Genomic DNA, 72,089 nt, shown 5'->3' on the forward strand with positions numbered 1-72,089 from the left:
AATTTATAGCACAGTTTAACCAGCCTTTGAGGGAAATTTTTTTGACCTCACTGTTGGAAAACAAACTTTTAGCGGCGTTTAAAAAATGGCGCTATAAGGGCCAAAAACGCCGCCAGTTCCTTTTGCGACACTTAGCACCAGATGCCGAGGACGCGGCCGTCTCTATAGCTTTGTGGTGTTTTAAAAACATCGTGATATTAGTATAGGCAAAAACACCGCCAAATGTCCTACTAAACACACGCTGATGTCACTGAAGATATTTAGCGACGTTTTGGAAAAACGTCGTCATATTTTGCTTTAAAAATATGACCGTTAGTAAGTAGGGTTTAAGAGGCGTTTGTAGAAACGCCGTCATATCCTTTTTTTTTTTTTTTGAAATTGTGCTAATCTTATTTGATTAAACTAAAAAAATACCTATAATAGCACTAATATAAAATAATAACTCCCATTCAAATAGCTGTAATGAAGCATTAATTCACTTTCTCATTCAATTAATATCCAATCACCATTACTCACAAAATTAACATATCCAAAATCCAAAAATCATGTTTTAACACTAACCACAAACTAACATATATACAAAAATCATGTCTTAACATTAATCAAAAACTAACATATATCCAAAAATCATGTCTTAGCATTAAAGTTGTAGTCTTCACTGGTCTACATGCCTGCATCAAAACATAAATCGCAATTAGATTCACCAAAATAAACACAAATTGAAGAATTTGTACCCAATACTTATAAACAGTACTTAAAACTTGAAGAAGCACTAACAAGAAGATTTTATCATATACCAAGAAGCACTAAATACATATAAAGAAAAGGGCATACCCAAAGACAATACTGACACATATGAGAATCATGTAAAATTAAATAAACAATGCTCTCATAGCATAAACAAATTTAGAGGCCATTTGATCTAACTACCACTCATCAAATTAGGCAAGACTTCTGAAGGGTCTTTAACATATTTTTTCTTGTAATAACCTTATCAAATTGAGATTTGCCATCACATACAAATTCAAATTTGAATCCAACCAAAAATCTGGGCCAATGTTGAACAGGTCTATGATGAATGAATCTAGACCTTTAATTGACAATAAAAAATAAAAAAAAAAATTGATGGCACCATCTGATGCTCTCCAATTCGGCAAACACCATTCTTTCTAAAAAAATTGCAAAAATTGCCAGCAATTTCTTCAACGTATGATCAATTTCACACAAGAGAGAGTATTCATGAACTCGAATCCAGGCAAGAGGCTACAAAACCTATAAAAAAATAGGAAAGAGAATACAAGATCATTGAAGCTTGAAATACCCATTTAAACAAGTGTACAAGCCCAATTCAATAAAAGATGCAAATCCAACTAAATTCCTATACTTCGATTAAAAAGAAATAAATTATAGGAAAGTAAAAATTATACAAAATAACATAAAAGGAAAAAAAAAAGAAAAATTATTTTTTTGATTAGAATGAAAATTTCACAACAAAATAAGAATTCTAATTATAAGTAACTATTTTTATAACAAATTTAAATTTTCTTGTGTGTTTTACAAGAAATTGAAATCTTATTTACCATGCTATAATGAGTTGTACAAGAAAATTAATTTTCTTGTAACTATCACTATTTTCATGCTAAACAAACCTTTTTTTTTTTGTCTCAGCTTGGTTACAAATTTAATAAATTCCTTAACCCCTTGTATGTATTCTGGGTGCAACCTCTGCTGATTTATCCAACTTTTATCCATCCGACTTTGTCTTACACTACAAATGTCACTGCCAAATCAACAATGTTCAAAATTACCGTTCCATTCTAATTTATCTTAACCTCAATTAAGTACCTTATAATGCATGCGATATGACATCATTCACCTCTAACTGGTCTCTAATATGTTGGTTCATCTTACTTTCCCATTCAGGAATGCACAGTCTATATTGTAAAAAGCAGCTCATACTGTTCTGTTCATCTCTAACGAAATTTCGGCAGCATCTCCCCATGGTTCTCCAAATACACGACATAGACTAGGTGTACTGCTACACCTTGTCTAGTATGCACTTAGAGAACATAAGGAGTTACTACACAAAATCTCTACGAGATGGACTATAAGCAGTAGAACTACTAATTACAATACAGACTTGTGCTCCTGAACTGTCCAAACTGGACAATCCAAGAAGAGATTCATCAAAGATGACTAGGTATCTCTAATGAAGATTCTTGGACAGGTCTAAAGCTATTTATGCATGAATGCACCATTAATGATTGTATCCCGGTGGTGCAATCTGAATTAGTACTATCAAGCATACTAGAAGCATATCTAGTATGAAGCATATTAATGAAGAAACCAAAAGTTTCTACAATGCTCTTGATAGATTATGATAGATTCAAGAAATACATTGCTCTTTCAAATCAATCAATAAAGACCAAACTATTATGCCTTCAAATGAAAGCAAGCACAAACAAAGTCAAATATTAATTGATGTGCATTTCCATATAGAATACATAAATATTTGTTTATGGTGTTTTGATACATTTTAGCATGCATCAGTTGCCATGGTTAATAAGAGCTTGGCATAATATTACTGGTGAAATCGAATGGTAAAGATTGTCCCGTAAGAAGAATAATCAGCATACCAAGACACATATATAAGCACAATGAATCCAATATTCCAATGGTTGAAATCATAGCACAATCCTCATATTGTCACTCAAAATATTGCAAGAAACACAACACATTGTAAAACAGCCGTACTTGGGAACATCATTGTCCAAAATTTCATAATATAGAGTTCATTATCAGTACCCTAGTTAATGTGTTTGCCACTTGAATTTTTGTTTCTTGTTTCAAAATGACAAAGGAGATATTTCAAACAAAAAAATACCAACTAATAGTGGATTTTTTATGGGGTAATTGAGAATACCAACTAATAGTGGATTTCTAGGCTGCAGCCTAATCTGGATAAAAGTTCTGTCTTTCTATGTGGAGTTGATGATAATACCTTCTCTCTCTCTCTCTCTTACCTATTCCAGTGGGGAGGTTTCCTGTCAAATACCTAGGCGTTCCTCTTATATCTTCTCAACTTAAAACTGAGGATTGTTGCCAGTTAATTGACATGATGTTAGCTAGAATCAAGCATTGGTCTACAAAGTTACTCTCATATGGGGGCAGGGTTCAACCATTCAATTAATTCAATTCCTTTTGTTCAGTATCCAAGTCTATTGGTCCTTAATTTTTATTCTTCCTATCATAAGGAATTTCTTATGGACTGGTTCAGAGCTAAAAGGCCATGTTAAGATTAGTTCACAGCATATTTTTGCTCCTAAAAGGGGAGGTGGTTTGGGGTTTAAATGTCTTAGTGATTGGAACACAACAGCTATCCTAAAAAATATTTGGGCTTTAAGTATGAAAGCTGATATCCCTTGCGTTAAAGGGATTCATACATATGTGGTTAAAAGCCATTGTTTTTGGTACATGAGTTGTTCAAGTGATATGTCTTGGACTCTGAGGAAAATTTTCAAGCTCAGGACTATTGCTATTTCTCTCATTAAAAAGAAGATTGGGAATGGTGATGAACATGTCTTTTGCCTAATCCCATTTTTTTATTTGTCATTTATGTTCATGAAATCAATTTTAAATTTAAAAATATCCTAGTTATGATATAATGGCATTTTTTTATTCCATTGAAGTAGTCAAAAACTAACTAACAGTGTAAAAGATATACATATACTTCTCACACTAAGTCCTCTCTTCTATTTGATTTTATTCCTCTTAACATCTGAAAATAATTAGAATGTTTAACGCGCAAGCCAAACAATATTAATGTTCATGTTCATTGTTTTTCAATGTTCATTTTAATATGTTGTACTCTAACTATATATGAGGTTGTATAAGCACACTTACACACAAATGCATATAATTTTTGTACAAAAACAACTGTGAAGTCCAATTTGAAGCAAACAATCAGAGTATCAAAAAAAACATTCCATACACATAACAATCAACACAATTCCCAATTTCCAGTTTTCCTTTTACTTTCCTACCTTTTCTCACCAACTAAACACAAAACACAAAAATAAAATAGCAAAAAACAGCAGCTAACAAGACAAATGTGGTAGAGAAGCACTAATGTAACAGTAGATACACCAATATAACAGCATACCAGAACACATATATAGCAGAACAGAGCATCACACAGATACAAAGGCACCAGATTAGCAAAATGCACCAGATTAGCAGATTAGTATAAAATATAACTTTAAATTTTCCATCATGTTTATATTAGCTTCATGTAGATGATTTCTATGAAATCATGAAAATGAAACTTTCTATTTATGTAGCTTCATGTTGAGAGAGAGAGAGAGAGAGAGAGAGAGAGAGAGAGAGAGAGAGAGCACCGATTTGAGCTTGAAATGTGAGTAATTGAGGGGTCAGAGTTCAGATCTGAGCTTCTGGAAATCACTGAATCTCTGAATCTTCGATGGAGCTTCAAAATCGCTTCGATCTGGAGCTTCGATGGAGCTTTGAATATCTGAATCTTTGATGGAGCTTATAGAGGGTTGAGAGAGAGAGAGAGAGAGAGAGAGAGAGAGAGAGAGAGGGCTCAAATTCAAAATGATGTATGCATATGGGTTGAGAAAGGGCCGAGATACAAAATAAGGATTGAAATGGTGTGTGTGGTTACTGCATTTGGAGGCGTTTTTAAATGCCTCCGATTATAAAATGGTGCCGTTTTGGTTAAAAGAATTAATAATAGTGACGTTTAAAAGAATCTAGTTAAAAATGGTGATATCTAGTTAAATAAGGAAAAATTCATGACTACAAAATCAATCCACACGCATTCCATCGCATAAACCCAATTGAGAACAACCAATTCTTTTTATAAACAACCCCCACATTCGCCGGCTACTATACAGTGGGGAGTGAGCACCCAAGAAAATCATCTGTTTTTCAACTTTCGCCGGCTACTATGCGGCCGGACTGTGTGGACACCCAAAAACATTTTCCCGCATTCGTCCAGTGATAAGCCTAGACAGGGCAATTGGGCACCTTTTAAAACTCCCCGTGCAGGTACAACACAACACCACCTTACACATTACCAACTCACACATGGACTCATGCATGCTCAATAATTAAATCACAACTCAATTTCACAAATAAACATCATGTATCATCATCATAGATAAACATCACACAAAACTCAAGGTATAATAGCATTCAAGTCATCATCTCTCTAACTACATCAATACCCACATTTCATCTCTTCATTAGCCATCAAATTCCAAGAGTCAATTGAATATTCCATTAGTTGTAGTATTTTCTAACTATTAGGGAACTTAGGGTTTCTCTAAATTTTGGGGGTTTCTACTCCTTGCCACAAATCTAGTTCCTTAACCATATCTACACTTATTTTAGGAAGAGAAATTAGGGTTTCCATACAAAAAATTAAGTAAAAGAACATTTTTATGAAAAGTGGGTTTTTATTCAACAAATACTTAAATTAATCCAACTAAGTCTCCAATTAGTTCCCAATCACACACAATACCATCAAATTTCGTCAAGAATGAAGAGATACAAGGGTAAAAGTATCCCTACCTCAACTATCAAGCCCCAAATTCGAACTTCTCCACGAATTTATTGCAAATCCAAAATCCAATCGGAAGATAATGCTATCCTTCAAGTGTTCCTCATCCCCAACCAACAAATTTGAGTGGATTTCAATGGTATAGAAGCTTTGAAGATGGAGATCTAGGGTTTCCAAGAGAGGGGGAAGAGGAATCAAGAATAGAAAAAGAGAGGTGTGAAATTGATCTAAGGTTGCTGTGTTTAAAAAGTTGTCATCACGTTCCCCGCTCGAGCATGACTTCTTACGCTCGAGCGTCCAGACACGATGAAGGAGTCCCGCTCGAGCGATGACTTCCCCGCTTGAGCGGAGAAAGAGAAGTCTCAGAGGTTTTACAGTGCTACAGTGAAATTACTGGAAGCTAGCATTTCACGTTCAAGCGGGACTTCCCACGCTTGAGCGGACACGCCTGCAACGAAACAAAATACTGAGGGTAACAATTCTACGCTCAAGCGGCGGTTTCCCCGCTCGTGCGGACCTGGAAACAAATTGTCACATTAGAGCTAAAGATAGTAGATTTGCATTGAAAATACCTAGATCTGAAGCCATCGATGAAGTTCGTCATCAAAGACAATAGATTGGCAATGGAGGATTGTGGCAATAGTGGTGATGTTGATGGCAATCAACAAGGGAAGATGACAGTGGTGTGGGGGTGAGCGATGATGGCAGCGAGGGAGGAGGACAACGACAATGGTTGATGCGAGCACCATTGATGACAACAGAGAAGGACTTAATGGTGTTGGTAGGTGTACTGAGGGTAATATGGACAATTGAGGACTTAATGGTTTATTTAAAAGGTTAATAGGACTTATGAGTAATTAATTTCATTTAATGGAACTAGTTGACAGATATCCCTTAAGTAAATTGGTTCATTTTACTGTGCTAGATGGAAGATTCACACACTAACAATGGAATTGATTGATAGAATTTCATAGAAAAAAGGTAAAAAAATTGCATTGACTTGCCAAAAATTGTGATAAGACTATAATATTTTTTATTTTAAAATTCACAAAACTAATATTTTTGTTGCATTATAATTTTTTCAAATAAAAAATCAATCACAGAAATCTACAATGGCTACACAATAGAAATAATAAATCGTTATTTAACAATTTTTATATACTACAAATTTCTTTTAAGCACCACTTCCTTATTTTTGTTCTATACCTTGGCATTCTTTTCTTACATAAATTGATCTTGCACCATGAAAGGGGGAATCGCTATTCCACAGCTGCTGCTCCTCTCCAACTACTTTTTGCCCAACATGATGATGAACGATGACAGAAAATTGTGTAGATAAAAGGAAATAAACCAACCGACTTCTCCTGATAGGAACGATTGAAGATTGGTGGCCCCTTTTTCCGAGATGACATCGTTGGAGAACATTGTTGTGAGGGAAGTTCACTGTGGTTCATTCCAAATAAGCAGTTTTGAGTGAGGTTATTCTTCGGAGAGAAAGTTTGTATTGTTCACATGTGTGTAAACAAATTTGCATTGAGTGAACAAATTTGAACTCTTGCTTGCTTGAGAGAATGGGAATGTTTAGTACAACTTAACTAAATTATTTATAATTCTTTTTTGGAGTCTGTATCATACTATTTGGTGTAGTTTTAACTTATAGCTTATTAGATAGAAATAATTTGAATGTGTTGAAAAAAAATGATTATCTAAAAGCTAAGGGAAAAATATTTTTGGCTTTTACTTTTTAATTATTAACTTTTAACTTTAATAGATTGTACAAAATAGGCCCAATAACTTGATAACTCCTCAATACCCCACTTTTAAACCTTGACATGTCTATGTGGGAGGTTATTAGACCTATTTCATTATAGGAAAATGATTCATTCCCATAAAAATCTCTCACAAAAGTAACCATTTCATATACTCTGATCAGTAAAAGTTTAGCGTTATAGAGCAAGTGAATAGACTCTTACGGTCATAGTCTATGAAATGGTTGCTTTTGTACGAAATTTTTATGAGAATGTAGCATGATTGTTCATTATATTCAATTTCTAATTACACAAAACAAAAATTTAAAAATTTAATTTGTTTCTCTCCTTACACCCACTATAATACCAAACATTCTGTCACATTTACACCTTTTACCGCTGAAATCTGAACTCTACACTAGGGGTGTAAATTGGGCCTGACCCATGTTGGGCAGCCCAGGCTCCTGTCAAAATTCAGGTCGGGCCGAATCACGGGTCAAAAAATTAGGCCCAAGCCCAGGCCCAGCCCCCAGGCCTAAGGGGTATTCGGGCCTCGGGCTGCGCCGATGGGCTTGGGTAGGTCTGAACATTTTTTAAAATATTTTTTTGATTTTTTCTACCAAAATTTTATTCTTTTCCACTAAAAATGACACTAGGCCTCGGATGGGCCGGCCTCGGATCAGGCTTTGAGTGAGCCTTGAGTGGGCCGATGGGCCGAGCTAGGTGGGTGGGCCTTCAAAATGACGACCCAGGCCTAGGCCTAGGGTCTCGGGCTGAGCTTGGACCTGGGCCTAATCGGGCTAGGCCCTCCCCGGGCGGTAGGCCATTTTTACACCCATACTCTACACCATTTCTTACTACCACCTCTAGCCACTATAGTTGGTATCTCTTCCACTCCAACCATCAATCCCAACCCTCATCCATTGTGACCGAGTCCCTTTCCTAGCTCCCCTACTACCTTACCCAACTTCCTTACCTACTGTGACCCCTATCTCCACTACAATCTAATCCTCTCACCATGGTCTCGTACCTAGCCCCTTTCACCCATTTTGACCCCCTCCACATCTAGGGTTTAAGGAAGAAGAAGAAGAATGGATAGAGGTAGAGGGGAGAGGTCAGGGGTGTCGATGACTGTCACAGGGTGGAAAGGGGCGGCAGCGAGTGGCAATAGTGGTGGTAAACTAGTAGAGATAAGTGGTGAGTGCAATGAGGAATTCGGATCTAAATTTTTTGAGTTTGAGTACTTTTTGTTAATTTTAAGTAGGGATAAAATTATACTAAAAAAAATGGGATGTAAGGAGATTTTGTGGTGTAAATAGAATCACCAAAATTGACTTTAAAAGTGAGTTTTATACCCCTAAAAAGGTTCAATTCTTCATGTAATAATTTAAGTAAAAATTCATTGGTATTTAAGATTGGACAAGAACACTCATTTGTATTTTGAAAATGCTTTCCAGTTTCGTTAAAATCCTATTGAAAATGAAGAATTAGTAAGCATTTTGTGATTTTAGAGAAATTTTCAAAACGTAAGAAAAACAAAAATGATTTTCCTGGGCAAAGATGGGTCCATATATAGCAAGCAAGATTGTAAGGTTTTTGAGAGGTACCTATTGTTAGTTCTATCTATCTGAAAGTGCAAAAACAAAGCTATATTGCTAAAGCTCAACAAATCTTCACTGTAAATTAAAAATGGTTGATGTAGATTTTTAAAATTCACAATATAGAACTCTCTGTCTCTCCATAAGAAAACAAGGACACTCTTGGATGTTTTCCGTAGTCTATGTATGGGCTCAAGCTTGCCATCGGTATGAGATGTGACACGAATTCACTGAGATAGCAAATTCTATCTCTCTTCAATGGTTGGTATTCAATATACAAAGTAGATTTCAAAATCTTGATATTTCCATCCGATCAAAGAACAATCCAGAAGGGCCATCGACAGGTGTCAAAGCTAGCGCTATAGGGTCTTTCGTGCCTTCTTCATCATCAAACCCTCCATTATTGCAGTTCATGTCAGTTTTAACAAAACCAGGACTAACACAATTTACTCGGAAATTGAGGAATTTTGTTGCCAAAATCCTTGAGTAGGCATTAAGAGCTGCTTTAGAGACAACATAAGCAGAGAGATTGATAGGCCATCGTTTGGTCTCCAACATGTCCTGTTTAACGTCCTTTAAAAACTGATTTACTACCTCATCTACTTTCTCTTCTGCAAGTTTGTCGCCTTTGTTCAGTACCTTTTTTGCCCTTTAATTTGCAATATTCTGAACAGAAACGTTTCAAATTTAACATGAAAAATGGAGAAAAGAACCTTGTTATTTTTATTTTTTATATTTGACATGATCATGATGAGTTTGATTTCTACAACCAAAGTAATGGTCAAAACCCCTAATTGGTTTAATTACACTTTGAAGTGCTGTATTTTTTAGGAAATTTCACTTTAATTCATTCGTTTTCAATCTTGATTTTCAATTTTTTATTCTTTGAGTCAAGTTGTAATGTCACTCTTCCGTTCATTTACCATTAATGAGCCTAGCATTGTTTTGAGGGCATAATTAAAAGTGAAGAAACAAAAGCGAAATTTTAATAAAAATTAAGGAGCTAAAATAAGATTTTGGTGTAGAGAGTGTTACAATTGAAAATGAAGTTTGATTTAAAAGGTAAGAAATTAATTGTTACAATTAAAAATGAATTAATCAAAACAAAATTTTAATGATAACGTGTATGAGTGATAAATGTAACTTTTTTTTTTAATGGGAGTGGTAAATGTAATTAATCCTCTATATTTGTAGCATATACTTTGCAGGAGAGGAACAATAGTTAACCAGCCCTTAAGGTTGCATTTGGATGATAGATTTTGGTAGGAATTTGAAAAGAAAAAAGGAAAAGGTGAGTGAAATATAGTTTGTTCTATTTCATTCACATTTCACACAAAATTTCTCATTTTGTTTTGAAATCTCTGCTCAAATCTATAATTTAAACACATCATATAAGGGAGTTGAAGTTCAAAATTGTACCTTTAGCTGCCCCAAAGTAGAGGAGACATTAACTATTCTTGTTGAATTGGATAGCTGAAGAAGGGGCAAAAGAGCTTGAGTTAGCTGTTTAGGTCCATAGTACTCTTCTACTGTTTCATAAGTTTCTTTCATAGCTTTCTTAGCCAAATGGGCCCTTGCACCCATAACCTGTGTATATATCAATTCCAGCATATTTAAATAATTGAGATGACAATGAGTATATAATATATATCTACATGTATGTATGCATGTATGCTGGGAGTTTCTATTTACATAACATTTTTATCTCGTTAGACCTAATTAACATTTTTTGAAATTTGTCAATATCTCAAATCTATTTGTGTCCTTGAAGGGTGACGAGGGTTGTCAGATACGGAGAAGCAGGGTGGCCTTGACTTTTTGAGGGGTCCAAGATGAACACAGAAAATGAGGATTTGGCTCTTATATATATTGTAAAATATATATTGGTAAAATTATAACAATCTTCAATTTATTATTATTTTTTACTCGTATCGACACAAAATTTATTGTATAAATAAACACTAAAATTACTATTTTTTTTTTCTTTATGGAAATCAATTAAAATTTTAAGTGAGAAATCCAATTTTAAATTATTGTGTTAGTAAGTAAATCAATCATAATTGATTTTTCTCAATAATTATAATACTATATTTCTTGAGTAATTTCATAACGGGCCAGGTTAAAACATCTTATCCCAAGGCCAACGAATATATTTGGGTACAAAATCTCAGCCCAGTCTAATCCTATAAACTAAATTGTTTTTGGGAGGACTACATGTAGGTCTTAATAAGTAGACGTATTGTCTAATAGGTCATATAATAATGAATGACATTTTTTTTATCAAACACTATTAAAAAAATGTCAGTAATTGTTAATTTTCAGCAATAGTTGGAAAATTTTATCAGAAAAAATATCACAAATTATAAATTGTAGTGACAGTTTAAGAAAATTGTCATAAAAAAGATCACTAATTTTCAACTTTTAGCGATTGTTTGAAAAATTCGTTATAAAAAAAGTTACTAATTATAAATTTTAGTGACAATTTATAACGACATGCAAAAAATGATCACAAAAAGTTATTTTTAGCGATGATTTTATTAACACTTTTTTTCAATAAGACTTAATAGAAATTAAGTCTAATTATTAGGACCTATTGACAATTTATTCTATTTTGAAATCTTAAAAATATCAAGTTGAGACTAGGGAAATTTTATTTTCACATACTTAATTGCCTCAGTGCACATACTTTATAATTTAATTATTAATTAATTTTCTCGAACACACACTAAATGTATCAATTATATCATTCACTCATATCACTGTACACATACTCCTTCAACTATCCTTCCACACACTTGTCCATCATTCTACACACACTGCCTACGGTGTGGAAATTTATAGACTCATAGTGCTACAATAGTCAAAGTGAAGATCCACAGTAAAAACTTTGCTTTATTGAAGACCTCCATTCTATTAAAGACTCCATTGACAACACCATTGAAGAGACTCCATTGAATGATCATTACTACTAGCTGTGGTCTTTAGATAAACCGTTGAATAATCATTGGGGGAAAAATTGTTGGAAAGGAAGACACAATTAATGTGACATTCCCAAAAGATATGAAAATCTACTAAAAATGGTTTTATGGTTTGCAAGAAACAGGGATTTTAAATCACTCACTTGCCCTCTTTCTTTGCATGATAAAAAGAGGAAAGAGGCATTCATTGTGGGCATTCCAAAGACAAAAAAAAAAAAAAAAGGTCACTCAAGGTTAATTAAAAGGGGGGAAAAAAACGTAAGAGAAGAAGTACACGAAAAAAAGAAAAGAAAAGGAAAAAGAAAAGAAAAGGAAAAAGAAATATAGAGGTGAAGAAAAAATAAAGAACAGTGAGTAAAAGAAACAAATAAATGAAGAATGCAGATTAAGGAAGAGATTCTGTTAAAAAAGATAGAAAAAAATAAAAATAAAAATACGGGGCAATTTCAGTCATTATTTCTGTCCTTTTAACTATTTATTTATTTATTTGTCTTTGTGAATTTCTATACTATTTTGTTAAATTTGTCTCGAATGTTTATTTTATGTCGATAAATTTGAATGGGTGCATTCATAATTTTTCTGAATCCAAATGTTGAGTTGTTTATTTCTTGCTTGAGTTTGAATTTCCATTGGTTTGCAACTATTCCATATCAAAATCAAGTAAAAATTGTGGAACTAATACGAAAACGATATAAATAATAGAGTATAAACTTAGAGATTAAAGCAATATGATAGATGTTTTGAGAGTTTTGTTTTGCAAACAATAGATGAGTATAGAGTGTATAACAAGTAATGTGACAACAGTGGAAAAACAGTGTTTGGTGGAAATTTCAAAACTAAATTCTACCCCTTGGTTTGCGTGTGGTGTTTGGTTAGAGTTTTTAAAAATTGATTCCACACCTACTTTTGAAAACACGTCTACCCGGTTATCCTCCTCGACGTCCCCTCGGACGTTCGGCTGGTTGATCGGAATAGTATTCGCGTTTGTTTTTTTTTTTTTTTTTTTTGTGGGAATTGGCACCTATTTTTTTTTTATATTTTAAATAAAAATTATTTTCGAATTTTTAAATTTTTTTATGAGGTTTGTGGGGATATATTTTTCTGAATACCAACACGTGGCATGGTGACGCCGAGGTGCCAGCCGAGGTGCCACGTGTCTTGGTTAGGACGCCGAGATGATCTCGGCAAGGCCGAGGTTAACTCCGAAGATATCGGAAATCCGAGATAGACGGATAAGGGACAAGAGTCCTAAGACAAAGAGGGGACTTAACCAAGATAAGGATAAAGCTCTTAGGGAATTTATCTTTATCTCTTGAAGAGTTCAAAGTAAGCACTAAATTGGAGTTCATGGAAGTCATACTTCTAGTAGGACTTGGATTGAGTATATTATAAAAGAGAGGCACCCCCATGGGTCTAAGGTATGCAATTTATGTTCTGAGTATTAAGTTTTGCACTTGACTATCTTTGAGAGATATACTGACTTGATCGTTGGAGTGCCCCCGGGTGGAAGAACCACCGCCGGAGCCTTTTTCTTTCTGTTTCAGGTTACTGAAGCCATCTATTCTGCCTGTGCTCACCAGTTGATCACTAAGTAAGCAGTCTGGTCAGATTTTCACCCACACAATTTGGCGCCGTCTGTGGGAACGAAGGAAGAATAGATGGCCAGTGACGGACAGCAGGAAAATATTGGGGATGGCGCTCCCACCGGGAGTGGCAGACCAATTGACTTTGACATTGAAGGAGACAACCACAATACAGAAGCCCGTGACCAAGGTCACAGAGAGAACGACGTCAACCTGGAAGGCGACACGTCAAAAAGAACAAACCAAGGAAAGTACTACAATGAAGATAACCTCCAGGTATGGAGGGACAGGTGCCTACGTAGGGATGAGGAAGCAAAAGAATTGGCAAACAAGTTGGCAGACCTTCAGTCAGTCGTCAACTTCATGATACAGAATAATGTTATGCAGCCACCATACCCGCTGCAAGATACGCCGATGCCAGCAACCAATACCCAAAAGGGCGGAAGAAAAACAATCCCCGAGGTCCCTCAGCATACCAGGAGCGGAAGGCATTCTCACCGGCCTTCCAGGGAAGTCGGACGGGAAAAGCCGAGACAAGAAGAGTCCCGAAGGACGCACCACATGAAGAATCCAGAGCCCAAAGAACATCGACATGTTCAGGGGCAGGTACTCCACTTTGACGAAACCCATGAAGAAAGATCCAAACGGACCCACCACGAGGCCGAAAGCAGTGTACCAAAAAGACTAAAATCCAAAGACAGCCGAGCTCCAGGAAGGAGCAAAGAAGACCTGAGGGACTACCTCAAAAGGAGGCAGTAGAATGCTGAAGCCGAGGTAAAATCCCCAGTAAAACCGAAGACAGGCTTCTCGATGGAACTGGACAAATTCGAACCACCCAAAAGATTCAGTATACCGAGGTTTCAAATCTATGATGGTAAGTCAGATCCAAACTTTCATGTTGGGCTATACCTGAATTCAATGGCATTATATAGCGGAAACGAGCCGTTGCTCTGCAAACTATTCCCCTCATCCTTTGGGGAAATTGCATCTGATTGGTTCCATAAGTTACCAAAAGGAAGCATAAAGACATGGGAAGGCCTGGCCGAGATGTTTGTGGCCAGGTTCGTGACCAACAAGCTGCAACCCCTGAGGGTTGATGCTTTGATGGCTCTAAGAATCACCAAGGAAGAAGGCCTTAAGGCCTATGCGAAGAGGTACTACGAGGTGTTCAACCGAATACCCGAATGCAACCAGGAAGTAGCAGTCGTGTCTTTCAAGAACGGCCTGAAAGATGACTGCCCACTACGGAAGTCTTTGGCAAAAACATTGCCAAAAAGCATGGAAGAACTCATGGCAAGAATTGAGAAATATGCCAGGGCCGAGGAAGATACATCGGGAAACAAAGAGGTAAAGCAAGAAAAGGGAAACGGCTCGCCAAAACGAGGCCGAGTCAACAATGGGCCGACCGAACAAGAAACAGAATTGAGAAATAAACAAGCGGTAACAACGGTATTGCGGATCCCAATCCATAAAGTCTTAGATCAGATTCGAAATCAACCTTATTTTAGGGCTCCGGCGAGAGCACCAGGGGAATTCATGGGAAGGAACGTTGGTAGACGTTGTGCCTACCACAATGAAGAAGGGCACCCAACTCAAGGCTGCAGAGCCTTGAAAGCACACTTGGAGGACCTGGTAAGACAAGGCCTTCTAAGGGACCTGGTCGATGAGGCCAGGACAAGAGAAAAACAGGCAAGATTGCCTCAAGCACCAGCAGCACCGCCTCCCCCAGCACAACTACCACAAGCAGGAGGACCGAGGGTGGTTAATGTGATCCACTCAAGGGTCAACGAAAACGAAGTCAGAGGAGAAACCCAGAGGGTAAGACATTTGCAGCAAATCTACCAAGTCGGGGAGAAGAGACATCGGCCAGAAGAATGCCAAGGGCCGATGGTAGCCTTTACTGAAGCCGACCTGGAATGGGTCCAACATCCGCATAATGATGCCTTGGTAGTATCCCTCCAGATTGGGGAACGCCAAGTGAAATGCATCCTAATAGATCAAGGCAGCTCCTGTGACATCATGTATGTCAGATGTTACAAAGAGCTAGGCCTTCACCCTGATGACTTAGAACAATCTAGCGGCCCGATGGTCGGCTTTAATGGAATGTCGACATGGCTACTGGGCGCAACAAGCTTGGAGGTACAAGCCGGCACTAAGAAGATCCGGACGGAATTTCTGGTAATTGACACGCCCTCACCATACAACATCATCTTGGGAAGGCCGTGGTTGCATGCAATGGGGGCAGTTCCCTCAACGTTGCATCAACTACTGCGGTTCCCAACAGAGCATGGAATTGAAGAAGTCAGAGGGGATCAAATACAAGCAAAAAATTGCTCCATGGCAGCAATAAAGTCCACCTGTAGTATACGGGAGCCAAAGAAAGCAGAAGTTGAAGATGAGGACATGGAAGTCCTAGAAGACGTCGGGAAGGAACCAGCCGAAAAGAGCGAAGAGGCGCTAAAAAAAGTTTTCGTCCAAGAGGACGACGAAGAACGTTTCTTTCTTCTCGGCTCAGGCTTAAGTAGAGAAGAAGAGAAAGAACTGGAAGATTTCTTAAGGGCAAACATAGAGGTGTTCGCCTGGACACCTTATGAAATGCCAGGCATCAACCCCGAAGTCACTTGCCACAGACTGAATGTCGACAGATCGGCAAAACCTGTGATTCAACGAGCCAGAAGACCGACGTTGATGCATGTCGAAGCAGTAGAAGAAGAGGTAGACAGACTCCTAGAGGCCAGGGCCATCCGAGAAGTTCAGTACCCAACATGGCTATCCAACACAGTAGTGGTAAAAAAGAAGAATGGCAAATGGAGGGTTTGTGTAGACTTTACCAGCCTCAACAAAGCCTGTCCCAAAGACAGCTTTCCCCTACCAAAGATCGACCAACTGGTAGATGCTACTTCAGGACATGAAAGGATGAGTTTTCTAGACGCATACAGAGGGTACCACCAGATTGCCATGTACCCTCCAGACGAGGAGAAGACCGCGTTCATCACCCCTAAAGGCTTGTACTGTTACAAGGTAATGCCTTTTGGGTTGAAAAACGCAGCAGCAACCTATCAGAGGTTAGTAACAAAGATGTTTAAGCACCTGATTGGTAAAACAGTAGAAGTTTACATCGATGACATGGTCGTAAAGACCAAGGAATCAAAGGGTCATCTTGCCGACCTAAAAGAGGTCTTCAACATACTCAAAAGATATCAGCTCCGACTCAACGCCTCGAAGTGCGCCTTCGGAGTTGGATCGGGCAAATTTTTAGGATACCTGGTAACAAGAAAGGGCATTGAGGCCAGCCCAGACCAAATCAAGGCCATCCTGGAACTACAGAGCCCGACATCGGCAAAGCAAGTTCAAATGCTTACTGGAAGGGCCGCAGCCCTAAACAGATTCATCAGCAGAAGCTCAGACAAGTGCAGACCCTTCTTTAACCTGGTGAAAAAAGCCACAGAATTCCTATGGACAGAAGAATGTGAAGATGCCTTAACCGACCTAAAAAAGTACTTGACCTCAACTCCGGTTCTTTCCAACCCAGTTCCAGGAGAGGAGTTGTTTTTGTACTTAGCAGTCTCAGAACACGCAGTCAGTGCAGTACTAATCCGAGAGGAAAAAAGGGAGCAAAAGGTTGTCTATTATGTAAGTAAAACTCTGGCCGACGCAGAAACAAGATACCTACCACTGGAAAAATTAATGCTGGCCTTAGTAATGGCTTCAAAGAAATTGAGCCATTACTTTCAGGCACACAAGATTGTGGTCCTAACAGAACACCCACTGAAGTCCTTGTTGCAACAAGGAGACTTAAGAGGAAGGATAGCAAAATGGGCAGTAACCCTGGGCCAGTTTGACCTGGAGTTTAGGCCGAGAACAGCAATAAAGGGCCAAGTTTTGGCCAACTTCGTCGCAGAACTCACACCTGAAGCCATCACACCTCGGGCTCCGTCGAGCCAAGATGAGCATTGCCCCAACAAGCAAAAAGAATCCCAGTCAAAAACAAAAAAGCAAGAGAAAGAGAAGCTCAGACCATGTAGCATCTACATCGGCGATTCATTTAGACTATTCGTCGATGGAAGTTCAAACCGCCAGGGAGGAGGAGCAGGAGTACTGCTGATATCTCCAGATGGAGAAATAGTAGAACAGTCCATCCGTCTGGGGTTCAAAGCCTCCAACAATGAAGCAGAATATGAAGCATTAATTGCAGGGCTAAAGCTAGCAGCAGCAGCAGAGGCAGATGAGGTAATTGTTTTTTGTGATTCATAACTCATTGTTAGCCAGTCAACAGGAGAATTTGCAGCCAGAGACGAAAGAATGTCGGCATATGCAAAGGAAGTCATCCGACTGGCAGCCCTATTTCAGAACTGCAGATTACTCCAAGTTAGCCGAGATGACAACACCCACGCCGACGCGTTGGCTAACCTGGACAGTTCAATTCAAACTGGAAGAACAAGGACAATTATGATCGATTACATGTCGGCCCCGAGCATAGACAAACAGAGCACCAAACAAGAAGCAATGTGCGTAGACTTGGGACCAAGCTGGATGGATGCAATCATTACATTCCTAAAAGAAGGGAAGCTGCCAGAAAACCATAAGGAAGCACATAAAATCAGACTGAAGTCGGCCAGATTCAGCCTAACAGCAGAAGGCCATCTCTACAGAAGGTCCTTCACTGGACCGCTCTTAAGGTGCGTACACCCTTTGTAGGTTGAAGATTTTCTCTACGAAATCCATGAAGGAATTTGTGGAAGCCATGCTGGGGGCAGATCATTAGCCCACAGGGCCATTACCCAGGGGTATTGGTGGCCCTACATGCAAAAGGATGCCGAAGCCTATGTGAAGAAGTGCGAACAATGCCAAAGGTTTGCACCTTTGATACATCAGCCAGCTGCTGACCTAAACCCAGTATCCAGCCCTTGGCCGTTTGCCCAATGGGGCATGGATCTGGTTGGACAACTTCCCCAGGCAACTGGACAAAGAAAATACTTGCTGGTAGCAATAGACTACTTTACAAAATGGATAGAGGCAGAGCCTCTTGCCAAAATCCGAGATGTGGACGTCAAGAATTTCATATGGAGAAACATCATCACCAGATTTGGGATCCCAAGAGCAATAGTCGCCGACAACGGAACGCAGTTTGACAGCAAGCTCATCAAAAACTTTTGTGCAAAATTCAAGATCAAGAATTATTTCTCAACACCAAGTTTTCCTCAAAGCAATGGGCAAGCAGAGGCGTCCAACAAAGTAATCCTGGACGGAATAAAGAAGAGACTGCAGGCAGCAAAAGGAAAGTGGGTAGACGAGTTGCCCAACGTACTTTGGGCATATCGGACTACGCCGAGAAGATCAACGGGAGAATCCCCCTTTGCCATGGCTTATGGCACAGAAGCAGTCATCCCATTGGAGATCGGCATCCCAGGGATCAGAACCCAGGGAGTAGAAAATGGCACCAATGACATACTCTTAGCCCGAGATCTGGATTTGTTAGAAGAACAAAGAGAGAAAGCTGCAATTCAGCTTGCAGTATACCAGCAACAGCTTGCCAGAACTTACAACAAGAAGGTTAATCCAAGAGATTTTCAAGTCAGCGACCTAGTACTAAGGAAAGTCGTCGGTAACAAGAAGGATCCCAGGGAAGGCAAGCTTGGCCCAAACTGGGAAGGACCCTACAGAATTACTTCAGTATTAGGCAATGGAGCATATCGGCTTGAGGACAATAAGGGCAAAGCACTGCCCAGACCTTGGAATACTTGTAATTTGAAATATTTCTATCATTAAGATATGCATCATCAATAAAGTCTCTTCAGAATTCTTTCAACACATATGATTGATAAAGTTATGCATTGTTGTTTATTGAAAACGTAATTAATGTGAACCCAAGTCAAACTCAAGTTCACATTGGGGGCAAAGAATAAACCGAGATGATTCCTTATCTTCACTTGTTGAAATTTGTAGCAATTTACAAGTTTATGTTAAGCCGAGATTATTCCTTAATTCACTTGTTGAAATTTGTAGCAATTTACAAGTTGGAATTAAGCTGATTCCTTATCTTCACTTGTTGAAGTTTGTAGCAATTTACAAGTTGAAGTTAAGCCGAGATTATTCCTTAATTCACTTGTTGAAATTTGTAGCAATTTACAAGTTGGAATTAAGCTGATTCCTTATCTTCACTTGTTGAAATTTGTAGCAATTTATAAGTTGAAGTTAAGCCGAGATTATTCCTTAATTCACTTGTTGAAATTTGTAGCAATTTACAAGTTGAAGTTAAGCCGAGGTTATTGCTTAAGTTCTCATAGCAATATGTGGGTTACTTAACCCTAAGAAAAATACTTAACACTTGTTGAAATTTGTAGCAATTTACAAGTTTATGTTAAGCCGACATATGATCACCCGCTGAGGTATACAGAAATTTATAGGTTGAAATAAAGGCTAAGTATATTGTTTACTACTTGTTGAAATTTGTAGCAATTTACAAGTAGGATAGATCAAGATCACTGTTTGATACTTATTTGAGAAGAAACTTGTAAAGTTTACATTCAGAAATATATGTTTCATACTTGTTAAAATTTATGAAAAGTTTGCAGGTCAGTATCTTGCCGAAGTAAAAGTTTTGTAGTTATACCCGAGGTATGTAACCCCAAGAAGATTGCACAAAGGAAGCAACATGAAGAAGCATGCAAAAAATTTCTAAGTACAAGACTATGCAGAAGCAGTCAACAGAACATCACAAGATTAAAACATCTAAAGGAAGAACAGTTGCAGTTACATATTGAAAAAACCACATCGGCCAAAAGAAGGAGTTTTGCATTATCCAGAAAGTAAAAGAGTACAAAATGCAAAAAACAGAAAAAGAAGGAAAAAGGTACAAAAGACATTTTTTCAAGATTCTTCAGTGTTAGCCGCTGCAGGGACTGGGACCTCGGACGACTCTGGTGGTACCTCGTCGGCCACTTTTTCCGCTTGTATCTCGGCATCAATCTCTGCGATTGTTGACTCAACACTTCTTTCTACCAAGAGAAGATCGGACGATAGCTGCCCAGTGACAATTTCCTTGGTTGCTCCCTCAACCTCATCACCCTCCTCATCCAAGGTTAAGTCCATAACCTGCTCAGTAGGAGGAGGGGACTTGGCTTCGACGGCATCCTTGGGTTTTCTCACCAAGGCTTCTTCATTGGTTTCCTTATCTTCATCCTCGACATCAGCCTCAGACTCTGATTCGCCTTCAGGTGGAGGTGGAGGAAATGGTAAAGGAATAGCGTCGGCCTGGCGCAATGGCGAGTCAGCAGGAAGATCAAGCTTCTTTATCAGGGACATCCAACCAATAGAAAATCCCCTGTTGCATGCCTGCCTGACTTGAAGTTTGTAGTCCTCTGCGACGTCAGCCATGCCCTGGGCATAGGCCTTTTCGTCGGCCTCTTTGACTTCGGCCTCTTTGGTGGCCAGAGCTTGCTGAAGTTCTTTCTCCGCCTGGGCCTTCTTAGCCTCAGCATCTCTTTTCTCGGCCTCAGCAACTTTTTTCATGGCCTCGGCAGATTCGGCCTTCTCAAGAGCTAAAGTTTGGGCCTTAGTAGCCGCCTCGGCCTGATCTTCCAATTTCTTCATCCTTGATTCAAGAGATCTGATCTCCTTCTTCATGGAAGATGCTTCCCTCTTCATATCAACCAATCTTTGCCGGTTTTCAAAAGATTGCATTGAAAATGAATGGGCATGCTGAATGGCCTAAGGAAAAACAGAAGTGTTAGAAAATATTTTCAGTAGGAAACAGAAGGAAAAAAACACAAATGCAAACAGAAATGCTTACCTGAACAGAATGTTGGAGCATGAGAGCATAATTCTCATACTCACTAAGCTTAGCATTTCGTTCCAAGTCATTTGGAAGCAGAAGAGCAGTGCTGAGGGCGACACCAACGTTAATATCGTCGGCACTTTCACTGGCCATGATAGGCCTATCCTCCAGAGTTAGTTCAGGAGCCCATGGAACATCAGGCTTCTTTGACGCCGAGGTCGTCGCAGACGATGACCTTGGCCTCTTTGATTGTGTAAACCCTGAGGGTTGGCCCTCAGCTGACCTCTTGGTGGAAGCAGAGGTTGATTTTCTGCTTTCTGCTAGCTTAGAAATAGGCAAAGCATCCTCAACTTCGGCATCTGTAGCCTTGGCCTTGGGCTGAGCCTTTTTAACTCTCTTTGGCTTTGGTGGGAGCATTGATTGCGTTGGCGCAGCTTCGGCGTCAGTTGGAAGGTCGGCGAGAAGGCCTTGAACGACAGGCCTTGGACGAACCATCTCGGCAGTCTTTACAAGCCTTCGTCGACGTTTACGTTCTGGAATTGGTATTAAGTAGGGGGCCGAAGTTGATGGGAGATCGGCTGGGTCAGATGTGGACTCTTGATCTGTTCGGGATGTAGAAGCAGTTAAAGTTATAGCCGTGGGTAGAGAAATGCTCTTCTTCCTTTTTCTTTGGACGTCGGGTAAAGTGGATTTATATGTGGGGATGAAGTTTAGTAACAGTGGGGCTTTTCGTTTATGGATTGGAAGGTTAAGGAGTGTTTTCAGATCTATTCCTGGGAAGAAGGATTGACGAAAATTTTTCGGTGGCTGATGAAGATCTGCAGGACAAAGAAACAGACGTCAGAAACAAAAAGTATTAAAGACTTAAATAAAAACAACTAAGTGTTGACTCAGGGCTCTTACTCTTGCCCTCTGTAATTGTTCGAGGAAGAGGGTAGAGGTGGACATCTTCATCTGGGCCAAATTCCCAATTTCCAGAAGCAATGACAAAATCATCTCCAGCCCCCTTGTTGGAGTCTGGGAGGTCGGCTACAATTTTGTACTGAGTAGATCTCGGCTTAAGGTAATAGACAAACCCCCTATCCTTCAGGTCGAGAGGGCACATGGTATAACAATATTGAAGGTCGGCTAGGGTGATTCCGAGGTTTTCCTGCCTAGCTAGGGCTATGATACCGTTAATCACCCTATAGGAATTGATAGTAAGTTGCATGGGGTTCAACTTGTAGAAATGAAGAACTTCGCGAAACAGGGGATCAAGTGGAAGCCGAAGTCCACATTCGGTGAAAGCTACTATAGGAAAAGGCATTGTATGATCTGTGGCCATGATAGTGTCGCTATCCCCAGCTAGCTTAAGGTGAACATCGGCTGGGATAGAGAATTCCTGCCTAAAGTATTCTAGTTTTGTTGGGGTATTTACCCTATGCCTCCACATGCCCATCACGTCAACTTAACAAAAGAAGAATGTGTTTCAGAAGATGGGCGTTTAGAGAAGGGTTGCAATAACCTCGGCAAAGAACTAGGAATGGACTGATAAGGCTTGTTTCAGTTTTCCCTAAAAAATTGAAGGTTCTACACACAAATCCCAAGCTAAGGAACTATAAAGAACAAAATCGAAGGCACAGATCTGGGACAGATATGAAAAACAGAAAATAGAGACATAGTTTCAGATTCAAGAACAGAGGTATAGTTCTTGGAAACAAAAGAAATACAGAGGTAAAAAATCAAGAACAGTGGCAAGAAAAATGGTAAAAAAGTACAAAAGTTCAAGATGTAGCCACAGTCCAGGATACAAGAAAAACCAAGGCTTCGAACAAAAGCAACAATGACAACAGACAGACGAAAGCTCATGAAAGAAAAATTTTAGAGTAAAAGGAAAGAATCTTACCAGAACAAATGAAGCCGAGGCAATGTTCGCCGAACCCAGAAATCGGTCGCAACAGTGGAGAAAGCTTCGCAAGAATGGGAGATTAAGAACAGTTCCAGAAGAGAGATCGAAGCAATGGCAGATCCGAAGAGGAAAGAGCTTTCAGAGAGAGAAAGAGCAAGAAGTCAGAATGAAAAAGTGAAGGAAAAATAGAGGCAAAAAAGAGTTTTGTCAAAAATTTGAAACGGCGGCAAAGTTAGGGCAATTATTACGCCTAGAGCAACGCACGCGTCAGACGGCGCAGACGAATGACAGACAGCTTTCAGGCGCGTCACCGACACGCTCCAATGAAGACCAAACACGTGAAGGGAACAGTTAGATATGCATGACAGCTCATGCGTATAAAAAAGTATGATTGAAACCTTGTTCTCCGAAGAGAACACATCGGCTGAAAAGTGGATTATCTCGGCTAAAACAATTTTTAAGCCATTACTCAGAAAAAGGAATATCGAAATATCGGTATAGGTTCCATCACCTCAGAATGCCGAGGTAATAGAACCTAGGGGGCAGTTGTGGGGATATATTTTTCTGAATACCAACACGTGGCATGGTGACGCCGACGTGTCAGCCGAGGTGCCACGTGTCTTGGTTGGGACGCCGAGATGATCTCGGCAAGGCCGAGGTTAACTCTGAAGATATCGGAAATCCGAGATAGACGGATAAGGGACAAGAGTCCTAAGACAAAGAGGGGACTTAACCAAGATAAGGATAAAGCTCTTAGGGAATTTATCTTTATCTCTTGAAGAGTTCAAAGTAACTTGGAGTTCATGGAAGTCATACTTCTAGTAGGACTTGGATTGAGTATATTATAAAAGAGAGGCACCCCCATGGGTCTAAGGTATGCAATTTATGTTCTGAGTATTAAGTTTTGCACTTGACTATCTTTGAGAGATATACTGACTTGATCGTCGGAGTGCCCCCGGGTGGAAGAACCACCGCCGGAGCCTTTTTCTTTCTGTTTCAGGTTGCTGAAGCCATCTATTCTGCCTGTGCTCACCAGTTGATCACTAAGTAAGCAGTGTGGTCAGATTTTCACCCACACAAGGTTTTAATAGAATTTTGGATTGTGTGTTTGCTTATGAATTGTAAGTTTTTTAATCAAATAACATTTTTAATTTAAAAAACTCAAAACTCCCTCCGAAACTCAATTCAAAACTCACAACCAAACAAATTTATCTTTTCAAATCATAATTTCAAAACTCATAAACTCAAAATAGAACTCTATTTTCAAATCATAATTCTAAAACTCTACCAAATGCTATTTACTTTTTTTTAAACTCAAAAGGTTTACATCGAGATTTTTTTTGTTCATAAAAGATGTGTATAGAGAATTTTTTCATACACTATTATAGATGTTGCTGGATGTCTATTATGATCATTTTTATTTAGGATATAATTATCATTAAATTAATATTTCATTAAGTGTGTGCTCTAAGCTAATTAGATGTGTGGAAATAGAATTTTCCATCAGACCATGGCGACTCCTATGACACGCTCATCATCCGTTAAAAGACTTAGCTCGCCATCCTTGAAGTTTAAACTAGCAAATGCCTCAGCATCAACTATGACGCCATTGATCCCTGCATTGTTCACTTGCCAACAATATTCAACCATCTTAGTTCAGTTTCCTTATTTTGTAACATTTACCCATTTCATCATAAGAGCAAATTTAGATAATTTCATCACATTATTGGAATGAAGATCTCTAGTCCAATATCTACGGTTGCAATTCAATTTGAGTTTTAAAATATATTTTTGACTGTGAAAGAAATATATGTTGCTGTGACTCTTTCACAACCATTATCAATTAGAAACTTCCAATAATCTTACCAATACGTCGAGCTTTCCGAGTTTATTTTTGATGTAATCTGCCAGAGAAGCAATACTAGCAGAATCTGAAACATCAAGTTGATGAAAACCAATATCAGATAACCCACAAATTTTGAGATTTTCAACAGCTTCAGGGCCCCCTTTTGCTTATCTCTAGCTGTTAAAACCACCATGACTTCATTCAAAGCTAACTGTCTACATATCTCTAATCCAATTCCTGTATTGCCCCCAGTTACTACTGCAATCCTGAAAATAAATTAACCAACACACAACAAAACTAAGGTATAGCGACCCCGGTCTTTTTCCTTTAGATTATTGTATCCGGACTTAGGTTCCGTGGATCCTGTCAGTATATATTGGTTGTTGTCGTCCTTTAATCTCTTTGTATTTGAGTTATAGGATGTGTTGGGCGGGTCTGTTACAGATCGGTTGAGTTTAGATGCCAAAACTAGTTGCCCAGATTTTGACCTGTCCGCTCGAGCGGGAGTTTGATGCTTGAGCGGGGATTCTTTTGTTGCTTGTCCGCTCGAGCGGGGGTTTTGGTGCTCGAGCGGGATTTTCACCCATCCAGTATTTCCTGTGCAGTGTTGGACGCTCGAGCGTGGGATTGGACGCTCGAGCGGAAATGTGTGAGTGCCGCTCGAGCGTGGAGTTGGACGCTCGAGCGGGGACCTGGTTCTGCAAAAGTACTGGGAGTGCGTATTCGACGCTCGAGCGGGAGTTTGGACGCTCGAGCGGGGAGTCGACTACATCAGTCCGTGATCTCACTTTTTGGATCACTTTTTGACCTACTTTTCTTTCTTAACTTTTAAAAACCGCCCCTTGAGAGTCTCTCTCTCTAAACCTGCCTTCTCTCTAAGAATTGATCTACCTAAGGTGAGTATCTAACCTTAGTCCCTTATTAAAAAGATAGAGTGAGTCAAGGGCTTCCATTTAATCTGAACGTTTGGTGGTTTGGAGCACTTTGGAATTTAGGTCTTCATCTTCGTCTTCTCCATTCGGGTTATTTTCTTCGAGGTAGGGATTTCCTACTCCATCCTATAAGTTTTGTTCTAAGTTTTGGTATTTTGATATGTTGGGAGTACTTTGGTAATTTTGGGAAAAACCCTAGTTGTATTAATAAATTAATTTGTATAATTAATTTAAGGAAATTGGGGAAATTGGTTAAATGCATGAAATTGAGGAATTCATTGATTAAATGGTGTAGTTGGATAATTAAAATAACTCACCTATTGAATTGTTGATATATTTATTTCCAGTCTAGAAATAACTGTTTTGGGCTATCGGTGGAGGATAGTCGTGTTGTTGTAGACATTGCATGTGGATTAGAGAAAATTGAAACTAATCAATTTGTCATAAATTTAGACTATTGAATTAATACAGAAATTACATGTATTGATTGAGCATTGCTTATGCATATTGTTTGGGAGGAGATAGGGGATGTACTTCACGGTTTAGGGGAAGATAGGGGATGGACCTCTAAACCGGATTTTGTTTGGGAGGAGATAGGGGATGGACTCCATTAGCATCACTATTATGTGTGCTTATTATATTGAAGTGTTTTTACATGTTATTGATACAGCACTACAATGTGTATCAAACGGGAAGTATGAAGTGTTTTGATATGAGCCTGAGTCTCATTTGTTTTGTTGATATTGAAAGTAATGTTAATATGATATATAGTTCACTGTTGTAAGTTTGGCCAGGTTTTGAGCCATGTTGATAATAATGGAAAGTGAAATGTGTCTTAGACATTAGTGTCATGAGATTGTATAATGATACAATTGATTATCTTGGTTAACTATCTATTGAATGTTATAGCTTTATTCAATGCTTATATTTGGTTTAGTATTTTTCTACTGGGCTGTGGCTCACCCTTTATGGGAACATTATTTTCAGGTTTAGGTGATAAGCTACCTCCAAGGACTTAGCTTGGAAGGATTTGACTTTTGGATTTTGAAGACTATCTTCAGTTAGTTGTTTTGATTTGATAGTACATGTAAACATTCAAGCCTAGGGCTTTACTTGTATTTGAGTTAGAACTCATATTTTTGTGTCCAAGTGTTGGCTTGGAAAGATATAAGCCCGTAGGGCATTTAATTTGATGTTACATGTAATGCTTTTATTTAGAAATACTCTGATGAATGAGATAATGAATTGTTTACTTTAAATATTGCATGTCAGTGACAAATATATAATGAGTCTAATTTGAGGGCGTTACATAAGGTGTCAGTTAGACAATATGATAAATTACATTTATAGGTTTTAAAATATGCATTTTATGTCACTTTGACCCATCAAGTTAAATTTTGTCAATTTTGTTCTTACAATTTCCAATTTAATTTGGTATAATTTCAAATGGACTATCTAAATACTCGACGGAATGATAGTAAAATGCATATATAGTCCCTAAAGTATGTGTTCCATGTTACTTTGGTTCTTAAATTTTTTTAATTTTGTTAGTTTGGTTCCAAAACGTTGATAAATAATATCAAATATAAACTTATAAGATTTTGGGGCGAGATAGACAAAATTAAAACTTTAGGAACTAAAAGAACACAAAATGTATGCCTTTAAGGATCATAGTTGAAATTTATAGTCATTCCATTAATGATTTAAATGATAGTTTGGAATTAGACAAATTTGACTCCAATTGAAAAACTTGAAGGGTGAAATTGACAAAATTAAAATTTGAATGACCAAAATGACATAAAATGTATACTTTGTAGAATCATAAATGTATTTTATCCGATATATAAAATGAAATGAAGAGAGAGAGAGAGAGAGAGAGAGAGAGAGAGAGAGAGAGAGAGAGAGGATGTGCCTGTTTGGTGCTGCTGTGGTGATTGTTCCCTCCATTTCTGAATGTAGGGGATGTTATTGATGAGTATGATCTGTGTGCAGATTTATAGATTTCTTTCAGAGTTATGGAATGTGATTATTTTCCATGGTGGACATACTATTTATTTGGAAAAATTGTAATTTAGTAATTTCTCCTCAAAATAATTATAAAATTATGAAAAAGTGGAAAATTTAATTATTATAATTTGTAAATTTTATTAGGAATCTAATTTTTTTTTTTAGAACTTAAGTGAATTGTTATTTTTTTTCTATTTATTTTGTGTCAACCTAATATTTATGTGTGATACGTATGCTATGACAACATGGTTCTCCAGTGTAAGTTGTGACATCATTCTCATTTGAAATTTCCATAGGTAGCTCCAACAATTGTTTTTGATTGTTGAAATAGTATGCAAAATAATCGGATTATCAGAGCACTGTCAAGCAACACAAATATATTATGTGCTTTGTTTTGGAGGTGAATTTAGCAGTAACCTATAACATACCAAAGTAGCAAATCTAGTAAGACAAACATTATCTTACGAATAGCAAATTCACAACTTCAAGTATTCCATCATCTTTATTTAGTCAAAAAATATTTTCTATTTTTAAAAGGTAGAAAATATTTTACGTACTAAAGTCTTATCAATGTCATTACACTACCACTATCACCATCACGATGGCCACCACCACTCATCATCATTGCCATCACCACCACCACCACCACCACCACCACCACCACCACTAGGAGTGCAACTTTGGTGCGCTTAACCCAAGTAACTTGAGCCCAACCCAACTTTTTTTAAGGCTCAAGCAAAATATTTTTGAATTCAGTGTTGGTTTGGATACAAAATCAGAAGCCTGAATTAAATTTGGATGGGTTTAGGTAAAAATATCAAACAACTTGATTAATCTGAAATCCGAATTATTTATATAAATATATATAAAAAAATATTAAATATACATATAAATGATTGGCTATTGGATAATGTTAAAATAATTTAGATTGTTATATCATATTAAATATATATTATATACACAAGAAACACAACACAGATCTTTTTCTGACTTCGAAATTGTAAACACCACTATAGCTGCACATCGATTTTTCAATTCTTATCTCTCTTACGTTATATGTATGTATATATTATTTGTTTTGATATTATTAATAATTTATATAAAAAATGTAAATATAGTCTAATTTTACCAAATTAATTAACTTATTTGCACAAAAATGAATCAAATTTATATGCAATTCGGGTCTAACCCGGGTTGGGCTTAGGCAGACAATCTCGGGTTACAATTTGGGGTTGGATGGGTTGGGCAGCTCTCAACACAACTTGGGTTGGGTTTGGACAATCTCTTGACTAGCCCGAGTTGCACCTCTAATTTTCACCTCCACCTTCGTCCCATTACCACCATCATCAAACATAGAAAAATGTCTCCTTCAAGAAATATTTTTTGAAAAGAGTTTTCTGTAAATTATATTTTACACCCAAACAAACGGAGGTGTTAATTGGTTTGATAAGGGTGATAAATGAACCAAACAGCTCAATCTCAGCTCGTGTTCGGTTCGTTAAAAGCTCGTTCAAGCTTAGTTCGTTAAGTAAACAAGCTAAGCTTGAACATATTTTCGAGTTCGTTAAAAATTCAAAATAAGCTTGAACAATGAATTACTCATTCGGCTCGTTAAAACTAGATAAAAATACCAAACTATTCAAGCTCGACTCAACAAAAGCTTGTTTGAGGTCGATTCAAAAGTTCAATGAACCAAGGTTCAACAAATTTTGAAACTTGTTAAAATTTTCAAACTAAGGTTGAACAGTTATCGGCTCGTTCAGTTCGTTTACCACCCCTATTGATTGATAGAATTTAATAATAAAAAAATAGAGGAATTTTAAAACTAGACAAACTATTCATCAACAAAAGCGGCCCTAGATGTACGCATGCCATGCCGTTATACCGCCATGCCGCCATGCCGCCAAGGCTGCGCATGCCAAGCTATTAGGCTATAACCTTGGCCACGGGCATTCTAGGCTGCCATGTCGACCAGGCCGCGGCCCTGGACATTCGCATATCATACTGCCATGCCGACATTACTTTGGCTTTGCAATTTTTTCTTGAACTGAAACTTTTATGGGGCCTCATTTGTGGAGCTTATAATATTTCCAATATTTAGGGTTTTACGCATAGGTCCTGTTACAAAAACCTATGCATCATCAAGTCCCACAAGTGTTTGTATAGATCAAGGCATTCTAGGCTGCCATGTCGACCAGGACGCGGCCCTAGACACGCGCATATCATACTGCCATGCCGACCTTGCTTTGGCTTTACAATTTTTTCTTGAACTGAAACTTTTATGGGGCCTCATTTGTGGAGCTTATAATATTTCCAATATTTGGGGTAATTACGTATAGGTCTTGTTATAAAAACCTATGCACCATCAAGTCCCACAAGTGTTTGTATAGATCAAAAAGTCCCACAAATGTCAGTGGCATTTTTCGGTGATAATTTTCTAAATATGTTGCTAAAAATTGATAATTAATGCCGTTGTTGTATGACAATTTTCTAAATCTATCGCTAAAAATTGACAAATAGTGACGTTTTTCTATGACGAATTTTTCAACTATCGCTAAAAACTAACAATTAGTGCCTTTTTTGTGATGAAATCTTCAATTGTTACTAGAAACTAACAATCGATGACACTTTTTTTTTTTATGGAAAATGCCGCTAAAAAAACTAAAAATAAAATTTTGTGGTAATAACATGACTTTTTCATGCACCAAAAAATTAAGAGGACTTTACTTTATTTTATTGGCAAAATTGAAATAAATTGAAGAAATATAGGAAAAGTACACAAAGTTCGTTTAGAGGAAACAAACGCATCTCACTTAGGTTGACATCCAAATGCTAACTAAGCTGAAAAAACCCAAGATAACAGAAAAGACAACAAGTAGCTAACTAAAACACGAAGTATAACATTTCTCCCTAATTGTTAAAGCAAAAACAGGGAAGAAGATGATTAACACTTTCTTCTTTTGGATTTTATTTTTTGAACCTCTTGAATGCGGAGCATAAAGTTCGTAGTAGAAAAGCCAGACAATCCAGAGTTTATCTTTGCCCATAAAGCCACATGAAGTTTGATTTCATCAACAAGTTTAATGCAATAAATTTGATGGTTTTTGAAGATGAAGTTGTTTCTAGCTAACCAGAGTTTCCAGCAGACACTAAGAAATAAACTCCAGATTGTTTCTAGGACACTAAGTTGTTTCTAGGGCTTATTGGTGCACCCATATTCGTAATAAGACTTTTTAGTCAGTTCCTCATATATATGTATATATATTTTTATGTTTTTATCTACTTTAATATGGGCCTTATTTATAGGTTAAGCTAATATTGTTGATTGACCTCAAAGAATTTGGTACTTATCCACTACACCAAATGGCTACATTCATACATTCAAGGACCAAAATATTAGCCCAAAGAAGTTCAAACTTTTACCCAACACATCCAAAGGCTCAAACATTTGGAGAGGTGTAGAGACATAAACCAAACAAATAAAAATAGAGACTGTCGGGATGTATTTTGTGAAATAATAGCACGTGGCCAAGGTGATGCTAGAGTGTCAGTCGAGGTGCCACGTGTTTGGTCATGATGTCGAAGTGATCTCGGCTAGGCCAAGGTTATCTGCGAAGATACCGGAATCCGAGGTGAGCGGATAAGGGACAAGAGTCCTAGAATAAGGGAGGACCTCAGTCTGGATAAAGATAAAGCTCTTAGGGAGTTTATCTCTATCTAGCTAGGAGTCCAAGATGAGCATTGAGCAAAAATCCATTGAAGCTAGGCTTCTACAGGGATTAGGTTAGTGCTGGCTATGAAAGTAAGGCACCCTCGTGGGTCTAAGGTATGATTTTTATGCTCTGTCTAGTGAGTTAAGCACTATTGGCTATCTTTGAGAGATAGTTACTGACTTGATCGTCGGAGTGCCCCTGGGTGGACAAACCACCGTCAGACTCTTATCTTTCTGTGACAGGTTGTTCAAGCTTAATGTATTATGCCGGTGCTCTCTTGCTGAGTATTCCCCGTTTGGTTGTGTGGTCAAAAATCAACACCCACAATTTGGCGTCGTTTGTGGGAACGTGAGGAGAATAGATGGCCAATGACGGGTAGAAAGAAAAGGTCAGGGATGGTATCCCTGGTGGGAGTGGCAAACACATTGATCCTAACATAGAGGAAGAGAACTGTAATGAAGAACCCCAGGAGCAAAATCCAGGGGGAAAGGACGTCGGCCAAGAGGGAGATGTACCAAAGAAGGTAGGCCGAGGCAAGCATTACAATGAAAGTGACCTCTAGGTACGGAATGTGACAGCCTGGTTCCTTTCCTTTCTTTTTCTTTCTTTCTTTGTTTCATTCTCCATGTGCCTTCGTTGGGTTTGAGATGTCCGGGATGGTTCCCAAGATTGGAGTTCTAGTGACCTTTTGTTCGGTGTTAAATTTTGTTTGTCCCGGAGGGTGCACGGGTGAGTTCGTGGTGTCGGGGACGAAGTTGAAACTTTGGGCTGCTGGGCCAGGACTGCACGTAAGGAGTTGTACCGCGCGTGCGGTGGGAGGGGCCGCACGAGCGGCCAAGTTTGACACCCAGAAATTTCAATTCTGTTTAGAGCGCACGAGCAGAGAAAATGGGCCGCACGAGCGGCAAACAGGCAGTCCAAACTCTGTTTTTATGTAATGTTTTGGTCCGAATTTATATCATCTCTAACTCCTTTTCCTCTCATCCAAAACCTAATTTCTCTCCTCCTTCTCTCTAGAAAACACCTCAATCACCCAAAGCTCTTTGATTCTTGTGATTCTTGGAGCAAGATCATCAACATTTTCCCTCAAATCTTGAAGATCCAAGGCTAGCGCTTCACTTGGTGGGTAGAAATCAAAGCTCTCTCATCCATCTAAGCTAGGGTTTCTCTTCTCCATCTTCTCAAAGGCTTTGAGGTAGGGATTTCTTGAGTTATATATACTAGTTGTGCTATTTGGGTGTTGATTTTAAAAGTGCTCTTAAAGTTTTGGGTTGATTATAATTGTTGTCCAAATGTAGAGATTTTTCTTGAATGTGGGTTTGTATCTCAACTATTTTACAACTTCTTGAGAGTTTTTCCCTCTATTAAACTTGTGAAAGATGATTTTGATGGTGGTTCTCTTAGGGAATGAGAAAAACTTGTTTTTAAAATGAATACCCTAGAAATTTGGGGGTTTTAGTAAAATGGAAAAATGTCTTTGAAATTCTATATTTTCTCATGTTAAAAGGATGAATGAGAGTGAGTTTCATCAATGTTTTACAAAAGGGAAAAATTTACTTGATATATGAGAATGAGGTGTTAAATTAATATTTTGCTAATACTTGAACAAGCAAGGTTGTGGTGTGATTAATTGTTGAAAACCATAGATGGTGGAAAAATTGTAAACATTGGGGATTTTATTTGAAATATGTCACTTGTAGTATTGAAGAGACTAATTGGTTATGGTATGTGAAATGTGAATTGCGATGATGTGTTGATGACATATGTTAATCTTGTGGATGAACTTTGAAAAGAGAATATGAGAATGTGAATGTTGACATTGTTGTAGAGATATGCAAAAATGGAGAAATGTTATGAGGTATGGAAAGGATTATTGCATTGCATATTGCTTCATTTATCATTGTGCACCTTGAATCCAAATTGAAGAGATTTACATCATGAAGAAAGGATAATGTTATTGTAATGAGAACTAACGGAAATGTTAATGGGTAAATACGGTGGTAAGTCCATTTAGGGGGTGCAGATGAATTTGATAAGTTAGCCTGGGTGTCTAGGGTGAAAGACCCGAAAGCCGCATAGATAGGTGTTGAGCCTTTCGGTTAGCACCGGTAAAAATGACAGTTTGGTAGTGCTCGTAGAGACTACTTGCAGACACCAGCCTAGGAATTACCAGTGTTGTATTTACCGCCCCTGTTGATTTAAATATTGGAAGTTTGAAATTGATGAGATTGCTAAATATTATTGAGAACATGGTGAAGTTAAAATTGTGCATTGAATATTATTGAGAATATGATGATTTTGAAATAGTGCATCAAAATAAAGTTTTCCTTCATTGTTGGCACTTGCATGGCATTACATATGAATTTTTAACATTGATGGAATTGGCATAACTATATATACTTTGTGAGAATTCTCTACTGGGCTTTATGCTCACCCCTATGGGATTTGGTGCAGGTAAGAAAGGTGGTGATCCCGCCGAGTTGATGGCGTGGATGTGATTGTGAAGAGTATTTTGCTCTTATATTTTGTGTAAATTTTTGTAAAGCCAAGGGCTAATGTGTATGGGTCCGGGAGACCATTTTGTGTAATCGGGCGATTGCCTTGGGACTTGTAAGCCCTTGAGGGCCTTATTCTTTTGATTTGATGATTTACATGCTATAGGCTCATGTACTAGTTTATCAATGAATGTATAGCTGCACATGAGATTATTTTTGTAAAACAATTGATTTATGTAAAGGGTTATGGTTAATATCCTATTTTGGAAGTGAGTTGATGTAACAGTTATGTGGGTAGTTCATGTCGAATTATTTCGGGGCATTACAACTTAGTATCAGAGCTACCGGGTTTGAATAGTTGGGGCTCGCGAGAAGTGGTTGTTATACCACAATGGGTTCATTTCGCATGATTAGGAAATGTTTTGTCTATGTGATTATGTGATAGCTTGATTATGTGACTATGTGGGTATGGGATTAGACTTTTGGGATGTTATTTGCGCCTATTAGATTCCTTGAGGTCTTATTGGAAGGGTACCTGATCAATACTCATTCTACTAAGAATTCTTGGTTTCTCACGGGACGAATCGCATTGCTAAAGGATAATTCGTATGTGCTTATGTGACTACGTGCTTATGTGGAGTGAATTGAATTGTTTTTGTGTTAGAATGTATATAATTGTACTAGCTCATCGTGTGAGGCAAGTTGCGAGCACATTTGCGATCATGTGCTAAGTTATCCATTTTGTTCCTTAATAAAGATGTCGGGAAGAGTTCAAAGTCGTGGTGGTGAGGGTGTGTGCTTCAGGGAGGCTGTTGTGTCGTGCACTTAGTTGGTTTTGTTTTTGAATTTTATAGGATGTATACATAGGGAACTAGAGGATGGATGTGTAATAGGAGTGTCGGTAGGGGCATGGCGGTTCCCCTAGCGCTTGTCGTTATAGTATCGGCTGTCGGCAAGGAAGTTGTACGCGAGGTTGTGAGAGCGGTGCAAGGTGCTCTAGCTCGCAGTGAAGGGGACAATGGGCGTACCCTCAAGCTTACTAAGGGGTTTTCTCGCTCCAATCCACCAGAGTTTTGGGAGAGGCAAGACTGCTGGAGGTGGAGAGTTGGTTGGAAAAGATTACCAAGACTCTTGACATGCTCAGAGTCGAGGACGAGGGGTTGAGGGTTTCTTTGGTGACCTTCCAGTTGAAGGGGGCTGCGAATTATTGGTGGAAGTATGTGAAGGGTATCGTAGGTACCACTTGGGTTGCGTTTACCGAGGCCTTTTTGGCCAAGTATTTCCCTCATTTTGCTCGAGAAGGGTTGAGGGAACAGTTTGTCGAGGTGCGCCAGGGTGCTACTCCTTTGGCTCAGTTAGAGAGGAGGTTTGTTAGTTTGCCGAGATTCGCTCCAGAATTGGTGGCAACAGAGGAGCGCCGTTGTTATGAGTTTGAGAGGCGATTGTGTGATGATATCCGGGAGAAAGTGGTTGAGTCTAGGTGGAAGAATTACTTTGATCTAGTCGAGGCGGTGACCCACGGAGAGGCCGTGGTTAGCAGTGTTGGTCGAGTTAGAGAGGAGGCCACATCGGTAACTCTTACAGTTCATAAGCACCCTAGACTTAGCAAGAGGTGGAGGCGAGCACATGTTCACTCCCAAACTCGGCCCTTGTTTTCTTCGGGGGTTTCGAGCTCATCCGTTGGGGGACCCAGTGAGGTTCAGGCTCCAAATCAAGTTCAGATTTGGAAGTCCATTGTTTGTTTTGATTGTGGTCAGCGGGGCCATGCTAGACGTTTTTGCCCTTTACGTATAGATCCTTCCGGTGTTTCAGAATCTAGTCGGACCTTGTTCCATCAGTTCAGTCGGGAACGTTATCGGTATCAGACCCGAAGAGGCCAGGCTTCAGAAGCTTTGCGAGGGTCAACTTCTAAACCAGCGCGGTAGTATCACCCTTGACAGGGACTCTTGTTTTAGAAATCTATGTTATTAGTTGTGAAACTTTTGTGATTGATCGGTGTGTTGTAGGATGCTAAGGCACCGTAGTTTTATGTGTGTGTGTATTGTTGTTTGTTACCCTCATGTGTTGGGGCTTGCTAATGAAACTTGAATTCCTTGTTATGTGTGTGTAATGACATGTGTAAATGGGATTGGCGATCCTAGCACTATTGTATATCAACTGTTGAATTTTGTGATGGTCTTGTGATGGCCTTTAATTTTTGTTTAATTTAGAAATTGTTGATGGGGATTGAGAAGTCTGCAAGAAATTTTTGACAAACATAGTATTAAGTTTGAGGAAGTATGAGACCTTAGAGCTTTGTGAAGATTGGTGGAAGTGATGTAGGAATGTCTAAGAGGGTATGAGGTTTACACCTCGGGTAGTGAAAATGGTGTTTGTGTGTGCTGCTTAGTGTTTTAAAATTTTTGGCTTGTGAGTTCATTGGGGTCCTATCGACCATGAATAGGGTTAGTGCTATGTCAAGGTTGATTGTGAGTTGGTAAAGGTGTTTGGAATGAGCTTGTAGTGTTGCTAGATTTTGGTGGAGATTTGAGTGGGGAAAAGAATTTGGTGGGTAGATACTTGAAGTATTACTAGAGCAATGAATGGTTGGTGTTTTAGGTAATGAGTGTACCGTTGGTAAGATTGTCTCAGGTGACGCGGATCATGTGATCGCCGTTGACCTACTCGGTCTTGTGTTGGGTATAAGAGTGTGTTGGCCATCTAGGCGTGTGAATTGAATCCCTTTGAGAATGGTATGTAGGTGTTTGAATACCGGGAGCGGAAACTCTCGGGCGATTAGTTAAGTTGGGAGTATCAAGGTGGGTGACAAATAGTCATTTTAGAACGGGTTAAATGCGAGTTATAAGGTTGAGCTTTTGGAAAATTAGTACATTTTGGCTAGTGTAGGCGCCCTTGGGCTTTGCTGCTACAGTTCGGACTCAAATGTCACGGTTCTGAATCTAATCCCGCAAAGTGCAATGCGAGACCGATAAATCACCAAAGAGTCCAAATCCGGCAAATCGCTTTGGAAAACTGATTTTTAAGAAAGAAGTGCCAGACATGGACTGCTTTGCCAAATACAGAGTCGCCACCTAAATATTTTATTTTTGGGGAAATTTAGGAAACCCTGACTCATGCCTAAGGCCACGTGTTCGTCATCACCAAAGTTGCCTCGGCTCGGGGCTTGGGTACGATTGGGGAAGGTCATGCAATGAGCACCCCCGCTCGCCCGATCAAAGATCGGCCACTACTAAACATGATATCTTGCTTTTGAAAACACATGTGTTCTTATTCCGATTAATTAGCTAATCTTACTACGTGATGCGCACAACAAACAAGTATAGACTAGATCACCTAATTTGGAACAAAGCATCGCATATTTGTTTGTTTGAAAACGGTTTGAAGTTTGCTACTCGCAAGTAGGCTAAAATGCGGATTTCGATGAATTGTTCCAATTCAAGCAATCCAAACTTCACCCACAGGCATTTAGACAATTATATCACATAAGCAATTAGCCTCATGGCAAGCATGCTGTCATGTTAACACTCATATACATGCAAGATGCTTAAGCATAAACACTTACAGTGTACTTCCAACCAAAACAAGAAACTAGTTAGTAATCATGCATGATCCTAGTTCATGTTGAGATGGCTAATGCAACACATGCAAAATCCAACTAGAATAGGTTCGGCTATTCTAAGATGGCATATGAGGTTTGACAACTCGATACATGTATTCAAGTAGGAATTGAAATACGATGCAATTAGTATGATGCGCCGAGCCCGGTGCATGCAATACAGATGAATGGATGCAAAGATGCAAGCATAAGGTATGCTAAATGAAACGTGCCCCAGAACTAACCATCGTAAGCGGTTTCAGTAAAAAAAGAGAAAGAAATGGGGGTTGGAAGACATGCATCACACACACGCATAGTTATTACACAATTGCGCCCTCTCGACGGAGGGACCGAAAGAATAATACAAATTAACTAATTAATTAACTAACAAGCTAATTAATTATTACAAAACCAAATGAATAACTAGCTATGACTAATTATTACAACGCTTAAATAATTAACAAATTAATTAAGCTATGAAGATAGTAAAGCAGCCTCGGGAAGAGGGATGAATGCATGCCCGGTCGGCTTTGCTCAGAAATCTGTTTCCATGCTTCAAGTTGCCTTTTTTTGCACTGCTCTGTACCTTTGAAAAATGTGCCAACTTCTGTGACACTTCTGAACCACCTTGTGGGCATGTTGAGAGGCCATCGGCCAAAAGATAGGGCCATCGGCCATGGGAAATTGGTCATCGACCAAATATAAGGCTCTCGGCCAAAAGCTGTTAGCCGATCGACACTGAATATAGCCGATCGGCCATCTTTTCCTGCTGAATGTTGCTTTTGCTGCAACAGAGGACATACAGAGCATGGCAATACATTTGCAAGACAATGTTTGCACAACCACACCCCTTATCTTGTTTGAGACTCAAAGGAGTGTAGTTCTCGACCCTCGGACCATCAATCATGCATTTCGATGCATGATGGCCAAAGAGGCCAAGTGTGCAATTCAATATGGAATGAAATACACAAAAACACACAAGGGGGGGGGCAACCTCTATCATGCTTGATCAAGAGGCAAGGGAATGCACACACAAGGCAATGCAACCTAAGTATGCAAGCAAAGCAAATGCCACATGAGCATGTTAACAACAATGCCATGTAATGCAACTAGCATATAACAATATGCAAAGGGGCAAGTATGCAACAGCATATTAATTAGCAAGCACGTGACAACATGCAATTTGACAAGCATGCAACGAACATGCAAGCATGATGTAATAGGACTAGCATGCAACAACATGCAATGGAAGTAGTATGCAACAAGCATGCGACAACATACAAGGCAAGCATGCAACAACATGCGAAGATGGACTTAAACCAAAATGGGAGGACCTCGGCCATGCCAAAATCAGTGGCCAAAATGCTAAGAAATAATGGGCAAAAGCACATACAAACATGCACATGTAATGGCCTATCATCTAGGCATAAAAGGGCAACTTTCAAGAGCACTTAAAAGGAGACAAATATGGGCACATGACAAACATGGTAAGCTCTAAAATTATGTTAGGAACGGTGCCAAACCAATCAAACAAAGCAAGCAAATCATGCAAGAAGACTCAAGGCTCAAGGCTAGCCAAGGGGTTCAAGCCATGGCTATGCAAAACATGAAGCAGATGGCAAGTATAATCCAAAACAGTCCTAGATCATGTCAAAATGAGCCTAAAATACGCAAGGACCAAAGCCAAAATAAGCTAGAACGAAGGACCAAAAGCATGAGGCATGCAAGGCCACAAAAGGAGTGTTACACTACACCTATGAAAACCAAACATGGCATGATTTAAGCAACCAAAATCAGAGTTATGGCATGTCGAAAATAGGCCCCAAAACACATTGAAATGGCATCCTAGAGGCCTAAACATGGAGGCATGCACAGTGGGTCCAATCATGAGGCATAAAACATCAACTCTTCAAAGCATTGAAAGGATGACAAATGCAAGTACATGAGTATGAAACATGGACTGAAATAACATTACAAATGATGCCAAATCATTGAAATGGGCCAAGTAAAGTATGCTAGCGACTTGATGCACAAAGCTAACAAGCAAGGATGCCTTATGGCTATACAAAGCATGGCATATATGATCAAAACAACATGAAACAGAGCTGGAGCATGGTAAAACATGACTAAAAGCTCCTTCGAGTTGAGCCAAAATATGCAAGCATGATGGTCTAAACACAAGATGCATGTTAAGGCAATAGAGAGGATTACAAGACAAGTACATGGTGCATGCAAGAAGCCATTAAACCAACCTCAGATAGAGGTAAAACATGGCAAAATAACACCAAATACTTGCTGAAATGGAGCTAAAACAAGCTAAGCAAACAAGCTACCAATATAAGCCATTTATACTAGCATACAAGACAACAAGGAGAGGGGATGACCCTCTCCTATTTAAGACCTCAAAACCACATTTCCACCACTGATAATCCTTTGGATTTCAGTGGTAGAAAGGTCATGCAAAGCTAAGAACAAGGGCCAAAAGGGATGGCCTAAAACAAGGCATAACAAGGCCTTGGAGGGGGTTAACGACCCCAAACCAAAAAGAGACCTTAACCAAAGATTTAAAGCACCAAAAAATAGAACTTTTATCAGTTAAGATCTAGGCTTAAAACAATAAGAAAGTAGGTCTAAAAGCTTGAGCAATAATGGGGGTTTAAAAGCAAGTTTGCTCACCCTTGAAGAACCTCTTCAAGAACACCACTCCAGCAACTTTCTTTGATCAAAATCACCTCAAGAACCCTAACACCAACTCCCTAGCACCTTAGCAACCAAGAAAGGTGTATTGCTAGGTGTTTGTGTGCAATAGTGAGAACAAAACACCCTTTAGAGCACAAAAACACACACAAAGATGTAAAGAGAGGAAAATATAGAGATAGATAGATACAACTTCTCTAACCCTATTTTTCAGAACCTCTGAGAAGGGATGAGGAGCTCCCTTCTTATAGAAATCCAATTCCAAGGCTTCCTAAGCAAGCTAAGCAAAGGTGCAAATCCCTCCACACACGTGTATGGAGGGTGTGAATTGTGCATGCCAGCTGTGACAGCTGGCATAAAATATCTGCAAAAAGCAGATGAACAGGATTCAGCCAGAAAACATGGCCGATCGACCAACATAAGTGCCAGCCGACCAAATAATATGCCGATCAGCCAACACTTTTGGCTGATGGCAAGAAAAGAAGGCCGATGGCCTCAAGCCTTGGCCGATGGGTTGAGGGGATGGCAAACAAGCCACCCTCTTCCCTTAAAAGCAAAAACACAAGTGCTTGGTCCATAACCAAGCACAAAACAGACAAGTTGAGAGATCTTGAGGCAAGGTGCGCGACTGAGGCCTTCGGGAACTCAAAACGAACACAGGCATGGATGATCATCGAGTGTTCAAACAATGACGTCCAAGTCTTGATGACGGTAAAAAATGGGGTGTCTACAGTTGCCCCTCTTTGACATAACTCGAAAGGCATAAAGATGACAGGAGTGAATGTCAAAACCCAGAGACGACCCATTTTTGACGAGCCCGAAGACTTAGACAAGCATACAAGATGGCAAAGATATGTGCCCGAAGGAAGGGGTAAAGTGCAGATGACATGCACGGTGCCGAACATAACTTATGATCATGCAAATGGAGCTGTAATGAAGCATAACATGCAACAATTTTAAGCAACCGAATTCGAACCAAACTACATTACATGCAGAAAAGATGTAAGAGAATTATTCAATCCTCGCTACGTCTCTCGCGGAGAATGTACAATACTTGTCCGGTTCGTCTGCTCGCGCCAGCCTCAAACGAACCGTACATACAGTATCGTGCCTGCAAAAGAAAGAAACTTAACAGGTACAATATCGTTAGAAACAAGCATAACAATGCAATTTAAAACCGCGTGACAACGCAAGTGAAGTGTGCATAACAATGCAGGTAGAACATGCGAGACAACGCAAGATAAGATGTATATAACAATGTAAGTAACAAACGTAACAACGTAAGTTAAAGATGCGAAACAATGCGAGTGACGAGCGTAACAGCGCAAGTTAAAGGGGTACACGAAACAACACAAATTAGATGGGTTTGCAAAACAATGCAAGTTAGATGGGTTTGCAAAACAATGCAAGTTAGATAGGTTGCAAAACTATACAAGTTAGATAGGTTGCAAAACAATGCAAGTTAGATAAGTTGCAAAACATTGAGAGTTAGATAGGTTGCAAAACAATGCAAGTTAGTGGAGAAGTGTGAGACAATGCACAAGTTAGAGAGGGAATGCAAGACAATGCACAAGTTAGAGGGGAGTGCAAGACAATGCACAAGTTAGTGGGGGTGTGCAAGACAATGCACAAGTTAGTAGGGGAGTGCAAGACAATGCACAAGTTAGTGGGAGGTGCAAGACAATGCACAAGTTAGTGGGGGTGCAAAACAATGCAAGACAATGCACAAGTTAGTGGGGGGAGTGCAAGACAATGCACAAGTTAGTGGGAGTGCAAGACAATGCATATAATAAGCAAGACAACGCCAGTTATAAGGGTATGCAAAACAATGCAAATAATGAGTAAGATAATGCTAGTTATAAGGGGGTGCAAGACAATGCACATAATAAGCAAGACAATGCCAATTATATGAAAATGCAAAACAATGCAAATAACGAGCAAGACAATGCCAGTTATATGAAAATGCAAGACAATGCGAAAGAGGCGTGCATGACAATGCGAGGTAAGGAAATGCATGACAATGCAAATGACGTGCGAGACAACGAATGCATGACAATGCAAATGAGATGTGCATGACAATGCATGTACTGAAATCCATGATAATGCATGTAACATAATAAGATGTATGATGATGCAAATGAGATATGCGAAACAATGCGGATGGTGGGTGGCACAAGACAATGCGACCTAAGAGATGTGCATGACAATGCAAGCATGGCGTGCGTGACAACGCATAAGAAATGTGCATAACAATGCAAGCACAGTGTGTGCGACAACGCATAAGAGATGTGCATAACAATGCAAGCATGGTGTACGCTACAACGCATACAGTACGTGCATAACAATGCAAGAGCGAAATGACGTATAACCAATGCGCGCTCGTTATAAACACGACAAAACGTTGTAATGCACCGTATCTAAAGCAATTTCTGAATCTCGTAAGAGACAAAAGGATACGAAAAGGATACACCTCGTATGTATCAAGTGCTGCACTCGGAAGGCACGATTTGAGGTCCACATGAAGGCCGGTTGAGCTTCAAAAGTCTACTTTCTTGCACTGTCTTGAGAAATGAAGGTCCCAAACAACATTACTGACCCAAACAAGGGTGTTGGAGGTGCATCGACCACAAGGAACGTCCATCGTCCATCCATCAGCCACAAAATAAGCTCATCGGCCAAATATTTAGTCGATTGGCTAACAATTTGGCCGATAGGCCAAAAATGGCAGTTTCGGGACAGTTTTGTCTTTTTGCCTCGACTTTATTAAATATAGGGTTCCAAACCCTATATTTTCACTTCTCCAAACTCGAAAATTATTCTTCTCCCTCTCTAGGTGATTTTCTTCGCTTCGATCCTTGTTATTCTCTCGTTTTCGAGCCTTTTCCATCGTTCGATTCGCGAAACCCTTCCCGTTTCGCATACTTTAAACCGAACCAAACTCGGTTTCGATGTCCTTTTCTTGGTTTCCACTACTTGGGGTTTGTTTCCCCCGAGTTATACTCGATCTTCATGCCTTTTCCACACGCCGATCCTTTTCTACCATTTTTCACCCTTTCGGGGTTGACTTTTGGGTTGACTTTTCGCATTCTCGCTCGTTTTTCGCATTCTCAGCCATTTTTGCGCTCTTCTTGATATGGCAGACGACATTCCACGGGGTGGGACTCCCCCAGAGATGGACGTGGATCCTGAGGTTGAGCTCTTGCCTCTTCGCGTTAGACCGTTCGATCCGGCAACCTACAGGCCGGCGATACATGTGTTGCCTCCCGATGGCATCCGCCACTTCAGGAGCTATGCGCGGGGCGCGCAACTGGAGCTTTTGCTGTGCGAGCCAGAGTCACATCTGTCTTACGGCGCCGCTGAGGTACACCCCTTCTCTGTTTTATTTTCTGCAATGTAGAACATACAACTGCGATAGTTGATTCTGTTCTTTAACTGCTTAACCCAGATACACTGATATATCATATGCTGTAGTTCATCGTAAGCACACCCACACCCGATATTTGTGTAGACTCAAACACATGCACACACACTGCATTTTCAACTGAATAACCCGAACATACTGATACATCATATGTGTAGTTTACCGTGAGCACATCCACACCCGGTATCTGTGTAGACTCAAACACATGCACACACACTGCATTTTTAACTGAATAACCCGAACACACTGATACATCGTATGTGTAGTTTACCGTGAGCACATCCACACCCGATATTTGTGCAGGCTTGAACACATGCACACACACTGTATTTTCATCAATTCTGAGTGCATTTAACACTGTATTTCTAACATTGCTTCGCAACTGTTTGTTTTGAACACATGGAGATTCCCATGCCTTCTGGGGTTATGGGAACACTATTGCCTGAGGTTGGTATATGGAGCTGCTCGACGCGGTCCTTCATATTGTCGACTAGGCCGGCTTTGGGACTTTCTGCATGGGACTCTCGCGCCTCACCACGAGTAAGCCCCTTCTTCCTGCTTTGGTGGAGAGGTGGTGGGACACCACCGACTCCTTCCACCTTTCTACTGCCAGGGAGATGACGATGACTCCCTTCGACTTCTCGATGCTCGGCGCTCAAGCACCTCTTGCTCGGCCAGGGTTCGTGAGGTACTCATGGTTCGAGGACCACTTCCGGATTCAGGCGCCCATGACTCGAGAGGAGGCGGAGCAGTACGCCCGCGGCTTCATCATGTTACTGCTGGGGACCACACTCTTCGCCGATCGGGTGAACACTGTCGCCTTATACTTGCTGAGCGCACTGGTGGACGTGGCCAGGATCCGTCGCTACGACTGGGGTGGCGCAGGCTTGGCCACTCTCTATGGATATATGAGTTCATCTTCCCGCCGCAACGGACACCTGCTCGGAGGATACTGGCGAGCCTGGGAGGTACACTGCCCCTTTCTGCTTTACAGTTCTGCTTTATATTATCTATACACCACACACACTGTGCACACATAATCTGCTTCACACTGGCTATACACTGCATACTCTGAACAATACACTGCACAATACACTGTTTTGTGATTTTTGCTTTATCCTGCATTTTGCTTTATCTGATAAGCATACTTATGTTTGCCCTGTCATACTCTGTAGTTGTGGGTGTATGCCTACTTTCCTAGGCTTGCCCTAGTGCCAGATGTTGAGATCCCCCTTGGCGTTCCATTTTCTCACCGCTTCGATGTGAGATGAGAGCGGAGGCCACATGAGTCTTTCCTATTCTTCTGCCGATATTTCGACGCCATCACTTCAGCCGAGGTATGTCAAACTTTATAGTTCATTGCTTTACTTTACATTGTACTTTCAATAATAGATAACAATTTGTATATCTTTTGCTGATCACCTAGCAACTCTGGACTCTGTTGCCGGACGTGGTGAGGGATTAGTATGCGGGTGCTCGGGAGACTGCCCGATTTAGGATTCTGCTGGAGGACCCGGTTTGTCGGGCTTGGCACCTGGGGGAGCGCTTCCTGCACCAGACCCTCGGCTTACCGGAGTAGATAGTTCCGCGGCCACCTCTTACCCACATAAGGCACACAGAGAGATACATCCCAGAGGAGATGACCGATTACACGATCGGCTAGGACTCTGAGTTCTTCAGAGACGAGGGTGACTACACTGAGTTCATCCGAGCCTACCTGATACGGCCTTTGACCGGTGCTCGCCGAGCTGAGCGAGAGAACCCTGCGGCGCCAGTGGCGGGAGCAGGAGCATCACGGGCACCTTAGGCCTGTAGTAGGAGTGGATCCCGGAGAGGTCAGGGAGTCGGGTAGCCAGAGCTGCCCACGACGATGACATGCCGAGGACAGGGTGGGGAGACTTACCAGATCCCCATTGCTCCTCCTTCGGCTGATCATGAGCTTGTTGGGGTTCGCGATTCGGCCCCGGTATGTACTGCTATACTTTGCATTCTGTACAGTTATTTCATTTCATTTAATATCCCGTAGAATACTAATGATTTCAACATTTTTGCAGGCTTCCATCGAGTACACCAGCCAGTCTCTGGAGCTGACGGCCTCCGTGATGGGGATGCTGCAGCGGAGCCTTGACCTGCTCACCATCTACGGGATCATGGTAAGTTCCTTCAAACTTAGTCCCAAAACTCTGCATATACTGTTCCATACATGATCTGAGGCATCGCATTATCAATACGACACTTGATACACAACACTCACGGCACTGATACGCCGTACTCATACACTGCTCACAGCATTCATACATTACTTAAAGCATTCGTATACTGTACTCACACACTGCACTCTGCACTGATATACTGCTCACAACATTCATACACTGTACTCATACACTGTATTCGATATTCATATTCTACTTTGTGTAGCATAATTGATGCATTTGCCAATTGTTCTTTTCAGGCCCTATTCTAGATTCCAGCCATAGGAGGTGCTCCAGTTGGACCTTCTGCACCTGCTCGAGGAGGAGGGAGAGTCAGGCGAGGGATGACTATCCATAGCCGAGGTAGGCATAGGCGCGCCCGTGCTGAGAGCAGCTCACGAGAGCCCTCCCCCTATGATTCTGACGAGGAGGCAGTGTCATCTAAGGGTGAGGCTGGGGACAGCTCAGATTCGGACTACGGAGCTGGCGGTGGTGATCCTAGACCCTCGTCCAGGAAGAGGTCCAGGACCGACTCCTGTACTTGAGACCATTGATGTTGATCCAGACATTGCTACTTTTCTTTTCTGCTTTGTTCAGACATTTTGTTTCGTTTTTTCCTTTTTTGCTTTACTTTTCTTTTTGCTAGTAGTTTAAAGCACATTGTACTGCCTCAGGCAGGTTTTACTTTCTCAAAACTATGTACCTTCGCAAGAGACATATGATGAAATGAAACAGCCATTTTGTTCAAAAAACTTACATTTGTACATTCTATGCATCGCATCGCATAACAATGTAAATGAGATAGAACTTTTGTTTTGAAAACCAAGCACTCGAATTGCATCAATCAGGTAGTGAACCAACTAACGACAAAAACAACTCGATAAGCAAAACAAAGAACTCGACAAGCCAACCAAGTGTAAATACAACTCGATAAGCAAAACAAAGACTTAAATAATACGAATTACAACTCGATAGACAAATGTACAACAACTCGATAAACAAATTGAAGTAACCCTGGCGTGACTTCACAAAATCATCATTGAAAGGCATTAGAAGTGGTACCAATCACAAGTTCTCAGCATTTTCAACACATAGACTGCTCATGGAACAAGAGGAGAGGCCATCGGCCAAAGGGAAAGGCGATTGGCCACAAGAAATGTCCATCAGCCAACATTTTTAGCCGATCGGCCAAAAAGGATGGTCGGTCGGCACTATTTTTGGCCGATCGGCCAAAAATGGCAAGTACTTCCAGAATGTTGACACCTGTCTTCCACTTAACACCTTATCTTCTACAAAAGCCCCAACTTCGTAGTTTTCTTAATTTCAACACTGATTTGCACCAAATGGAAGAATTTCTTGTCCAAAATCTCACAACTTGGATTGCTAACTTGGATGGCTCGGAAAGGCTAAATTTCTGGGGCTTTGGCATAAATGCACTATTCACGTTGGGTTGCACTTGTAGACGCGCCCGTGGGCCTCATGCTACAGTTCGGACTCGATTTGTGTCACGGTTCTTAATCTGAACCAAAGAGTCCAAATCTGGCAAATCGTTTTGAGAAACAGATTTTTGAAAAAGTAGTGCCAAACATGGACTGCTTTGCCAGATACAGAGTCGCCACCTAAATATTTTAAAATGGGAGAATTTAGGAAACCCTGACTCGGTGCCGAAGGCCACATGTCCGTCATCACCGGAGTTGTCTCGGCTCGGGAGCCTGGGTACGATCGGGGAAGGTCAGCTATGAGCACCCCCTTTCGCCCGGTCCGAAGACCGGCCTCTACTAACCGTGATATCCGTTTTTGAAAACTTTACGTGTTCTTATTCCGGTTATCAGCCTAGAATTACTATGTTATGCGCACAGCAAACAAGTATAGACCGAATCGCCCAAATTGGAAATAAAACATTTTATGTTCGTTTTGAAAATGGTTTGCTACTCGTAAGTAGGCTAAAATGCAGGTTTTGCCACCTTCAAGTGGGCTTTTGGAAAAGATGGTTTTGCCACTATCTAGTGGGCTTAAAAATCGCACTTTTAACGCATTATCCCAATTTAAGCAATTTGACCTCCACCCACAGGCATTCAAGCAGTTTATCTCATGTAAGCACTTAGCCGCATGGCAAGCATACTGTCATGGCAACACTCACACGCATGCTGGATGCTAAAGCAAAAATACTTACATCGTACTCCGTGCCAAAACAGTAAACTAGTTAGCAAACATGCATGTCCTAGTTCATGTTAAAAGTGGCTAATGCATCACATGCAAAATGCGATCTAGGCAGGCTCGGCTAGCCCTAAACATGGCATATGAAATGCGATCAACTATCACATAGTCAATTTTTGAATTGAAGTACGAATGCAGTTAGCATGATGTTCCGAGCCTGATGCATGTAATACAAATGCATGGATGCACACATGCATAGCATAAGGTATGCTAAAATAAATGTGCCCTAATCTACCATCATAAGCAGGTAAATAAAAGGGAGAAAGAAGTGGGGGTTGGAAGACATGCACACACACACCCACACTTATTACAAGTTTGCCCTCGCTCGGAGGGACCAAATAAATATTACAAATTAATTAACTACGCAAGCTAATTAAATGTTACAAATTAATTAACAAATTAATTATTCTAAGAAAACAGTAAACCGCCTCGGGAAGCGCGCCGCCATGCGTAGGCTGCCTCTGTTTTCTTTCCTGTGCTCCTCTGGAGGCTGCCAAAATTTCAGGACTGCTTCCTTGGATGCTGGGAGACACCACCGGCTGGGTGAAATTGCCACCGGCACTGAGATGTTGCCACCGGCACAAAATTGAAGCTGTCGGCAGAGAAAAGATTGCCGGCCGGCACCTTACACTGCCGGTCGGCAGAGTATTCCTGCAGAACCTGCAATTGACAGCAACAGAGTGCAAAGCAAAGCATGGCAGCACAATTCAAGGCATATATGCACCATTCATGTCCCTTATCATGGTAATGACTCAAAGGGGCATGTGCCTCGATTCTCGGACCACCAATCACGCATTTCCATGCATGATGGCCCAAGGAATCAAGTATGCAACTTTCATGTCAAATGAAATGCAAACTAATCAAACAAACTAAAGCCCAACCTCTATCACATGATCAAGAGGCAAGGCATGCATGCCAATGCAATGCAACCTAGGTATGCAAACAAGAGTACAAGCATGCTATGCAACTACATGGCATACACAATGCTAACAACATAACATGCGCAACGCTTTGAAACATGACATACACAATGCAAGGTGGACTTACACCAATGTGAGTGGACCTCAGCCACACCCACATCAGTGGCCATAAGATGAAAATGAAGTGCCTCGAAATGCGTGCACACGGGCACGCAAACCGAGGCAATGGCATATGCAATGCAATAGCATGGAAAATGACATGCAAATATGCTAATGGGATTTTAGCACTGAAATATGGGGGAAAACAGCCCCGGAATGAGGCGAAAACACACCCGATGCATGGAATAGTCCCGAAACATGGACTTTGGCACCCAAAATGGCCTATAGCTATATCAAACATGCACAAAATGGATATGCAATGAATAGACAGTAGAAAGGCAGCCCCAAAATTAGCATTTTACTAGTACAACTCATGGCCAAAAAGCAAGCAAAGATAGGGCAACAATGGCATACAAAAACGGCCCTAAACATGAGATTATGAAGCAACTCACAGCTGCTGTCCCCAAACATGTTAGGGCCCTTCAACAACATTGAAGAGGGGCCCGAAATATGCACATTTACAGTTCATGGCAGCCCCGAAATCAGTATACAAACATGCTAGAAATACAATGCAAAATGAGGCTCAAAAGTGGCTATAACATGAGGTATACAAATCATTCACCAAACAAGCAAAGACCCTTAATAAAACATGTTAAGAAGGTCAAAATAAGGCCACTTTCAGTTCTGATCATGGTCCAAAAATAGAAAAATGGTGGGCTAATGAAGCATGCAAGAATATTGTCATACAAAGAGATATTGAAACAAGTGTGAGATAGGGTTCTCAAAGAGGGTTGAGCCCTTCAACAAACATGTAGAATAGCTCAAAATAGACCTAGTTTTAGTTAAGGTGGGAGCCTAAAACCATAAGCAAATATGGCTAAGAAATGATACAAGAAAAAGCTCAAAAGAGAGGAAATGCTACTCACCCTTGAAGACCAAACTTTGATGGCTTCTTGGCTTGAGTTTGTGGCTCCTTAGGCTTTGAATAACAGCCTCCAGCTGCTGGAAATGGAAGTGGTGGTGTTGTGCTATGGCTTGGTGTGTAAATGGCCAAGGATAATGGACTTTGGAGCTTGGAAGAGAGGGTTGAATGTATAGATATAGGGTTGTATGTATAATGCTCCAGCTGGTTTTCTTCTTCTAACCTAGTATAAGGAAGAGGAGACCTTTCCTTATAGGCAAAACAAAGTGTAAAGCTTCTTGAGGAAGCTAAACAATGGTGCATATCCTCCATACACGTGTATGGAGGATCCATTCTGTGCCCTCCAGCTGGCACAGCTGGCATACACTCAATCTGAAGAATGCTCCGGAAGGTCGTCGGCTAGCAAAAATTGCCGGTCAGCACAATAAAGTGCCGGTCGGCACAATAAATGGCCGGTCGGCACAATAAATTGCCGGTCGGCACAAATAGAGTGCCGATGGGTGGCCGGTGAGGTCAAAAAAGTTCCGGTGGATGTCCAGATTGAAGCCCCGGAAGTTAGCTTTCCAATGGCGCAAACCTTGCATTAAAATTCCTTCTGTGCAAAAAGTTATGCCATTTTTCGTGAAGCCGCGCAGATTCGATCCAACCAGGATGATGCCCGACTTCAACTGATCATATCTCCCCCACCCGGACTTGGCTCTAGGAGATTTTTGAGTGCAAAATGAAGCCCCGGAAGTAAGCTTTCCGACGGTGGTGGCCCCATAGCTAAACTCCAAGCATACAGATAGATAAGCCCGATTTAGCGAGGGCTGCTCGACTCGCTTCTACCCGGATTCATGCCGAACTTCTCCCAAATTAGTTTTCTCCTCTCCTTTCCTCTCTTCTTCAACTCCAAACTCCTAAACAAAGTGTTTTGAAGGATTTGCCTCTCTCCTTGCCGAAGAAACTGAACATTTCCCCTGCACACCTGTCTCCACCAAGTAAACCATCAGTAACGCCCAAGTCTTAAGAGCGGTCAAAAATGGGGTGTCTACAGCACTCCACTGCGTTTTTCGTTCCTATATGCCGCGACAAGGTTTTGAAATCCGATAACACACATCTTTAGCTTTGGCTGACAGGAGATGTGTCCCATTTTCGAGGATTTCCAAGCTTTAATGGAATCCGAGCGCGATGAGGAAATCTTGCCTCAGCTCTGGTTCGGTCACGTCCAAGCCTTAGGAAGGATGTGCGGCCTTACTTTGCACGACGCTCGGTCATTGATTCACGACGGAGAGCTGGACATTCCGAGCTTGGTTTGTCGGTTTTCTGATGCTGGTGATCGTGGTGACCATCATTGGTAGGGTTATCGGTGACACGTGCTTTGCTTATGCATGCTATCTCACTTCTTGCTTGCCATGGGCTCGGGAGGGTTTAACACTCGTTTGATCGAAGTTGCCGAGAACTTGAAAGAGGGCAAAAGCTGCATCGCCATGACGCTAGCCGAAACATTGATAGGTTTAGATGCTTTTCATCGTCGGGAGACGGCTAGGCTTGCAGGGAGTCCACTACTATTGCAGGTAATGTTTCCCACCCCATCTCACATATATATTGCTCGCATCACTCGGCCCTCAGGCTCGATTTTTCTCTTAAAACCCTTTTCTCACTTTTTCTCTCAACGTACACCTCTCTATTCTTTAATCTCTCATTTTTCATCGCTCCCCAGGTATGGTTGAAGGACAAACTAAGAGTGGTGGACTCATGTCTAGCATATTCGGCTCGCAGCTATTTCTCTCGACGACGTCTAGTCGATGCTCCGGATGAAGGATGGTGGTACAACTGTATGTGCAGTTTGTCTGCAGATCGCATTGCTTGGCGCTGCCCTTGGTTTAATCTGCTGGCAATGGGTTACAGCATGGCTCATCAGCCCGGGATCCTGTTGATTAGCTTGACACACTATGTGTTTTACTTTCCATTCCGGTTTCGGCGCTAGTTTGGACATGATCAGACTTGCCCAGAGGAAGGGATGGAGTACTCTGCTACATTTTCGGTCCGAGGTGTGCAGCTAGCCCGATATGCCGCAGCCTGGAGGACGAGAGAGCTTCTAGCCCCCGCTCCCATTTTTAGCTACACCCTTTCTGATGAGTGCATAGATTGGCTCAATGAAGAGGCACAGATCGGGCCCATTTCGGCATCAGAGGCTTTGACCAGCTCTGGAAGAGGACACAGGAACACCTGACTATGCCCGGATTTATTTGTTTTAATCAGAACTTTCAAGTTTTCTTTGTGAATGTAGTGAAAAGCAACTTCAATTTGTATTCAAGAGCGGGAGAACTCTATATTGAAATCAATGAAATTGAAGGTTGTGGTACTGAAAATTTTCTGTTTGGTCCAAAAATGGTCTAAGTTGTAAAAAGATTAATCTGAGCAAAATCAACTTTTATTAAAACTTGTCAAAACCATTTTCGATATGGATCAGAACTGGACACGCCTGAGATCGGTCACTAAGATGCACAACCCCGGATTCCGGCAACTGGAAAGTTGCCCCTAGTCTGAATAGCACTGCAATGGAGGTCACAACCGAGCTCTTGGATGCTGAATAGACAAAGATGACCAAACATGATCACATGGACAAAGTTGATCGGGGAAGTGTTTATGGATGGACTTCAAAATGAAGTTGCCTACGTATCCCAAAGGTGGGAATCAAGCCTTACGTAGTTCGGCTTGGGTTCACTCGTGTATTAACTCTCTCCTTTTGTGCTCTAACTTTTGCCAAGGCAGCCCTTTCTGGGTTTTCAACCTTGCGAGCTCAGTTTTTATAATTTCAAATTTTTATGCTCCAACTTTTGCCTAGGTCGCCCTTTCGGGTTTTCGGCCTAGCGAGCCACTCAGGGAAAATATTTCTTCAACTTGTTCATGTTGATCGGTTGGGAGAACTCTAGGCCATCTAGGTCTATCAGAATGACAGCTTCACCCGACCAGATAGACTTGATGATGTAAGGGCCGGTCCAATTAGGTCTGAACTTGCCCCTAGGGTCATGGATGGGAGCTCGATTATCCTTGAGCACCAAATCTCCTTCTTTCAAGTTCCTGGACTTAACCTTCTTGTTGAAAGCCCTGGAAATTCGTCGTTTATAACCCTGAACATGGTATAGTGCTTTCAGCCTTCTTTCATCAAAGAGCATGAGTTTTTCGAACCTACTTTGCTGCCAACCTGCCTCAGCTATCTGACACTCAACCAATACTCGCAATGACGGAACCTCAATTTCGATAGGCAGAATGACCTCCATCCCATAAACCAAGGAATACGGAGTCGCCCCAGCAGAAGTTCGAATTGAAGTCCGATAGCCCCACAAAGAAAACGGCAACTTATCTGGCCAGTCCCAGTAGGTTTCCACCATCTTCTGCAGAATACGCTTGATGTTCTTGTTGGCGGCCTCAACAACTCTGTTGGTTTGCGGTCGATATGTAGATGACTTGTGAAAAGCCACATTGTATTTTTCCAACAAGTTAATCACTTCCTTCTTGAAGTGGGAACCATTATCTGAGATGATCTCGTTTAGGACCCCGTAGCGACAGATAATGTTGTTCCTGATGAACTTTGCAACATGCGACGCCTTCAACACCGCATATGATTGGGCCTCAACCCACTTTGTGAAATAGTCTATCGCGACTAGAATGAACTCATGCCCATTGGACCCCTTCGGAGTGATAGCCCTGATTATATCAATCTCCAGACTGAAAATGGCCATGACGAAGTCATGTTATATAGCTACGATGGTAGAATATTCATGCGATTTACATGAATCTGACATTTGTGGCATCGCCGGACAAAGCCTATAAAATCCTCCTCCATGGTGGACCAGTAGTAACCGTGTTTGAGAATTTTTCGAGCTAGCATCACCCCATTCACGTGCGCCTCACATTCTCCTCCATGGATGGCCTCCATCAAACGCTTCGACTCTTCGGCATCAACACACAGCTTATGCATCTCGAGATGACCTCTCTTGTACAGTTTTCCCCTGCAGACGATGAACTAAGCAGCCATTCTTCGAATTGCCCTCTTATCTTTGGCGTTTGCCCTTGGTGGATCTGCTTCCTTTTTCAAGAAGTTCCAGACATCGTAATACCAGGGGTTCTCATCTTGTACCTCTTCTATGGCAGCAGGCAGCTCGTAGGCCGTCACAAATTTCTAGTCAATGATTATCGGACGCATCCGGACTCCAAAAGGGATGTCTATCATTGAAGATAGAGTTGCTAGTGAATCTGCGAACCTTTTGTTCTCTCTTAATAAATGAACGAAGTTTAACTTCTCAAACCGAGGAATCAGCATGTCCAACGTCTGGTGGTAAATTTTCATTTTTTCTTTTTTGACTTTCCAATCTCCTTTAGCTTGAGATACAACAAGGTTCGAGTCCCCGATGACATCCAACCGTTTTGCCCTTAGTTCTAGGGCTGCTTCTAAACCGACAATACATGCCTCATACTCTGCCTCATTGTTCGAGACTTTGAACCGAAGTTTGAATGCTAAGGGTATGCGGGAATTGTTGGGTGCTATCAGCAACACCCCTATCCAATACCCGTATTGGTTTGACGCTCCGTCAAAGTACATCGTCCAAGTTTCGTCTTCGACATGTAGAATAGCCTCGTCTTGGAATAGGTACTCAACTGCTTCATCCACTTCCACTGGGTGATCGGCTAGGAACTCTACTACCGCTCTCCCCTTTACTGACTTGCGCGTCACATATTTCAGATCGAGTTCGGAAAGCAGGAGCAACCAACGGGCTAGCCTATTTGTAAGTGCTGGCTTCTCGAAAAGATATTTGATGGGATCTAATCTCGAAACCAACATTACGGAGTGAGCTAACAGGTAGTGCCGCAGCTTCCTGGTAGCCCATACCAAGGCTAAACAAGCCTTCTCCAGTGGATTGTAGCAGATCTCATAACCCAGCATCTTCTTGCTCAGATTGTAGATAGCTCTTTCCACTTTGTCCTCAAACTCTTGTGCGAGCATTCAACCCATTGTAGTTTCAGTCACTGAAAGATACAAAATCAACAGTTTCCCCAGCTCAGGCGGTGATAACACGGGTGGGTTCTGTAAATATTACTTAATCTGTTGAAAAGTAACTTGGCACCGGCCGTCCCATTGGAACTTCGTTCCTTTCTTCAGGAGACCAAAGAGTGGTTCACAAGTCAAGGTTAATTTAGCAATAAACCGTCTTATGAATTGCACTTTACCCAGAAAGCCTCGCACCTCCATTTCAGTCATTGGTGGTGGCATTTCTAAGATGGCCTTGATTTTGGAAGGGTCGACTTCGATACCTCTCTGTGTAATCAAGAACCCCAGCATTTTCCTTGCTGTAACACCAAACGTGCATTTCTAAGGATTCAGCCATAACCAAAACTCTCTAATATGTTGAAAGAACTTTTACAAGGTGATGTAGTGGCCCTCTCTTTCTTTGGACTTGACAATCATGTCGTCCACGTGCACCTCAACCTCTTAGTGGATCATGTCATGCAATATCGTGGTCGCGGCTCGTTGATATGTAGCATCAGCATTCTTCAGCCCAAACAGCATCACTTTATAACAATAGGTCCCCCACGGGGTGGTAAAAACAGTCTTCTCCCAGTCTTCAGGTACTATCACAATCTGGTTGTAGCCTGAAAAGCCATCCATAAACGAAAGCAACGCATGCCCCATTGTAAAATCCACTGACTCATTGATATGCAGTAGAGGAAAGTCATCCTTCGGACTGGCTTTGTTCAAATCCCTGAAGTCCACACATACCCGAATTCTGCCGTCTTTCTTCAGCACTAGAACGATGTTGGCCAACCAGGTTGGGTATTCAGATACCAGTAGGAACCCCGCGTCAATTTGCTTGGTGACCTCTTCTTTGATCTTGATGGCCCAGTCCGGGCAGATCCTTCTGAGCTTCTGTTTGACAAGTTGGGCCTCTAGGTCAAGAGGGATCCAGTGCTGTACAATCTCATGATCGATTCCAAGCATGTCTTCGTAGGACCATGCGAAAATATCTTTGAAATCTTTTAATAAAGCGACTAAGCGCTTGCGCTCCTCCGAAAACAACGTGGACCCGATCTGGACCAGCCGCGGGTCCTTCTCAGTACCAACATTAATTTGAGTGATTTCATCAACCAGTGGTTTTACAAACCTCTCCTGCTCTTGTTCTAGCAAATGTTTCAAAACCGGAGGAATTTCTTCCTCGTTGTTTTCATCAAAGTTTTGAAAGTCTGAATTAATACAATAAATCAAGGGTACAGAAAAGTAATCGAAGGCCACATCGGCATTGTTCTCATTAAGTACTTCAACCAGTCCATCTGATTCTTTTGTTACAACAGACTCAAAAGAGAAAGAAAAAGACGACCTAGACAGAATTGTGGCATCCGGGTTGTCACTCCCAGGAATACCAGACTCAGACTCAGACGAGCTGGAACCTGATTCCGACTCTACAGACTCGGTGGAATCAGATTCCGGCTCACTACCTGACCCGGTGCTGCTTGATAAGAATCCTTCCTCGAACTGCCAGACGAGGGAGGGTGCGATGGATGCATCCAAAATGTTTGAAGGTGGGCTCGCGGCCGTTTCATTCCAATCATAGACACTGAAAGATTATCCCCTAAGCACTAATGTACAATCAGAGGATCTGATAGTAGACAAGCCAGTGCTACCCCCATTTCAATCTCGGTGCTCTTAGAATCCACTTCCTCACACTGCTCAACCTCAGCTGATGGGCCTACCTACTCCTCGGCAACATCATCCCCAGATAACTGCAAGTCGAAGAAGATATCGAACCTCGGCAAGCGCCTCTTCTTGGCATTCAACCATGGCTCTAGGAAGCTGCAGAATGGAAAGTCTTCCTCCTCCCAGACGAAGCGTCCGTTCAGGGTGCCCTGAATAGGCCGATGCATCAAATCAAAATGCCTCCTGGTCTACTTGGCTCTTGCTCTCCCAGCCATTTCTTCACCTTTTCTCACCTAGTCCTCTTTGGTGGGCAGATAACCCAGGTCAAAGGTATGCGGGTTGTGCGACACTTCGGCCGATACTGCAATACCTTTCCGGCCACTTTTTCCTAGTCTCATCCCGGGGATGTGCTGAAGCTTGTTCATAAGGTACACTGATTGCGCGCTAACATACAACCCTTCATCAATAGCCAAAATGCCCTGTATGACCCGGGCCTCGGCTAGGGTAATCCTGATAGGAACACATCCTCCGTGCCATGCTCGATTTCCAGAACCGGTGTAGACACCTTTGGCGGCGGATGAAATGACGAATTCTCAAAAACTATAGCCACCCCTTTCCCGTGGGGGTATTTCAACATCTGATGCAGGGTGGAAGAGACCGTTTTTACCTGGTGCAACCACGGCTGCCCTAGGAGTAAATTAAAGGTTGCGGGAACATCCAAGATATGAAAGTCAATCTCGTGTTGTCCTGGACCAACCTGTGTCTGGATCTTCATAGTTCCTATCACTTCTCTGCTAGTATTGTCGTAGGCCCTTATCACCTGGGTAGTTGGCTCAAAGTCCACGGGCTTCAACCCAATTGCATATGCTGTCCTCGACGGGCATACGTTAATAGTGGATCCTGTATTGACAAGAACCACCGGTATCCACTTGTCTCTGTATTCTACAGAGATGTAGAGAGGTTTGTTATGGTTTGCGCCCTCAGGCGGCAGTTTCTTGTCAGAAAAGGTCAACGTCGGGGAAGCTCCTCTCGGAAAGACCAGTCCTACCAGTTTCTCAGGCGTAGTATCCATCGAAAGTTTGGCCTTGTCCATTGCTAAAAGGACAGCCTGTCTATGTACTCTTGAAGCCATAAAAAGTCCCCAGATGGAGATGTCTGCCTGTATCTTCTTCAGTTGTTTCAATATAGCCTCTTCGAGCAGCTTTTCCTTCTACTTCTCCGACTCTTTGTCCTTTTCGGACGCCTCTGGTTGATCTAAGTGTGGGGGCTTGAAATAACGCCCGCTCCTAGTCATGTGGTTTACCTCGCCAATATACTAGGTATCATCCAGCTGGTTATTCCCCCAGTCCTCATCGGTATGGACAAGACATAGGTCGTCATCTTCGCACCACATGCCATTGGCAGCCGACAAACACCTGTCCGGCTCCGTTACAACCATTCCTGTGCCCACAGCACCTTCCGTTCCTGTGCCCGCAGCACGTTCCGTCCCCATAAGGGCCATGGCTCTTCTAGTCCTCTCAGAATCTTCGATCTTTTCCCGCTCAAACTGCTTCAGTACAACCTGCTGTTCAGTTTCTTTTGTTCCCAAACTGCCCATATCTTGAGAAAAATTCTTGACACCGGTGCTCTCTGGCGATGCACTCTGCTCTTCGGCCCTTCCGGCCATAGTTGATGTCCCCATCCCCGACGAATCCTGTTCTATCTGAGGTTGTTCAACAATATCCGGCTGGTCGTCAAGCCACCTAGTAGACTCCGCTGACCCTTCCACCTAGTAGACTTCTCATGAGTCCTGTTCGTCGAAAAATTGAAGGTTAGCGATGTCCTCCTCCAGTTCTGTTAAGTCATCCAGCCCCTGATTAAGCCCATCTTCCTGTACTACACAGATTTCTACCTCCACTGGCAATTCCACTCCTGGCCTAGCTTGGCCTGCTGATGTAATGTAACCGCTCGGGTTGTGAATGAAGCTCGCAGACCCCTCAGGTTCTGTACAATCAATCCCATCTGCTCCTGCAATCGACCCAATTCTATCTTCGATAGCCACCACCACCATTTCAGGCTTGGCTTGGGAGATATCCCACATGCACAAGTCAGTGCTGTCAGGAATGAACACCTCCGGCTTGGGTAGGTGAGAAGGGGTGATATATATGCTAGGGTCGTATGACACAACGCTAGTTTGGATTAAATTGATGCGTTTGGGAGGTGGAGCTTGGTTATGTGGTGGAAAAGGGTTGGTTGTGACGTTCGGTTTCTCCGGAGGCACGATCACCCTATTGTCAATGAGATCCTGAATCTCATGACGCAATCGAAAGCAATAGTCGGTTTCATGACCATGCTATTGGTGAAACGTGCAGTACTTGGTTGGGTTATGGGAAGTAGGAAGTTTATCTGGTAGTGGCCGCGGCTCTAGGGGCTTCAAGTGCCCTTTCCTGATCAAAACCCCAGAGCCTTGGACAAAGGCATGTATAGTGGAGTGAAGGTTCTTTGGCCTCGGGGTGAATACTTGGTTGTTTGCGAGCTACTTCCAGACGCACCGATGAATGGCATTGCTGCAAGGGTTCTTGGGGTGGTGGTGGTGACCATTCCCACATCTGAAGATCTGCCAGTTACAGCACTGCCCGTGCCTGCATTTGCACTACGGTTGGATACCCTTTTGGGCTGCTCTCTGTCTTGGTCAATCAGACCCTGTTTCATAGTGTCCTCGATCTGCACCCCTATCTCATGTAAATCTAAAAAGGTGGGGAGAGGGAGAACGATCATCTTCTGCATGAGCTTGGGCTGGAGGTTATGCACAATCATCCTAATTTGATCCTTGCCCATAGGCTTGATGGTCATCATCGAGGCCTTGGCCCTCCAACGGGTCACAAAATCGGAGAAACTCTCCTTCGGCTCTTGCCTAGTTGCCTCAAGATCACGGGTTGTAATCTCGATTTGTGTATTATAGGAGTATTGAGCTATGAAGGTCTCGGCCATCTCCTCCCAACTCCTTTTGACAGAGTCCTCTAGTTTTGCATACCAAATAGCCGCTACACCCGACAGGGTCCGGCCAAACAGGGAAAGCTTCTGCAATTTGGAGAGGCCCATTGGCCTTTGTATGTCCGAGAACAGCCGCAAATGCACCATAGGATCTCCAGACCCGTCAAAATGGTCAGTATGTGGCATCTTAAATCGGTCCAGAAGCGTCACGGCCAAGTCAGTGTACCCATCCTCAATATCTGGAATGGACTTCACACCTTGAGATTTCTTGAACAGTTTTTCAAGCTTGCTCACTTTTAATGCTGTGGGGTCCACCTCGAACTCAAAGGGAGAATCCAGTAGGTTGGTCTGTGTTTTGGATAGCTGGGGTAGGATCGGGGGTGGAGTCGGTCCTGTTGGAATGTTTGTATCTTCCTGGACATGTACTGTCTCCCCGAGTATTGGAACTCTTGGTGGGGGAGGAACTTGGTGTGAAGCAGATGCTCCGGTTTGCTGTTGTAGCCTGGCAATTAACTCTGCCTGTTAGGCCATGACCTCGGCCTATTGTTTGGCAAATTCTTCTTGACGGGGAGCGTCCTGCTGCATGGTTCTCATACTGTCTTGGAGCTGACGCATCATCTCCTCTAGACCTGCCATGTTATGTTGATCTAGCTGAATAACTGGTATATCTGTTCCTGTAGTAGAAACTAAGACCTCAGCCTGACTGTTCACTGATGGTGTAAACCACTGATTTGGCGACCGCTATACCGATACACTGTGCCTTTTTGACCTTCGTCTGGTAACCAGGGCTAAAGAAAGGAACACTGCTTGTTCGTCTATCAGATCCCTAGATCGATTAAGTCAACGACCTCTAACCCAGAGTGCTCGGGGGATATCTAACTGGTCGGATGCAATGATGCTAAACTACCATGCAAAAAGATAAATAAAGCATAATAAGAAAATAATGAACAGAAAAACGGACATCATAACATCTTAAATAAAGACAACACACAGTTGGTAAACAAAAGCTGAATGAACTGCTCTCAACCACTAATCACTGTTCCCAAAAATCACTGCCTCATATCTGAATCTAATACCTGCAGCTATAACTGATTCTCAAAGCATTGATGCCCGCAGGCCTGATACCTAGACTTGCAAACTGATATATGCATTCCCTGTGGAGGCACACTCTAAAAGCACATAGCAAGCAAATGAGAGCCAAAACACCCCAATGTTGGGGTAGGGTTTCCCTGTCCTATTTTGTCAGGAGCTAGGGTTTCACTACGCACGTAGCGGTTTCAAACAACCTACAATCGGGTAAGCAACCTGGCCTAGTTTGGAATAGTCACTATGGATTCCGATATGCACTAGGTCAAATGGTCAAAAGGGTGCCCCGGTGAAAACCGGGGTTTGTGTTCCCGTCGTGGTAGAGCCCGCAACTGGTCAGCCTTATGGCACGCTTCACAAAGCAAGCCTTCGGCAAATCGTTTAAGAATAGCATACGGCAAACACGGTATCCTAGGCGCACCAATGCAAATGCAATGCAAAGAAACACATAAGTGTAATCAAAACAAGATATCATGAGTTCGAGTCAAGTTCTCTAAGTCCCCAGCAGAGTCGCCAGAAACTGTAGACGCGCCCTTGGGCTTTGCTACTACAGTTCGGACTCAAATGTCATGGTTCTGAATCTAATCCTGCAAAGTGCAATGCAAGACCGATAAATCACCAAAGAGTCCAAATCCGACAAATCGTTTTGAAAAACTAATTTTTAAGAAAGAAGTGCCAAACATGGACTGCTTTGCTAGATACAGAGTCGCCACCTAAATATTTTATTTTTAGGGGAATTTAGGAAAACCCTGACTCGTGCCTAAGGTCACGTGTCCGTCATCACCAAAGTTGCCTCAGCTCGGAAACTTGGGTACGATTGGGGAAGGTCATGCAATGAGCACCCCCGCACACCCAATCAAAGATCGGCCACTGCTAAACATGATATCTTGTTTTTGAAAACATATCCGTTCTTATTCCGATTAATTAGCTAATCTTACTATGTGATGCACACAGCAAACAAGTATAGACTAGATCGCCTAATTTGGAACAAAGCATCGCATATTTGTTTGTTTGAAAATGGTATGAAGTTTGCTATTCGCAAGTAGGCTAAAATGCGGATTTCGATGAATTGTTCCAATTCAAGCAATCCAACTTTCACCCACAGGCATTCAGGTAGTTATATCACATAAGCAATTAGCCTCATGGCAAGCATGCTGTCATGTTAACACTCACATACATGCAAGATGCTAAAGCATAAACACTTACAGTGTACTCCAAGCCAAAACAAGAAACTAGTTAGTAATCATGCATGATCCTAGTTCATGTTGAGAGCTAATGCAACACATGCAAAATGCAATTAGAATGGGCTCAACTATTCTAAGATGGCATATGAGGTGTGACAACTCGATACATGTATTCAAGTAGGAATTGAAATATGATGCAATTAGTATGATGCGCCAAGCCCCGTGCATGCAATACAGATGAATGGATGCAAACATGCAAGCATAAGGTATGCTAAATGAAACGTTCCCCAGAACTAACCATCGTAAGCGGTTTAAGTAAAAGGGAGAAAGAAATGGGGGTTGGAAGACATGTATCACACACACGCATGCTTATTACACAATTGCGCCCTCTCGACGGAGGGACCGAAAGAATAATACAAACTAACTAATTAACTAACTAACAAGCTAATTAATTATTACAAAACCAAATAATAACTAGCTACGACTAATTATTATAATGCTTAAATAGTTAACAAATTAATTAAGCTATGAAGACAGTAAAGCAGCCTCGGGAAGAGGGACAAATGCATGCTTGGTTGGCTTCGCTCGGAAATTCGTTTCCATACTTCAAGTTGCCTCTGTTTGCATTGCTTTGTACCTCTGAAAACTGTGCCAACTTCTGTGACACATCTAAACCACCTTGTGGGCATGCTGGGAGGCCATCGGCCATGGGAAATTGGTCATCGGCCAAATATAAGGCTCTCGGCCAAATGCTGTTGGCCAACCGTCACTGAATATAGCCGATCGGCCATCTCTTCCTGCTGAATGCTTCTTTTGCTACAACAGAGGACAGACAGAGCATGGCAATACATTTGCAAGACAATGTTTACACAACCACACCCCTTATCATGTTTGAGACTCAAAGGAGTGTAGTTCTCGACCCTCGGACCATCAATCACGCATTTCGATGCATGATAGCCAAAGAGGCAAGTGTGCAATTCAATATGGAATGAAATGCACAAAAACACACAAGGGGGGGCCCAACCTCTATCATGCTTGTTCAAGAGGTAAGGGAATGCACACACAATGCAATGCAACCTAAGTATGCAAGCAAAGCTAATGCAACATGAGCATGTTAACAACAATGCCATGTAATGCAACTAGCATACAACAATATGTAAAGGGGCAAGTATGCAACAATATATTAATTAGCAAGCATGTGACAACATGCAATTTGACAAGCATGCAACGAGCATATAAGCATGATGTAATAGGACTAGCATGCAACAACATGCAATGGAACTAGTATGCAACAAGCATGCGACAACATACAAGGCAAGCGTGAGACAACATGCGAAGATGGACTTAAACCAAAATGGGAGGACCTCGGCGATGCCCAAATCAGTGGCCAAAATGCTAAGAAATAATGAACAAAAGAACATACAAACATGCACATGTAATGGCCTATCACCTAATCATAAAAGGGCAACTTTCAAGAGTACTTAAAAGGAGACAAATATGGGCACGTGACAAACATGGTAAGCTCTGAAATTATGTTAGGAAAGGTGCCAAACCAATCAAACAAAGCAAGCAAATCATGCAAGAAGACTCAAGGCTCAAGGCTAGCCAAGGGGTTCAAACCATGGCTATGCAAAACATGATGCAGATGGCAAGTATAATCCAAAACAGTCCTAGATCATGTCAAAATGAACCTAAAACATGCAAGGACCAAAGCCAAAATAAGCTAGAACGAAGGACCAAAAGCATGAGGCATGCAAGGCCACAAAAGGGGTGCTACACTACACCTATGAAAACCAAACATGGCATGATTTAAGCAACCAAAATTAGAGTTATGGCATGTCGAAAATAGGACCAAAAAAACATTAAAATGGCATCCTAGAGGCCTAAACATGGAGGCATGCACAGTGGGTCCAATCATGAGGCATAAAACATCAACTCTTCAAAGCATTGAAAGGATGACAAATGCAAGTACATGAGTATGAAACATGGACTGAAATAACATTACAAATGATGCCAAATCATTGAAATGGGACAAGTAAAGCATGCTAGTGACTTGATGCACAAAGCTAACAAGCTAGGATGCCTTATGGCTATACAAAGCATGGCATATATGGTCAAAACAACATGAAACAGAGCTGGAGCATGGTAAAACATGACTAAAAGCTCCTTCGAGTTGAGCCAAAATATGCAAGCATAATGGTCTAAACACAAGATGCATGCTAAGGCAATAGAGAGGATTACAAGACAAGTACATGGTTCATGGAAGAAGCCATTAAACCAACCTTAGATAGAGGTAAAACATGCAAAATAACACCAAATACTTGCTGAAATGGAGCTAAAACGAGCTAAGCAAACAAGCTACCAATATAAGCCATTTATACTAGCATACAAGACAACAAGGAGAGGGGATGACCCCCTCCTATTTAAGACCTCAAAACCACCTTTCCACCACTAAAAATCCTTTGGATTTCAGTGGTAGAAAGGTCATGCAAAGCTAAGAACAAGGGCCAAAAGGGATGACCTAAAACAAGGCATAACAAGGCCTTGGAGGGGGTAAACAACCCAAAACCAAAAAGAGAACTTAAGCAAAGATTTAAAGCACCAAAAAATAAAACTTTTATCAGTTAAGAGCTAGGCTTAAAACAATAAGCAAGTAGGTCTAAAAGCTTGAGCAAGAATGGGGGTTTAAAGGCAAGTTTGCTCACCCTTGAAGAACCTCTTCAAAAACACCACTCCAGCAACTTTCTTTGATCAAAATCACCTCAAGAACCCTAACACCAACTCCCTAGCACCTCAGCAACCAAGGAAGGTGTATTGCTAGGTGTTTGTGTGCAATAGTGAGAACAAAACACCCTTTAGAGCACAAAAACATACACAAAGATGTAAAGAGAGGAAAATATAGAGATAGATAGATACAACTTCTCTAACCCTATTTTTCAGAACCTCTGAGAAGGGAGGAGAAGCTCCCTTCTTATAGAAATCCAATTCCCAGGCTTCCTAAGCAAAGGTGCAAATCCCTCCATACACGTGTATGGAGGGTGTGAATTCTGCATGCCAGCTGTGACAGCTGGTATAAAATATCTGCATAAATTAGATGAACAGGGTTTGGCCAGAAAACATGGCCGATCGACCAACATAAGTGTCGGCCGACCAAATAATGTGCTGATCGGCCAACACTTTTGGCCGATGGCAAGAAAACAAGGCCGATGGACTCAAGCCTTGGCCAATGGGTTGAGGGGATGGAAAACAAGCCACCCTCTTCCCTCAAAAGCAAAAACACAAGTGCTTGGTCCACAACCAAGCACAAAACAGACAAGTTGAGAGATCTTGAGGCAAGGCGCGCGATCGAGGCCTCCGAGAACTCAAAACGAACACAGGCATGGATGATCATTGAGTGTTCAAACGATGACGTCCAAGTCTTGAGGACGGTTAAAAATTGGGTGTCTACAACTAGTAGGCAGTGTGGTGCCATGGGTTGTGCCTAGGGCATTGGGCCTTGCATTTGTGTGTGGTTAGCGTTGTGCGTATCTCGGTGTAAGTTTTTGAAGCCATGAATCAAGGTAGAGTGTTAGCTCCTGGGTTGGGAATACTCATAGGCTCTTGGGCATCAATGTCCTTTTGGCTACTATTTTTGTTGGCACGGAACCTTCGGAGTTTGGAAAGTTATGTGTGTTGCATTGTTTCATTTTACACCGTGGTTATTTCTAATTGTTGTTATATTAAGAGATGTGGTTATCTCATTGTGAAAACACTGTAAGTGTGATGGACGTGATTGGGTGATGGTGGGAATTCACCGGGTGTTGTTAAGAAGATAAATTGATATGTGATTATTGGTTTTTGAAAAAAAAAACTTTCTTGGCATTTCTATTTCAACTAAAACCCTTGGGGTAAAATTTTAAAGCTTGTTTTGGGGGAAATAATTACAAAATGAATTGTTTTTACTCGAAGTCTATAACACGAATCCTTCATTGGAAAATAGTACGAATTCAAAATAAAAAAGGGATATTCTTTCTTTTAAAATGACAAGAACAATTCCTATTTTAACTAGTTTATGTGATCGTGTCGTTATCTTGCGTAAATAATAACTTGTGCGGTAAGAATAAGCCGGGCTGAATTGTACAATTGTTGTATTATGTTAATTAATATTGTGGAAAAGCTATGTTATGTTGTTGTGGTTGTAGCATCACCATGTGGGTGATGGGTGTTGTTGGTTAACGGCAGGGATTCGCCGGTTGTTACGGTGGAGCAGAAATTAAAATGAACGAATTTTGGATTGTTTCTTAAAAGGAAGAAAATGCATTCTAACTTGTGACCGGTGTGGGTTTGAAACACTTTGGAGAAAATGTTTTGTATGTAAAGAGATGACCTTTACACATAATTGAGAAAAAGATGAAAACCTTCTTTTGGAATTGAGTTGTTATTTATTGTACCCTTATGGTTGTAATGGTGTAACCACTTTGATTGTATTTCTAGATCTCGAGCTTTGTGTGTTCGGTTATGTGGATGGTTGGGCATTGTAAGAACTTGTTAGACCGGAGTCTTGTCTCGAGCCGAGTTTTGTTGTGACCTTTTCCTTAAATGAGGTAATCAAGGATATTATGGTAAAGATCTAGTTTCCATCTCATTAGAGTGTTAAACGTGGAGAGTGTTTGGGCTAATGGTTGCCATGGTCGTTCGTTGGTCTTGTCTCATAAACCTAGTGAGTAGTGTGAATCAAGGGGAAGTCAGTGACCCTTTCCTTGTGTTCTTGACTAATTTGATATACTTGGCATTCCTAGAGTTGGGGTAGTAATCCAAGATTGGTTGTGGCCAGAAATTAGTGTTGTGTTTCCTTGGTTGGTTGGGAGGCCTTCCTTGGCACTGTTTGAGGCCTTGTAGGGCCGACCTTGTAGGTCACGAGTTTGTTGGGCCAAGGTAGGGGATGCACCATTATTGGGTTCGGAGTTTGTTAGGGAGGCAACCAAGAAAGTTGCTCTCGTCCGAAAGAGGGTAGTTATGGCCCAAAGTCGATAGAAAGTTATGCCGATAGGAGAGGACAACCTTGTGCTTTCGAGTGGGCGATTGTATGTTCCTTAAGATCGCACCTAGGCAAAGATTGGTGAGGTTCGATAAGAATGGTTAGTGGTCTCCAAAGTTCTCTGGGCCTTTGAGAAAGTGGGGAGGATCGGGGAAGTGGAGTATCGGTTGGCTGTACTACCACAACTTTCGGGGGTTCATTATGTGTTCCAAGACCATACGGTTAGTGAAGGTGTTGCGGAGACGCCATGGGATTGAGGAAGCGACTTGGGAACGGGAAGCGGAGGCCTGCTCCAAGTACCCAGATTTGTTTAAGCATGCTTGGTTGTTTTGTTTTAATTGTAATGTTTCCTAGTGTTAAGGAAAAGAATGATGGATCGTTGATCGTATGTTGTTATGTGTGTTGTAAATCTAAGCTTGAGATTATGAAAGAAAGATAATTGATATGAACGTTTTATTCTAAAAGCTTGATATGAGGAAAAACTATTCTTTCGGAGAATGAAGATAAAGAGCATGAGATATGGTTATAGATAATTCATTTCATTGTATGTTTGAGCAATTGTGTTTTGATGAGTTGATGATGAGAAGAATGTTAAACGTTGATTGAAAGTAAATGTTGTAATTTGATAATGTTGTTGAAATGACCGTTTTGCTAGAACACTTTTGTTGGTGAGTTATTCAAATTTCAGGGACGAAATTTCCTATGGTGGGGAGGTTGTGACGGCCTGGTTCTTTTCCTTTCTTTTTCTTTCTTTCTTCACTTCGTTCTCCATGTGCCTTCGTTGGGTGTGAGATGTCCGGGATGGTTCCCTAGATTGGAGTTCTAGTGACCTTTTGTTTGGTGTTAAATTTTGTTTGTCCCGAAGGGTGCACGGGTGAGTTCGGGGTGCCGGGGACGAAGTTGAAACTTTGGGCTGCTGGGCCAGGACCGCAGATGCGGGGCCCTAGGCCGCATGTGCGGAATTGTACCGCACGAGCAGTGGGAGGGGCCGCACGAGCGGCCAAGTTTGACACCCAGAAATTTTGATTCTGTTTAGAGTGCACGAGCGTAGAAAATGGGCCGCACGAGCGGCCAAACGGGCAGTTCGAACTCTGTTTTTATATAATGTTTTGGTCCGAATTTATATCATCTCTAAGTCCTTTTCCTCTCATCCAAAACCTAATTTCTCTCCTCCTCTCTAGAAAACACCTCAATCACCCAAAACTCTTTGATTCTTGTGATTCTTGGGGCAAGATCATTAACATTTTCCCTCAAATCTTGAAGATCCAAGGCTAGGGCTTAACTTGGTGGGTAGAAATCAAAGCTCTCTCATCCATCTAAGCTAGGGTTTCTCTTCTCCATCTTCTCAAAGGCTTTGAGGTAGGGATTTCTTGAGTTATATATACTAGTTGTGCTATTTGGGTGTTGATTTTAAAAGTGCTCTTGAAGTTTTGTGTTGATTATAATTGTTGTCCAAATGTAGAGATTTTTCTTGAATGTGGGTTTGTATCTCAACTATTTTACAACTTCTTGAGAGTTTTTCCCTCTATTAAACTTGTGGAAGATGATTTTGATGGGGTTTCTCTTAGGGGATGAGAAAAACTTGTTTTTAAAATGAATACCCTAGAAATTTGGGGGTTTTAGTAAAATGGAAAAATGTCTTTGAAATTCTATATTTTCTCATGTTAAAGGGATGAATGAGAGTGAGTTTCATCAATGTTTTACAAAAGGGAAAAATTTACTTGATATATGGGAATGAGGTGTTAAATTAATATTTTGCTAATACTTGAATAAGCAAGGTTGTGGTGTGATTAATTGTTGAAAACCATAGATGGTGGAAAAATTGCAAACATTGGGGATTTTATTTGAAATATGTCACTTGTAGTATTGAAGATACTAATTGGTTATGGTATGTGAAATGAGAATTGCGATGATGTGTTGATGACACATGTTAGTCTTGTGGATGAACTTTGAAAAGAGAATATGAGAATGTGAATGTTGACATTGTTGTAGAGATATGCAAAAATGGAGAAATGTTATGAGGTATGGAAAGGATTATTGCATTGCATATTACTTCACTTATCATTGTGCACCTTGAATCCAAATTGAAGAGATTTACATCATGAAGAAAGGATAATGTTATTGTAAAGAGAACTAACAGAAATGTTAATGGGGTAAATACGGTGGTAAGTCCAGATAGGGGGTGTAGATGAATTTGATAAGTTGGCCTGAGTGTCCTGGGTGAAAGACCCGATAGCCGCGTGGATAGGTGTTGAACCTTCCAGTTAGCACCGATAAAAATGACAGTTTGGTAGTGCTCGTAGAGACTACTTGCAGACACCAGCCTAGGAATTACCAGTGTCGTATTTACCGCCCCTGTTGATTTAAATATTGGAAGTTTGAAATTGATGAGATTGCTAAATATTATTGAGAACATGGTGAAGTTAAAATTGTGCATTGAATATTATTGAGAATATGATGATTTTGAAATAGTGCATCAAAATAAAGTTTTCCTTCATTGTTGGCACTTGCATGGCATTACATATGCATTTTTAACATTGATGGAATTGGCATAACTGTATATACTTTGTGAGAATTCTCTACTAGGCTTTATGCTCACCCATATGGGATTTGGTGCAGGTAAGAAAGGTGGTAATCCTGCCGAGTTGATGGCGTGGACGTGATTGTGAAGAGTATTTTTCTCTTATATTTTGTGTAAATTTTTGTAAAGCCAAGGGCTAATGTGTATGGGTCCAGGAGACAATTTTGTGTAACCGGGCGATTGCCTTGGGACTTGTAAGCCCTTGAGGGCCTTATTCGTTTTGATTTGATGATTTACATGCTATAGGCTCTTGTACTAGCTTATCAATGAATGTATAGCTGCACATGAGATTATTTTTGTAAAACAATTGATCTTATGTAAAGGGTTATGGTTAATATCCTATTTTGGAAATGAGTTGATGTAACAGTTATGTGGGTAGTTCATGTCAAATTATTTCGGGGCGTTACCTGGAAAGATAGATGCCTGAGGATGGACGACAAGATGAAGGGAAGGGAAAACAAATTGGCAGACCTACAATCGGTTGTCAACTTCATGATGCAGAACAACTTTATGCAACCACCGTTTTCATTGGAGGACACGACGATTCTAGCGGCCAAGAACGATGCTCAGAAAGGGGGACAGAAACCAATCCCTCAACATGACAAGACAAATGAACAGTCTCATTGGCCTTCGCGGGAGGTCGAGCGAGGAGAATCAATGAGAGGAGAGTCTCAGAGGACACCTCATGCTAAAGGAACTCATCTCAAAGAACATCAGCATGTTCAAGAGAAGGAGCTTTGTTTTGATATGATAAATGAAGGGAGGTCCAAGAAGACTCACAACGACACCGGGAGCAGTGCATTAAATAGGCTGAAATCCATTGACAGCTGAGCTCTTGGTCAGACTAAGGAGGATTTGAGCGACTACCTCTAGAGGAAGCGACAAGATGCTGAGGTCACATCCCCAGTCAAGCCGAGAACACCGTTCTCAGTAGAGTTGGACAAATTTGAGGCCCCAAAAAGGTTTCACATGCCAAGGTTCCAGATATATGACGGTAAGTCCGATCCAAACTTCTACATCGGCTTATATTTGAACTCGATGGCATTGTACATCGAGAACGAACTGTTGCTCTACAAGGTGTTCCCCTCATCCTTTGGGGAAATCACATCAGAATGGTTTCACAAGTTGCCGAAAGGAATTGTGAAAAGTTGGGGAAGGCCTGGCCGAGATGTTTGTGGCCAGGTTTGTTACAAACAAACTGCAACCGTTGAGGGTGGACTCCCTGATGGCTTTCAAAATCGGCAAAAGTGAAAGCCTCAGGGCTTATGCCAAAAGGTATTACAAGGTATTCAACCGAATACCAGGATGCAACCAGGAGTTAGCGGTCGTGTCTTTTAAGAACGGCTTAGAGGATAACTGCACGCTTCAAAAGTCATTGGCAAAGACTCTGCCAAAGAGTATGGAGGAGCTCATGGCCAGGATCGAGAAATATACCAGAGCAGAATAGGATACACTGGGGACAAAGGCGTCGAAACATGAGAAGAGAAACGGCTCTCCGAAGCGAGGCCAAGGTAATACTAGATATAATAGGCAAGAGATAGGACTGAGGGCTGCACAAACGGTCACCACCATATTCCAGATTCTGATTTATAAAGTCCTGGAAAGGAATAAGAACTAGCAGTACTATAGAGCACCAGAGAAGATTCCTGGTGAATTTATGAGAAGAAGTCTTGGGAAGCACTGTGCCTACCACAATGAGGATCAACATCTAACTCAGGGTTGTAGGGCCCTAAAAGCACATTTGGAAGATCTGGTTAGACAAGGTCACTTGAGAGACCTAGTAGATGAGGCCAGAATGAGAGAAGGACAGGCAAGGCTGCCCTAGGCACCGGCAGCACCACCCCCACCAGTACCACAACCATTGGCAGACGGACCACAAGCGATCAATGTGATTCATTCAAGGGTCAATGAGAGCGAGGTACGTGGGGAGACTCAAAGGATGAAGCACTTACAGCATGTGTACCATGTCTAGCAGAAGTGGCCTAGGGCAGACGAGTACCAGAGACCAATGGTGTCCTTTACTAAAGTCGACCTAGACATGGTACAATATCCGCACAACGATGCACTAGTAGTAACCCTCAAGATTGGAGAATGCCAGGTAAAACACATTTTGATTGCTCAAGGCAGCTCTTGTGACATCATGTATGTCAGATGTTACAAGAAGCTCGGCCTTCACCGAGAAGATCTGGAGTAGGCCAACAGCCCATTGGTTGGGTTCAATGGAACGCTAACATGGCCCTCAGGAGCAATGACCTTGGAGGTGCAAGTAGGCACCAAGAAGGTAAGTATAGAGTTCACAGTAATTGACACCCCCTCCCCTTACAATGTTATCTTGGGGAGGCTATGGTTGCACGCAATGA

At 41.3% G+C, this 72,089-nt stretch overlaps 1 pseudogene; it reads right to left on the reverse strand.

Annotated features, from left to right (window-relative positions):
• Positions 1-9,218: 9,218 nt before the first annotated feature.
• LOC114315556 (salutaridine reductase pseudogene) lies at positions 9,219-24,806 on the reverse strand (annotated as a pseudogene).
• Positions 24,807-72,089: the final 47,283 nt, after the last annotated feature.

This window comes from Camellia sinensis, chromosome 13 (genome assembly GCF_055761805.1).
Source record: "Camellia sinensis isolate YWXY chromosome 13, ASM5576180v1, whole genome shotgun sequence".
Classification (NCBI taxonomy): domain Eukaryota; kingdom Viridiplantae; phylum Streptophyta; class Magnoliopsida; order Ericales; family Theaceae; genus Camellia; species Camellia sinensis.